Below are 72,089 nucleotides of genomic sequence, written 5' to 3' on the forward strand. Positions count from 1 at the left end.
AGCTAATTCGCATAATAAAGTTACGATCTTTGCAAAGAAATAAAAAGTCAACTCAAAAGGTCAAATTGGGCTTGCGTCTCAGAACCCGACCAAAATTATAAAATCCGAGCACTCATTCGATAACGAGTCCAATCATACAAGAATTACTCAAATTTGACCTCAAATCGCCTTTCAAAATTCAAAAATTTAGTCTAGAAAGTTTTTACGATTTCCCCCAAAATTTTCAGCTCAAATCCCTAATTAGATGATAAAAATAGTAATAGATTCATGAAATATAGTCCAATCCGGGTTAGAATCACTTACCCCAACAATCTCCTTGAAGAACCCTCGAACAATCGCCTTACATCGAGTTCTCTAGGTCCAAAATATGAAAAACGAGATGAACCCTCGTTTTTGAAATTATATTTTGCTACACAGTGATTCCTTCTTCACGAACGTGGAAAGTGCCTCGCGTTCACAAATTAAGCTACTGCCAAAATTCCTCTTCTGCAAACAAGAGAACCCACTCGCGAACGCGATGGCCAAATGATCCCAAGCTTCGCGAACGCGAAGACCAAACGCGTGAGGTCCCCAACCTGCCTCTCTTCTTTGCGAACGTGGCTCCCTACCCGCGATCGCAGTGCACAAACCCACTGAACCTTCGCGAATGCATGGCCTTCTTCGCGAACACGAAGGGTAAATTCCCAGCAACCCCTGAAGATTCTACGCGAACGCGGGAAAAGCTTCACGGACACGTAGAAGGAAACCAGACCTGTAGAAAACCAGTAGCTTCAACAATCCTTAAGGTTCCGAAATGCGCCGAACATGGTCCGAATTACACCCGAGCCCCCCGGAACCTCAACCAAACATACCAACAAGTCCTAAAATATCCTATGAACATGATTGAAGCGTCAAATCACATCAAACAATACTAGAACTATGAATTACGCATCGATTCAAGCCTAATGAACTTATTAACTTTCGAATTTCAAAACTAATGTTGATTCATAACAAAATAACTCCGATTGACTTCAAATTTTGCAGACAAGTCATAAATGATATGACGGACCTATTCCAACTTACAAAATCAAAAGCCTACCCCGATATCAATAAAGTCAACTCCCGATCAAACTTTCCAACCTTCCAAACCTTCAACTTTTCAACTTTCGCCAATTCACGCCGAAACGGTCTACGGACCTCCAAATCAATATCCGGACACGCTCCTAAGCCTAAAATCACTGTACGGATCTATTGGATCTGTCAAAACTCCATTCTGGAGTCGTCTACACAGAAATCAAACTACGATCAACTCTATCAACTTAAGACTCCAACTTAGGGACTATGTGTCCCGTTTCACTCCGAAACTCACCCGGAATTAAAATCAAATACCCCGACAAGTCAAATAATCACAATATAACATAGAGGAAGCATTAATTAGGGCATCGGGGTTAAAAATACTCAAAACGACCGATCGGGTCGTTACAGATTCACAAAAATCGAGTAAGACACAATTTATTTCCCCATCCCCCTTCTTGTATTATGGTGCAACCTTAGAAGGAGTTTATATCTCAATTTTGAGAGTACTTGGTAAAAAATTGAGTTGGTTTTGGTTGAAATTTCAGATTGAAACTCGAAAAGAAGAATACATAAATAAACTGTATATATTTTGTATGCCATGTATACAACGACATATAAAATAGACAACTAACAAAATTGTATACAAATTATATATAAGTTGTATGTTAACTGTAACTTTTGATCGGTTTTTGTACAACATAAAATTATATTCTAATTGTATATAAATTGTAGATTTGTATATATTTTGTAAATAAAAAATTACTCTGTTACTTTTTAATAAATAGAAAAACCTAGCTAAACTGGACAAAAATGTTTAAAATTTCGTTTATATACGGAAAGATCCCTTAAAATATCTTCCACGTTCCGATCTAAAACTCTCAGCCCATTTCATTCCTTTTATGGCCCAAATTTATTATCATTCTCGTCTTGTTTGCATAGTTTAGACCAATTCGCTCATTCATTAGTACCAGCCAACATTCTCCTTAAAGAAAGATTATACAGTGATCAAATATTGTATGTGAGGAAATGTGTAGAGTGTGTGTAATGTCAAAAGTGCAGGTGAATTTGCCGAGTGAATCGTGAATGTTGAAGATGAAAGAAAATTGTGTATGTGCTGCCTCCGAAATCTGAAGAGCGAGTATATGGGTGCTATTGAGCAAGTGCGAAAACATGAGTGTGTGCAACGGTGGGTAAGTGACGTGAGGTTGAATGAATATTTGTGTAGGTTATGGTTAGTGCATGTGGGTTTGTTACGGAGAGATAAGGAGGAATCTTTCTTTGTGTAAATACTAAATAGCGTATATAAGCCACTTGTAATACTATTTGCTTGTTTTCTTTGGTAAAATCAAAGTCTATGATGTCCACTTGGTAACTACATGTTTGACCAAGCAGGAGAAATCAACTTATTTTGAAGGTTTTAATAGGTTCGTATGATAATTTTGGACTTGGACGTATGTTCGGATCAAGTTTCGGGTGGATCGGAAGCATTTCGACGCTTATTATGAAAATTTGACATTTTGAAGCTTTTAGAATTTCCTATGTTTGATTTGAAGTGGAATTTGGTAGTATTGTGGTATGTTTGTGATTTTGATCCTTTGAATAGGTTCATATTGTGATTTGTGACTTGTACATAAAATTTAACGTCATTCTGGAATGTTTAAGTGTGATTCGGACGCGTTCGGCGAATTTTGAAGGTTTGAAAGTTAAAAAAGGATTTTGAACGTCGATTCGTGGAATTCATGTTATTCGTGGCGTTTCAAGCCTTTGGATAAGTATGGATGAGGTATTAGGACTTGTTGATATGATTGGACGGGGTCCCGAAGGCCTCGGGTATATTTCGTGATGGTTTTCGATCATTTCTCCTTGTTTTGCTAATGTTAGTTTCTTGTGTTCTTGGTGTGCATCACGATTGCGGATGGGGTTTCACGATCGCAATCGCGAAGCGTAACCTAGAGCTGGAGAGCTTCTGTGCTTCACGTTCGTTGGAGAGGCTCCGCAATCACGTAGGTTCCTCGACTAGGTCATCGCATTTGTATTTTGTTGTATGCGTTGGGGAAGGGTTGGGGCCAGGCTGAAGGATTTAGTTTTCGCAAACGCAATGGAGTCTCGCGTTCACATTGGAGGGATTGGTTGTGTTTTAGGATCGTGGGAGGTCGATCGGTATCGCGAAGGTCTATTTGGTCAGCTGGAGAATTTCTTCTACGGGATCACAAGGCTTTATTGTCTCTGAGCCGAGGGTCTCCCGGATATAGCCTCTCTACCCCTCCGGGGTAGGGGTAAGATCTGCGTACACACTACGCTGTCCATACCCCACTAGTGAGATTCTATTGGGTTATTGTTGATCGCGAGGTTTTTTATCGCAATTGCGAAGGGCAATGCCTAGGCAGATTATAAGGTTGCAAGTCGGGAGTTTTCTCATTTCAACTTATTTCTCTCTCGCTTGGGCGATTTGGAGGAGTCAGTTCTATTATCTATCATGAGGTAAGTTATTTCCACTTTTTATAAGTTAAATACATGGATTATATATGGATTTCAACATGAAATTTGGTAGAAATTATGGAATTTTGGAAGAAAACCTAAAAATGGTATGAGTTTTGACCATAAAATTGGACGTGGAATTAGGAATAAAATATATATTTGAGTTCTTGGTGTTATGTGTAGTATTTATCTTCGAGAATTTACGGAATCCATGCGCGTGGGCGCAGGGGTTGACTTTGTTGACTTTTAGAGTGGAGGTGGGAATTGTTATAAATTGTTAAATTAAATGTCTTTGGGTGTATTTTGATTTGTTTGAATGTTCTTTGACTAGTTTAGGATTTTTTTGGTATTGGTTTGAGGTGTTAGAGAGGCATTGGGGCCGGTTATCAGAATTCGGAGTAAGGTAAGTCTCTTGTCTAACCTTATAAGGAGGAATTTACCCTATATGTGCTATATTTTCTATGTACTCCATGTTGTGGGAGCTACGCACGTATGAGGAGACGAGTGTCTGTGCGTGTGGTTGAATTCTTGCTTAGGTTCGGCTAGACTTAGACTCACGTCATGCTTTAATTGTAATATTTGAGTTATTCTTGCAAGTTTAATGCTTTAATTTATATTTTTCCTGAGACTAGACTTGCGTAAATTATCGGACTTGTGATCGTAGATTCTTGGTGAACTACTTGATTAGTGGTAGAGATTGTACTTCATTTTACGGATTGCTCATATATTGTACAAATTTGCTCGAAAGTTTCTTGAAATTTCATAACTCACACATATATTCGTGAGTGGGGCTAGCGACCCGTCAAGTTTCACTATTCCTATAGGATCGAGCTGAACGCCTCAGCAGTACCATTATGGATCGGGTCGTACGACCTCAGCATCATTATGAAATGCATCTATGGTTCGTATCGGTCGACCCTCGGATGGGATCAGGCTGAATGACATCAACAGTACTATTATGGGATCTGGTCGTGCGCTACGATAAGAAATCGTGCCTTTACTCTTATGGAATCGGGTCGTTCGCCTCAGCAGAATCGTGCGTGATATTTGATAAGAAGTCAGTGTAACTGTGAGTTTTTTTGACTTGAATATGATATTTTAGCTGGTGTTGACCATTATGTATTCCATTCGAGGTATTATTTGGCTATTGAGGACCTCGTGTTTGTTCTTCTTTAGATGATCGTATTATGCACTTATATTTGCTTTGTTATTTTTACCTACAATGCGTCATATCTATTTACTGTCATTATACCTGATTTATTGGACCATTAGTGTAATGACCCGACTGGTAGTTTTGAGTGTTGTAGTCCCGTTCCCTTATTTACTGCTTATTTTATGCTCAATTGTTGTTATAAGACTTGCCGGGGTAGTTAGTTCGGTTCCGGGGATGTTCCGAAATGAGTTGAGACACTTAGTCTCAAGGTTGGAAGCTTAAGTTAAAAAGGCTGACCAAATGTTGACTTATGTTTAAATGCCTCCGGAATAAAGTTTTGATGGTTCCGATAGTTCCGCTGGGTGATTTTGGACTTAGGAGTGTGTTCGGATAGTGATTTGGAGGCATGTAGTTGATTTAGGCTTGAAATGGCGAACGTTAGAAAATTAAAAGTTTTGGAAATTGAGAAGTTTGACCGAGAGTTCACTTTATGGTTACCAGGATTGGATTTTGATTCCGGGAGTTGGAGTAAGTCCGTTGTATCATTTATAACTTGTGTTCAAAATTTGAGGTCAATTAGACTTGATTTTTTAGGTTTCGGCATCGATTGTAGAAGTTGGAATTTCTTAGTTTTTATTAGGCTTGAATTGGGGTGTGATTCATGTTTTTGATGTTGTTTGATGTGATTTAAGGCCTCAACTAAGTTCGTATTGTGTTTTAATACCTTTATGTATGTTTGGTGGAGGTCCCGAAGGCCTCGAGTGCATTCTGGATGGCTAACAGAACAAAAGATGGATTTGAAGCATTGCTGGAATTTTCCTTCTGGTATAATCGCACATGAGAGGGAATTAGCCGCAGGTGCGACACCGCAAGTGCGGCGGATGTGGCGCATAAGCGGGGCTGGGCTAGGGTGTGACACACGTGTGAGGAGTCATCCGCATCTGCGAGCCTGCAGATGCGAGCAAGGCTCCATAGATGCGGAGAATGGAGGGATGCATTTTCTTCTCAGAAGCGGATGAAGGGTCGCAGAAGCGCTTGCGTAGGTGCGGACCTTTCAGCGCAGGTGCGGACCCTGTGGACTTAAGCGACTTCTGCAGAAGCGGAACTTTTATCGCAAAATCTATTCCACAGGTACAGAGATTTGTCCCGCAAGTGCGAAAGCACTAGGCAGAATGTTAAATTCGAGGGTTTCGTGATTTTTATCATTTTGAACTTTGCAAACTCGGACTAAGAAGTTTTTTGAGAGGCATTTTAAGGGGTTTATTGAGGTAAATCACTAGTGATCATTTTTATTCAATAATATTGTTTCACCATTGAATTTCCCACCTAGTTTGTGTATTTGTTAGGTGGAATTTTGGGAGTTTGAGGTTAGGAACTTGGAGAGTTTAATTTGGGGATTTGAGTAACGATTTTGTGTCGGAATTTGGTAAATTTGGTATAGTTGGACTCGTGGTTGAATGGGCTTCTGGTTTTTGTAACTTTTATTGGATTTCACGACGTGGGCCTGAGGGTCGACTTTTGAGTTGACTTTTTGACTTTTGATTAAGAACTTAGTATTTTCATATCGAATAGATTCATATAGCTTGAGTTGATCATATCGAATTGTTTGTGGCTAGATTCGAGGCATTCGGAGACTGATTCGCGACGCAAGGGCTTGTTGGAGTAGAGATTTGCACGATTTGAGGTAAGTAACACTTCTAAACTTGGGTCTGAGGGTATGAATCCCTGAAATTTCGTGTTATGTGATTGGTGTTGAGGTAACACTTCGTCACTTATGGTTTGAGGTAAGTGACGTGCATGCTAGGTGACAGGCATGTGAGTGTGCACCGTAGTAATTGTGATTTAGTTGACTCCATAGAACTGTGTAGCTTTCTTATCTGAACATTATTACTGTACTCTATGAGTTAGAGCACTTGAGTTATGATTTATGCTAGAAATCATATTTAGGATATGTGCTGGTACTATTGGGACCCACAATGGTCGTTCTTTGTTGTTGAGTTATTTGCTTAATTGCGGTTATGTACTCAGTCGCATTCATCATTGCATATCATATTTCAGTCTCTGTTATCGTATATTGTCACATCTTGTATCATTAATTTAGGTTGCTTAGCATGATTGTTGTGAGCCCAAGAGACTGGAGAGATTGATGATTGAGTGAGGTCGACGACCTATTTGTGAGTGATATTTATGAGATCGGGATGTACACCACAACAGGTTTTATTGATTCAAGCCAGCATTTGGCTTATTATAGCGCTTGGGCTGGATCTGCCTCTCCGAGTCTGCACACCCACATTGAGCTCAATTGCTATTGATTCACGATATTTGATTCAGGCTGGATCTGCCTTGTATAGAGCTGAGTGATTGAGTGTAATGAGTGAGAGCTGAGATAGTCAGGTTGAGTACTCCGAGAGTGTGAGTACGCGAGGCTTTCATTGTGTTGCTTCACCTACGACATACATATTGGCATGTAGATATATTTATGTCTTATTCCTTGTATCATTCAGACTTGAAACATTTTATTTGTTCTGAGTTTAACTGTTAAACCTGAAAGCACGTCTACATTTTTTGTACTGTATTTCTGTAAATGGTATGTACCTGTGAGGCTCGTCACTACTTTCAATCCAAAGGTTAGATTTGTTACTTATTGAGTTGGTTGTACTCACGCTATGCCCTGCACTTCGTGTGCAGATCCGAGTATTTCCGAGTATGCCCTGCACTTATTGATATCAGAGTTTCTAGCCGTTCGGAGATTATTGAGGTAGCTGCCCTGGCGTTCGCATACCTTGACTCTCCTCCCCTATCCCTCAGTTTTACTTATTCAGTTTTTGTTTTCTTCGACAGTGTATCCGATTTTGTTTTTGTATAGATGCTCATGTACTCGGTGACACCTGGGTTTTGGAAAACTTTTGTGTTGAGTTGTGACATTTTCATCCGATTTATAAAATTCTCACTTATTTAAATCTGCTTTAGTATATTTTGAATTTGAAAGAGTTGGTATGTATGAGTTGTCGGCTTGCCTAGTATCATGATAGGCGTCATCACGGCAGGTTGAGTTTTGGGTCGTGACAACTAGTAAGTGTTGATGTCGACCCCTCGGCAATACTTCTACGGGCTTAGGCTAGATACTTACTAGGTACGCATTGATTTACGTACTCATGCTACACTTCTGCACTAATTGTGGAAGTAGTGAGGCAGGTCATTTGGTGGTCATCTTGGCGCATAGGCATAACTGCTAAGGGGACTTTATGGTGAGCTGCATTCCATGTTACGAACCACAACACACGAAGTCTCCATCATATTCATTTATTTTATCTTGTCTATTGTATATTCAAGACAAATGTTGTATTAGTATTGTACTTCCTAGTAGATGCTCATGCACTTGAGACACCAGATTTTAAATATTTAGATTTTGTTCTTGGTTTATATTTTGACCACGGTCGAACAATTAAATTAATAACACCAACATCTTCTTATGAAAATGAACGACTTCAATTAGTTATTTAATTATTTATTTTGAGATACAAGTAAAATATCCATTAGTGTGTTGATTTCATGGTTGGCTTGCCTAACGATGGCATTGGGCGCTATCACGGGCTATAGTGGGATTTGGACCATGACAGGACTTGTTTTTATGTAACGATCTGATCGCTCGTTTTGATCCCTAGCATGTTGTTTGGTAGTTTGAGACTTTGAGTATCTTCACTATATGTATTATGACTTGCACGTGTATTTCTTTTTGATTTTCGGAAAGTTCGAAGTTGATTTGGAAGAATAATTCTCAATTCCGAAGCTTTAAGTTGGAAGAGTTGACCAATGATTGACTTTTGAGTAAATGACCTCAGTATCAGAATTTGAAGGTTATTATAGGTTCGTAAGGTAATTTCAGATTTGGGCATATGTTCGGATGATCCGGAAGTGATTCGTCGCTTATTATGAGAAGTTTTCATTTTGGAGGGTTTTGAATTAGCTAAGTTTGACTTAGAGTATACTTTAGTGTTAACGGTTTACGGGACCTTATATAGGTTAATATATAGTTGATTGGAACTTGTATGTGAAGTTTGGTCGTGATCTAGAATGTCTAAGTGTGATTTTGGCGCGTTCGGCAAAATTTGAAGGTTTGAAAATTAAGAGAAGGATTTTGATTATCGATTTGTAGTTTTAAAGTTATTTGTGGCGGTTCGAACCTTTTGAGAAGTTTGGATAAGGTATTGTGACTTGTTGGCATGGTTGGACGGGGTCCCGAGCAAGCCTCGGGTGTGTTTCAAACAAATTCTCTTTGATTTGAAGTTGTTGGTTTCTGGTGTCAGGGGTGTGCATGGCGATCGCAGAGAAGGGCTCACGATCGCGGTGTATTGTATGAGCTGGGAAAAGAATTTTTTTTTTTGCGATTGCGGATGGGGGTTCACGATCACAGGGCATGATCTGGTTATACGTAACTTTCACGTGGTGAGGATCGCGAATGTGATGGGTTAATGAGGCTTGCTTGGTTTTGTGAGGATGCTCATCGAGATTGCATCGTTGTCTTCGCGATCGTGGAAGTTAATTTTCTGAAGCTGGAGGTTTGGCCTATGTGTTCGTGAATCTTGGCCCACGTTCGTGTAGACTAGTCAGGCTATGGGTCATGATTACGGATGGTACCTCACGTTCGCATAGAAGAATTTCCTGGGCGAGGTTGGTAGGTCTTCGCGATCGCGAGGGTGCTTCCGCGATCACAAAGAGGAAGTACCTGGGATGAATATAAGTTAGAAAACGTAAATTTGCTCATATCTGTTGGAAATACATCTGAAAAGTCCCTCACTACCAGAACAGACTCAACTGTAGAAGAATCAGCACTGATATCCCTCACGAAGGCTAGATATGCATCGCACCCCTTCTCAACCATCTGCTGAGCCTTTAGAAATGATATAATCCTGCTAGGAACATAATCTAATTCAACCCTCCACTCTAACTGTGGTAAACCTTGCATAGCAAGCGTCATAGTCTTGACGTGACAATCTAGAATAGCATGATAGGGTGACAATCAGTCCATGACACAGGTGTGAACACATAAATAGGAGAACTCAAGGAATCACGTGATATATCCAAATACGGAGTAAAGTAAAATGACACATATGAATAAGTGGATCCGGGATCAAATAAGACTGATGCATCTCTATGGAAAACCGGAACTATACATGTAATGATTGAGTCTGAAGTAACTGCCTCATTCCAACTCCGGAAAAGCATAGAATCTGGCCTGGCCTCCCCTTCTAGGGCAACCTCTACCCACCCATCCCCCACCCTAGCTGGATGTGCGGGTAGAACGGCAACTGGGGAAACAATCATGGCCTGAGAAGTCTACGGACCTGACTGAATCTGTGGATCCTGAGTAGTCTCTGAAGGTGCACCCCTCCTGAGTTTGGGCCAATCTTTGACCATGTTGCGGGTATCACCACAGTCAAAGCAAGCTCTCGGTGGATGTGGAGGCTGGGACTAGCTCGGTCCTGGTTGGTTGGACTTCCTACTGAAGGCCCCCATTGCAGGAGGTGCACTAGAAAGTAGTTGAGCAAAGTGTGCCACCTGGGACCTCGGAACAACCGGAGCACCACTAGAAGCTTGAAATGCTTAATGAATGAGACGTCTCACATAGCCCCTGCCATGGAAGGCTGTAGCTGCAGTGTGACCACCACTAAATCCTCCCATACCATGAGGCCTCTTGGCCTCCCTATCATCTCTCTCACGGCCCCGCATACCCTCCAACCTCCGAGTAATCTCAACTACGTGCTGATACGGAGTGTCTGACTCTAACTCCCTATCCATGCTCAATCTAATACCATAGTTTAGCCCCTCGATAAAACAACGACTCGCTCTCTGACAGTAGAAACCAAAGCAAGTGCATGTATGGACAGATCACTGAATCGGCAGCATACTCCGACACTGTCATAGTACCCTAGCGCATCTGCTCAAACTTCATGCGCCATGCATCCTAAAGGGTCTGAGGAACAAAATCTCTCAAGAAACACTCTAAAAACTAACATGTAAATGAAGCTTCCTCGGCTGGGCTACCCACCTCGTACACTCGCCACCACTGATATGCCGCTCCCTTTAGCTGGAACATAGTAGAAACAACCCCACTAATATCCACAATATCCATAGTGTGGAGGTTACAGTGGCACTCCTCAAGAAAGCCATGTACATCCTCTGAATCCAAACCACTGAAAGTAAGAGGTTGGTACTTCTTGAACCTCTCGAGCCTAAGCTCCTCCTCCTCAAATATTGCTGCCTTAACCACGGGCTGATCTGGATCAATAGGCTGTATCGGTATAACCTTTGGGACTTGATCAACCTAGACATGTTGCTTGAGGTATGGGCCGCGGGAGTCTGTGCTCCTCCCCCAGCATGAGATGTGGCTGGTGTAAATGCAATCAACCCCGCCTGAGTTATGGCACCGAACATGCTCAGGAACTGTGCGAGGGTCTCCTGAAGTGCTGGGGTGGCAATAGGCGCATCGGGTGTCTGTCCTCACACTGGAAATACTAGTGGCTCCTCTGTCGCATCTCGGGCAGGTGCTCTGTCTGCACCACGTCCAGGCCCTGGCCCCGGCCTCTCATGGATCTAGCAGGGGGTGCGAGTCTCTGATCGGCGGATCCAGCGGTGCGTGTCCTCACCATCTGTGAGAGAATAGAAAGTCAAAGATTTAGTTTTCGAAATCAACCAATTCATATGATAAGGAATCAAAGAAATTAAGTTTTCCTAACAGTTCTGTAGCCTCTCGAAGATAAGTACAGGCGTCTTCGTACCGATCCGTAAAAATCTACTAAACCTTCTTATGAATCATAACACCTATGAACCTAGAGCTTTGATACAAACTTTTCACGAGCCCAATTTCCCCTCTGTAGGATGTCATGATGGTACTTAGTCTCTACGACTAGGTAATCCTAACAATTAATAATAACTGAATAGATATATTTAACTAGTTACTGAAAATAACTAAATAATTGATAAAACCTTCTGAAAACAGAATCTCACAATACACACCCCAAAACTGGTGAAACTGAGTCATAAGCTCTATAGAGTAAAAACTAGGATAGCCACTACATCACTGTCTGAAAGAACTACAACAGTAAATAGAATAAAATGGCAAGGTGACTTCGAGGCCTGCGGATCTGGAGCAGGTATACCTTGAAGTCTCTCAAGCAATAATTCTATCAACTCAAGTGTCCGGCATGGGCAGACGTACCTGGATCTGCACAAAAAAAATACAGAAACATAGTATGAGTACGCCACAATGGTACCCAATAAGTATCGAGCCTAACCTCAGTAGAGTAATGACGAGGCCAGGTCAAGAAACCTACTAGGATATAAAATAGACAGCATGGAAATTTAATATGGATATGTAATGGAAAGTGAAGAAACAACTTATACGAAACAAGATAATAACGTGAATTAGTACGGGAAATAAATAGTAGAAATAGCATAAAATAAGAAACTAAAGGGTTACAATGATCATGTACGGACAACAACTAATAGAACAATAAAGAATGAAACAATAAGATATATTTTCCACCAAAACACTTTGCAACATGAAATAGACAGCAAGAATCACATCGAGGTACCACCTCGTGTATAATGAAATCAAAACCGAGGTACCGCCTCGTATAATCAAGAATCACATCACAATCTTTCCTTATACCGTCGCGTGAGCCTTACATTTGAAATAGGTTTTGAAAACAGTTTTCCCGAAATAGCTACACACACTTTAGCCCACCTTATGACGTCGCGTGGCTTCACGAAATTCCCCCTACAAGCAACACGCTCATGAGTCCTAGCTTATACTATCACATGCACATCAACCCCAAGCCTTATACCGCCGCATGCGCGTCAATATCATATCACAATAACAATTCACACCACAAGTGCTCATATATCACAACTTACCAACAACAACAATATCAATATTTCCAGAACAAAAGCCTGTGGCTCCACCACAATGTATACAAGAATATCAACAACAACAATGGATGAAAAATGCTCAATAAGATAGATGTTTACACAATAAATAATATTGCCTCAACGTATTAATGACTTTCACAATTTCAACACCAAATAACTCAACAATGAGAGAAATAATGTATAACCACAATATAAGATATGACTAACTCACAATAAAAGAGATAATATTTAACAATGAGTCTCAAATAATGAAAATCAATAAGTAAAGGGATAACATGAACAATTACTTCAAGTAATGAAAATCAATAAGGAAAGAGATAACACTAACAATAACTTCAAATAATGATAATTAACAATGAAGATATAGCATGTAACAATAAAAGAGGCAACAAGTTCGACTAAAGTATGGGAGCAATTTAGCAAGTAGGATTTAGAACAAATACTAAACAAGTCAATTAAGGCATGTAAGGATAGTCTAACACAATTAAGGATAAATTGACTATGAGAATTTAGAACATGATATGACATTTTAATTAAAGCATGGAAATAGTCTAAGTAGTCTAAACCGGTCAAATACCACGTACATCCTGTGTACCCACTCGTCATCTTGCGTACACGAATTTCACTAAGCACAATTGAATCAAACAATACCAATCCTAAGGGACAGTTCCCCCACATGAAGTTAGGCAAGAAATTTACCTCAACTGGGCCAATTCAATACTCGAAAATATCTTTTCCCTTAAAATCCGCATCCACACAACTCAAATCTAACCAAAATCGACTCAATATCATCAAACAATGCTAGAGAATTCAACTGCAATAGATAAAGTTAAGATCTTTATATTTTTTCCAAAAAGTCAACAAAAGTTAACCCATGGACCACCCGGTCAAAACACGGGTCCAATGGTAGATTTCGTCTACCCATGATCCCATGAGTTCATATATGTGATTAGTTTCAAAATTCGAGTCCAAATCAGCTTTCAAAACTCAATTTCTTATTTTTCAAACACTTGACAAAGTTTCACAAACTTCACTTTGATTCACATGATTTTGATGTTACAATATAAGATATGTTGATCGAATATGATTAAAAATAGATTAGAATCACTTACTCAAGGCTTGTAGGTGAAAATTCCCTCTCCAAATCGCCCCCTACCGAGTCAAAGGTTAAAAAATGAGAGAATGAGAGATAAATCCCGGCTTTCAGCCCTTATGTTCAGTTGCAGTTATCGCAATTGCGAAGAAAGCCTCGCAAATGTGACACTGAAGGTTTGGGAAGCTCTTCGCAAATGCGTAGATGGACCCCTGCTGCCCTCGCAAAAGCGACATTAATCATCGCAAATGCGAACCTAGCCAGCCTAGACTTGCTTCGCAAATGCGACCAAGTCATCACATTTGTGATACCTGTGATTCTTGCTATTGTCGCAAATGCGACCCTGGTGTTCGCAATTGAAACACCATAGGGCACTAGACACCAGACTTGGATTTTCAATCAAAAACACTTCCGGAACGTGTCTGAAACTCATCCGATCCCTCGGGGCTTCAACCCAAACCTTCACACAAGTCTAAAAATATCATACGAACTCACTTGCCCGATCAAAATACAAAAATAACATCTAAAACTACGAATTGAACTCTAAAATGCATGAAATTTAAGGAAACTTTCAAGAACTTCTAGAATTATAACTATGCACCTGAATCATATCAAATTAACTCCAAACGACACCAAATTTTGCAGACATGTTCTAAATACCACAACAGACCTATTCCAAGTCCCAAAATCAAATTCCGAGCTCGATAGCTAAAAGTCAACCTACAGTCAACCTTTTCAACTTTAAATTGTAAAATTTTGGCTAATCAACACAAATCAACCTACGGACTTTCAAAATCAATTCCGGGCAGGCACCCAAGTCCGAAATCACGATACAAAACTATTGAAGCCATAAAAATACAATTCCGGGGTCGTTTTCATAAAAGTCAAAGTTTGATCAATATTTTCAAATTTAAACTTCTAAGTCAAGAATCAAGGGTTCAAATCAACCCGAAAGCTTTCCGGAATAAAACTAATCAATCCTGCAAGTCATAAAATTATAAACAAACATGTGTAAAGCAATAAAAGGGGTAACAGAGTACAATTACATAAAAGGACTAATCGACTCGTTACAAGGATATTTACAAAGTGCCTTTAATCATTCACTAATCATAAAGAATAATGGTGCAAATGTGGTTATTATATTGGTATATGATGATGACTTACTGATCACAAGGAGTTGTGAAAACCATGTTACAAGCAGCAAAGGAAACATTGCATTTGAAATTCAAAGTTAAAGATCTAGGGGAGTTGAAATACTTCTTAGGTATAGAGATAAAAATTGATCGTGTCCAAATGCACACATCTAAACAAGGTATGAAACGGTCGATTGCAATTATAGTAATCCAACGAAGATTCGGGGTCGAATCCACATGGAGCTAGATGGGAGTTAGGCATATATATTTTAATGCATGAAATTGAATTATCTTAATTTGCCCTTATACAAAAAACGTTTTGTTTCTAGTTCTAATTTTATACTAAAGCTTGCAGAAAAAAGAAATAAGACTAGGATAGTTATTTTTGATGGTTTTCAAATTAGTAAAAATCCTAGGGTTGTCACCATTATCTATGTGTGTACCTAATGGGATAAAGACCTTAATACTTATTTTGTTGATCATGGTGTGTTATAGCTATCAAATCTCAATACCTCTCTGTCAGAGAGTGGTTTTGTCCAATTTGGCTTTCTCAAAACTAAATGGGTATCACACAAAATAGTTGATAAAATCTCAAGTCGAGTTATTACTATCTCTAGGTTGAACCCTTTAATTGGGTTAATCGATCTCTCGATTGACCTAATTCTTTGTTAGCCAAGTTTTCCTAGACTAAGTCTCTCTTTCTCAAGTAGAGACTAAGTTAAATAGGCATGAACCAATATTTGCAATCATTAATTCCACAAATTAAAGTATGAACTAGGCTAAATAACAAATACCCAATTATAAACAAGCACTAATTTAATTACCCATAAGATTAACACACTAGGGTTGGGTCACAACCCTAGTAAAAATCTAGCTACTCATGCTTGGGTATGAAGAAGAAGAAGAAGAAGAAGAAGAAGAAGAAGAAGAAGAAGAAGAAGAAGAAGAAGAAGAAGAAACACTAATTAAACTCATAATGTAGGATTAAAATAATAAAATATATTGTAAAATACACCAAAATATAGTAAACTTCCAAAAGAGGTAAGGAAAAATGGGTACAGTACTTGTTGATGTCAAAACTTAATCTAATTTTGTGAAACTCGTCTATTTATACAACGCTGGAAATTTCGGACAAAAATACCCTTTGGAAGGTTCTGTGGCCGCACAATTCCATGTGCGGTCCGCAGAATTCTTCATCTAGCAGAAGTTGGGATTCTGCGACCGCACAATTCAGAATTGCGGTCGGGGGGACAATATTTCTGCGGTCCGTAGATTTAGCACTGTGGCCACAAGGCACTCTTCTGTGGTCCGCAATAGTATGATTGCTGCCGCAAGACAGTCTTCTGCAGCCACACAAATCTTGTGCGGACCGCAATTCCATGAAGCTCTAGACTTGGTATTTTTGTCACCTCTTTGATCTTGGTCTCAAGCCCTTCTTTTGTGGCCGCACAATTCATGTGCGGTCCGTAGTTTGCTAAAACATCTACTCAGTTTTCCTTCGTTGTTTGCAGCTGCAGATAGAATTCTGCGGACCGCACTTTGTAAGCTTTTGTGCCTTTTATTGCCTTATGTATAGACTACTACGTTTTTAGTCAAATTTTATCTTGGGAGTCCAACTTCCAACATTCCTGCAAATTTGCACATTTTATTAGTTTCGAGAACACAAATCAATATTTTACACTAAAACAAAAGCTAAAAGACGCTAATAAGTAGTCAAAATCCTCACTTATCAGTCACACAACGGGATTCTTCTCTATCAAAGAAAGTATGCACTCAGTCTTATTTTTGAAGTTGGATTGAGTGGGGTAAAACCTGCAAGTTCTCCTTTTGAACAAAATCAGAAGCTGACAACAGTAGACTATGATAAGCATGTTAAGGTGCCAAGAGATAAAGCATTGCACGATATAGCAGGGTACCAAAAGCTTATAGAAAAACTAATATATCTAACCATAACTAAACCAGACATATGCTTTATTGTTAAGATGCTAAGAGGCATCATTGAGAGTAGTAAGGTACATAAAGGGATGTCCGGGATAGAGTGTGATGCTGAAAAAGGAACCCTTGGAACAAATCACAGCCTTCTGTGATTCAGACTGGACAGCATGCCCAAACACAAGAAGATATGTTACACGGTACTTAGTAAAGATGGGAGACTCTTTGATCTCATGGAAATCTAAAAATCAACATACTGTGAGCAGAAGTTCTACAGAAGCTGAGTATAGGAGCATGGCAGCTGTGGTGTCTGAAATAGTTTGGCTCACAAGGTTGATGAAAGAGCTTGGGATTGAAGTTCAAACACATGTAAAGTTATTTTGTGATAGTAAAGCAGCTCTACAAATTGCTACTTGTCCAATCTATCATGAAAGAACTAAACACATTGAAATAGATTGCCACATTATGAGGGAAAGGATCAAAAGCGGCCTGATTTCACCAAAACACATCTCCACAAAGGAACAAGTTGAAGACATGATGACCAAAGCCTTAGGTACTGCACAACACCAGATTCTTGTGTCCAAGCTGGGAGCGTTAGATGTTTTCCGCTCTCCAGCTTGTGGGGGAGTTTTGTGATTAAAGGCTTTACTAAGAAGATAGGGACCTATGTATAATTAGTAAGACTTAGTAGATAAAATTGTACTACATCAAAAGAGAGGAAGTTAGGTATTTAAAAGGTTGTTAGTGCTCTAACAACGTTAACTAACAAAATGAAATAAACATGAGTTCTTCTCTCCCTTCTCTCTGCCTTTCTCTCTCTACATATCATCTCCAAATTATTGTCAATTGATAATTCATGTGTTTAGATCGTGTAATTTGACACGTTGTTTAGGTTGTTTAGTATGCTAATTGTTGTAGTGAATACTTATTTGATACAGAATACCGATTATTGTTGTGTGAGAGCAAAAAGTGAGATTTTGAATGTCGGGGTTGTTATGGCATATGGACTCTTTCAGTGTTGACAGATATACTTGTTGTTTAATGTGATCTTGTTTATCTCTTTGTGTATATCGTGGGATCAAGTCTAAAAAGAATTTAAAATTAGCTCAAGTAACTAATTTCTATGTACATGGTGATCTGCTTAAAATCCATTGCTGTAATGATTTTTGATGAGGTACAACCAACTTCTTACTTTTGTTGCTTTAATTATTAATTCTAAGGTGATTTTATAACATTTCCTACATATTCTTTCATCTAGTCCATAATACATTACGATCTTTCATCATTACAAACATCTTATCATGAGGATTAGCACTATGGGATGCTGTAACTATGGGATTGCTATGAAAATTTATCATATTCTTGCCTTCTAAGCATACATTTTTCGTATTTTTGCTTTATTTCATAGATTCAATATTTAAAATCCTAATTTGATATTGTAACTATGGACTTACTTATCGAAAATTGTCATATTGTTGTATTCTAGTCATACGCTTTTCGTATTTCCGCTTAGTTTCATATATTCAATGTTCAAAATCCCCTTTTGATAGTACCCATCAAGTTTGTTTATTTATTTGTTCTTTTCCTGTTAACTCTGGAATTGATATGGGAAAAGTCATCATATTCTTGATATTTTAGGCATGCCCTTTTTGTGATGCTACTTTGTTTCTCAGATTCAAATGTTTAAACTCCCCTTTCGATAGCCCCATCAAATGATTAATCTCTCTTAGCTATGGAATTGATTTTGAAAACTTATCATAACTTACAGGGTTTCAAGCACAGCCTTTCGTATTTCTACTTTGTTCTTAGATTAAATGTTCAAGATCTCATCTTAAGAGTCACCGTCCAGTTTGTTTTCTTTGTTTACTCTTGTGGTTCATAAAAATTGGTCATATTCTTGTTATAAGTTAGTAACTGATAAGATTTAATTACATTTATTTTCCAAACTGCACATTGTAGCTTCCTGAATGTAGGAAAATTGGCCTTTAAATTGTATAATAATGGTTGTGATTTTTTTTTTATGCATCTTGATTTTAATTTATTTTATTTTTCTTTGTAGAAAATTTTGAAATGGACAAGACTTGGATGCGTTGCAACGATAGATTGAGCGATGTGTACTTAAAAAGAGTCGAGGACTTTCTTCAATTTGCTTTTAAGCACACAAATGACAGAACTAGAGGTGAAATTCCTTACCCTTGTAAAAAATACAATAATACACAAGACCAGAGACAAAATCAAGGAACATTTAATAATTTATAGGATTGTCAAGGGCTACACTCGTCGGCTTTTTCATGGAGAATTTGTACCCAAAGAGCAAATTCTGGTGGGGTTGATCTTCGAAACCTGCTTCCAAATTTTTCAAATTGCTGGAGGATGTTGCACAACAACTTTATCCAGATTACAAAAAATTCTCCAAGTTGTCACTGATTGTGAAGCTATTCCAAATTAAGTGTCTTTTGGGTTGAGTGATAAAGCAACTAATTACATAATGAAGTTAATTAAATGAGCACCGCCTTCTGGTGAAACTTTACTAGAATCATAATATGGAGCAAAAAACGTGATTCGGAGTTTAGGACTTCGTTATAAAAAAATATATGCTTGCGAAATGTTGTTTTGGAAACCTAATACAAAAGTTGAATCTTGCTTGATTTGTGGTGAGTCCACGTGCAAATGAGTTGAAGATCAAAAAGCTAATAGGGCTACTCTAGGAAAGAGTGGAAATAAAATTCCTCGAAAATTTTTACGTTAATTTCCTTTTAAATCAAAATTGCAAAGGTTGTTTACATTATCGGAAATAGCTTCAGACATGGCATGGCATCAAGATCAACATTTGAAAGATGGGGTTCTTAGATATCCAGTCGTTGCATGGAAGCATTTCGGTACATCTAATCCAGGCTTTGCTAGAGATCCTCATAATGTTAGGCTTAGATTAACATATGACAAGATAATCCTTTTGGAAATTTAAGTGTTTCATAGCACTTGACCCGTGATTATTACTGTGTATAACTTATCCCCTTGCATGTGCATGAAACAACTATATTGCTTCTTATCTTTGTTGATACCTCGCCCTAAAGCTCCTGGAAATGACATCGATGTATACTTAGAACCTCTTGTGGATGAGTTGCAAGAATTATGGTATAATGGAGTCAATACATATGATGCTTCGATAAAGGAGAACTTATGTATGCGGGCAACACTCTTATTGTGATGACCCAAAAGGTCATCTTATATTTTAGAACTCGAATTTGTGCTCTTTAGACTTAAAGATCTAATTTTTACCCTTCTCGATTTACGTGCGTATTCCGGGCAGGTTTTCGAAAAGCCTTTATGTTGAAAACTAATAAAAATAAGAATTTGTTGCCTTAAAAGTTTATTTTTGTTGACTTTGGTAAACAGGTCTGAATCCATGCTTTGACGGTCCCGGTAGGTCCGTATCGAATTATGGGATCTGGACGTATGCTCGGAATAGAATTCGGAGGTTCCTAGCTCAAGATAGGAATTTTTGATGAAAATTAAAAGTCTGAAAATTAATTATTTTTAAGAATTGATTGATGTTTGGCATTGTTAATATCGGATCCGTATTTTGGTTCCGGAGCCTGGTACAGGTTCATTATGATATTTAAGACTAGTCTGTGAAATTTGATAAAAAACGGAGTTGATTTGACCTGATTCGGACGTCTAGTTGAGAAGTTATGGATTTTAAAGTGTTCTTGAGAATCTCATTTGAATTGGTGCTAAATTTAGAGTTTTGGGTGTTATTTTGACGATTTGATCGCGTGAGCAAGTTCGTATGATATTTTTAGATTTGTGTGCATGTTTGGTTTGGAGCCCCGAGGGCTCGGGTGAGTTTCGGATAGGCCACGGGATGGTTTGGACTTTGGAAATCTGATTTTTTTTTTCTGCAGAATCTGTGTTCCGGCATGTCCTTCTTCGCGTTCGCGAAGGTACTCTCGCAAACGCGAAGAGTAAACTGGGCAGCTGAGGATTTCTTCATCGCGAACGCGAAGGCTTGGTCGCGAACGCGAAGCGATATGAGCGTTACCCTTCGCCAACGCGACAAGCCCATCGCGAACGCATAGCGTTAGGCACCGGGGAGGGGGAGTCAGCCTTTTCTTCATCGCGAACGCGAGCAATGTCTCATGAACGCGAAGACCAGGGAAGGGTAGCCTACGCGAACGTGAGTACTGCCTCGCGAACGCGAAGGCTTGGCATGCCATACACTTCGCGAACGCGACAATGCTCTCGTGAATGCGATGAACACTGTCGCCCAGCACTTAACAGAACCCAAAAACGAGATTTTAGCCAAAAACTCTTCTTTTTTTTTTTCTCAAAAACCAAACGGTGAGAGGCGATTTTTCAAGAATTATTTCTTCCCCAAATTGTTGGTAAGTGATTCTAAACCATTTTCTTTCAATTACCCATTACATTTCTTGAATTTTCAACCAAAACTCTAGAGTTTTCATGGTAGAATTAGGGGTTATGGTAGAAAATAGGGATTTCGGGAATTTAGGGATTTAGACCTCAATTTGAGGTCGGATTCCAAAACTAATTACATATTCGGGCTCGGGGGTGAATGGGTAAAAAGATTTTGGTCCGAACCTCGGGTTTTGACCAAGAGGGCCGGGGGTCGATTTTTTGACTTTTGGAGGAAAAATTGAAAATTTTAATTTATGCAATATAATTGATTCCTTTAGCAATGTTTGATATTATTGAGTCATCGTTTTAATAGATACGAGTGGTTTTGAGGTGAATTCCAAAGGAAAAGCTGTGATTGAGAATTAAGTGTCCTTCGGAGCGAGGTAAGTGTTGTGTCTAACCCTGACTTGAGGGAATTAGGAACCTTAGATTAATTGCTAAGTGAAATTCATGTGAGGGGCGTATATGTGAGGTGATGAGTACCTATGCGCCGCCAATTTACCTGTTTTTCCATGTTTCTCTGTTTTATGATATTGTTTCATTCCTATGCCAAATTACTACGTGTTATACTAGTGTTGTTCAAATTATCGTTCTTATCATGTTTACGGGATTTTCTGGTGATAATTGAGTTTTTATTTCAAGTTGAGATTGATATTATGGAACCAAATGTTGAAGTAAGGTTTGTACTTGTTATTCTATCTCCCTGTTGTTATTTATGCATTGCATTATGGTAAGGAGAGTGTTAATGCACGAAGGGTGATGTTGTGCCATATTGTGAGTATTAATGCACGAAGGGTGATGCCGTGCCATATTGTGAGTGTTAATGCACGAAGGGTGATGTCGTACCATATTGTGAGTATTAATGCACGAGGGGTGATGTCGTGCCATGATATGAGAGTAAAAGCACGAAGGGTGATGTTGTGTCGTTTCTATTAATTCTATGGTGAGATTGAGAGTAAAAGCACGAAGGGTGATGCCGTGCATTTTTCTTTACTGTATTCACTATTTCTGTTGATTCATGGTATATGGACTGCTCCGTTGATCATTTTGTTGTAGTTCTTTACCTTGTATTCCCCTCAGTATGTTTTCCCTCCAGACATTTCTTGTTTAGTTCCTTATTCCTGTTATTTGTGTATATACTGTTAAATTGTATAGGTTGAATGTAGGTGCCTTGCCTTAGCCTCGTCACTACTTCGTCGAGGTTAGGCTTGACATTTACCAGTACATGGGGTCGGTTGTACTGATGCTATACTCTGCACTTTCTGTGCAGATTTTGATACCGGCTCAGGTTGATCGAGATTTGTTACTGGTCCGCTGTCCGGAGACTCAAGGTACATCTGTTGGCGTTCACAGACCTTGAAGTCCCTGTCTATCTTTCTATGTCCTACTGTTTTCTTTCATTCAGATATTTGTATTTCTTTTAGACTATTACTTGTAGTAAATTCTAGAATGCTCGTGAATTGTGACTCCAGATCCGGGTAGTAGTTAACACAGATTTATGAAATTCCGCACTTGTTATATTTCATTGTAGTTAATTAATATTAATTATTTAATGGAAATGAGAAATTGGTAAATGATTCTCTAACGTTGGCTTGCCTAGCAAGTGAAATGCTAGGCGCCATCACGGTCCCGTCGGTGAAAAATTTCGGGTCATGACACTTATGGACTATAAATTATTTTCCAGCTTAAGCCTACTTGTCTGGATGGAGCACAAAGGGAACTTTGGATTTCCCTTTATGCAACAAAGAGACTTCGTCTACTCGACTAAAGTATAGTCATAAGTTCTCTTACATGGGCTCTCGTAGGTTTTTATCGTCTAATCATAAGTGGCGGGGTAATAAACGTGATTTTAATAGAGAAGTAAAAAGAAAACCTGCTTCGAAAATTCTCTAGAGATGATATTTTAAACCAGTTAGATAGCTTGGAAGACACTAAATTTGGTAAGACCCAAAAGATAAAAAAAGACACGAAAAAAGTTAAGGCACTCATAACTGGAGGAATAAGTTTGACCGAAGTTTAACTTTGTTGCTACCGGGTTCAGATTTTGGTTATGAAACTTAGTATAGGTTTATTACTGTATGTATGACTTGTTTGCAAAATTTGGTGCAAAACGGAGTTGATTTGACGTAATTCGGACATCCAGTTGTAGCATTGAAAGTTCTTAATTTTCATTAAAAATTTCATTCGTTTTGGTGTTCAATTTGTGGTTCTAGGTGTTATTTTGAAAATTTGATCGTGCGAGCGAGTTCATATAATGTTATTCGACTTGTGTGCATGTTTGGTTTGGAGCCTCGAGGGCTCGGGTGAGTTTCGGATAGGCTTCAGAGTGGTTTTAGACTTAGAATAATAACTGGTGCAACTTTCATCCGGTGCTGAACTGCAGGCTTCCCAAATGCGAGGTCTGGATCGCAAGACCTCGCAAATGCGAGACTCGCTTTTATGAAGGACACTTCGCATTTGCGGTCATAGGTTGGGACTAGGGTTTTTGCAATTCTGTCGCTTTTGCGAGGGCATCATGTTTGCAATTACGAACAAATTGTTCGCATTTGCGATGGCAACAGAGGTTTGAAACCTTCGCATTTGCGAAGACTTTTTTGCATTTGTGGTGTGCCTGGTCAAAAGCTGAGAAAGACGGGATTTTAGCTCATTCTTTCAAATTTTCAACCCTAAACACGCTAGAGGCGGTTTTACCAAAGCCTTTCTTCCTCAATTCATTGGTAAGTGACTCTAATCTACCTTTTTTCAATTATCCATTATATTCCATAAGATTTCAACCCTAAATCTAAGATTTCCATTGTAGAATTAGGAATTGTAGTAAAATTTGAATTTAGACCTCGAATTGAGGTCGGATTTCGAATTGAACTACATAACTGGGCTCGGGGGTGAATGGGTGATCGGGTTTTGGTTCGAACCTCAAGTATTGACCAAGAGAGCCCGAAGGTTGACTTTTGTTGACTTTTTCAATAATGATCTAAATTGATCCTCTTTCATTTGTGGGGTAATTTCTAAGGCTTATTTTGAATCGTTTGGTTGATAATTTGCTAGATTTGGTTGGTTCAGAGGCTTGTTCGAAAGGCAAGGCCGTAGTTGAACTTTGAATTGGTTGCAAAGCGAGGTAAGTGTCATGGTTAACATTGACTTGAGGGATTAGGACTTATTTGCCTATTTACTACGTGTTTAATGGGTGGGTACAATGTATATGTGAGGTGACGAGTACTTATGCGTTGTTGTTAGGTTAAAGCATTCGGGTAGAACTTGTTTCCTTGTGATTTATTATCTCTTTAATTATGACATCCATGCTTAGATTAGATTATTACTATATGATCGTTCCTTCCGTAATTATGGATTAATTGGTAATGGTTGAGTATTTTTGGAAGTTGAGGTTTGGTATTTTGGAATCATAATTGACGTAAAGTACATCCCTTGCATTATTTATCTCCCGAATTTGTCTATTCATTATGACATAGTAAGGGAGAGTGTTAAAGCATAAAGAGTGATGTCGTGCCATTTTATTTCTTTAATTACTAATTAATACATGGTGAGGAATAGAATGAAAGCACAAAGGGTGATGTCGTGCCAATCTATATCAGTTATTCAGTGTTACATAGTGAGAATGAGAGTAAAAGCACGAAGGGTGATGTCGTGCCATTTTATTTCTCTTATGACATCATTTCAAGGTAAGGATGAGAGTAAAAGCAAGAAGGATGATGTTGTGCCATTTTCATATCGTATGTTATTTGTCCTCTTTGGTTGATGATTTATTTGACTGTCTGTGTTGTCTTTTCTGTTGTAGTTACCGTATCTTTCACCCATTTCGCATGTCCCCTCCCAAATTGTGCATATTTAATCTCTATTATGTTGCTGTTTGGTACATATATCTCTATTTGTACATGTTTAATTACGTGAGTGTCCTATCATAGCCTCGTCACTATCTCGTCGAGGTTAGGCTCTACACTTACGGAGTACATTGGGTCGATTGTACTCAAACTACACTCTGCACTCCTTGTGCAGATTTTGGTACTGGTCTCAACTGTACGTGAGGTGCACTAGCTCGGATTATCATTCAGAGACTTGAGGTAGATATGCTGACGTCCGCATACCTTGAAGTTTCCTTTCTCTTTCCTATTTTACTGTTCATTTCGTTCGAAACAGTTGTATTTATTTCAAACTCTATTTGTAGAACTTCTAGTAGCTCGTGCACTTGTGACACCGGATTCAGGGTTGTATTAGATATTTCAGTTGTTATGATTTTTCGCACTTTACTTCAGAATTTATTTTAGTTATTTCGGTTTCTTTATTATTATTTAATTTGAACTATTAAAAATGGATAAACTATTCTAACATTCGCTTGCCTAACAAGTGAAATGTTAGGCGCCACCACGGTCACGGGGATGAGATTTTTGGGTCGTGACATGATTATTCTTCCAATTTATCACGCTGTGTAAAGTTAAAGGATCATAACATTTATAGACTGAAGAATCATGATTCTCAAATTCTTTTGGAACAACTGCTTCCTTTTGCAATTCGCGGGGTCCTATCGAACCATGTCTCTAATGCTATCACCGAGCTAAGTATTTTCTTCAGAGAGTTATGTTTAAAAAAATATAAGAATTGATGATGTGTTGGATAAATTTGCAACTCAAATTCCACTAACATTGAGAAAAATAGAAAAAATCTTTCTACCAACATTTTTTGATATTATGGTGCACGTGGTCATTTGTCTTTCAATAAAGGCTAAGCTTGTTGGACCTGTACAATACAGATGGATGTACCCAATAGAGCAATATATTTTAGTTTTTTGTAATTTCGATTTAATTTTATGTGGCTTTTTAATTTATCATGCTAAGCATTTAACCGAATATTATATCATGTAGATTCTTGAGCAAATTGAAATGTTATGTTGGCAATAGAAGTCGACCTGAAAGATCTATTACATAAGGGTATATTGTTGAAGAAAGTCTAATATTTTATTCAAGGTAATTATATGAAAGTGGAAATGGATATAGTCGAATGGACAAAAATGATGAAGGTGATCATGTTGAGTCATACTGTGGATTATCAATGTTTCAACAAAAAGGTTGCCCTTTATTAAGAGATACATCCAGAAATCTTGAAGAGTTTGAGCGAAAACAAGTTCATCTTTATGTTTTGAGAAATTGTGAAGTAGTTCAACCATTTTTACGGTATGTTTCCTTATGGTATTGTACATCGCTAATTTGATTTTGTTAGCTTTTTCTCGATTATTATTTTTATTTTTAAGCAGTGAATGTGGGCAGAATAGTAGGAACATGGACTTCGATGATTGATTTTTTCATCGAGTAAGTTTTCATTGTATTTTCAATTCCAATTTTCATACTTATTTAGTATCACTAGATTAATTATTTATTTTTGTACAGATTGTACAAATGCACAAGGAAGAAAATTTACATGGAAATTGCGGGTTATATTTTTTAGCTAGAGGTCCTTTTGATGGAATTCAAAGATTCAAGGGTGGTGAAATAAATGGTTTTAAGTTTCATACTAAATAACTCGAAGGAATCAAGGTCAAGCAAAATAGTGGTGTTTTAGAAAGAGGAGTAACGAATGGTCAAAACATAAATTATAATGGTGTTCTAACCGAAATACTAGAACTTCAATACTTCAAAGGTAAATGGATTGTTTTATTTAAATGTGATTGGTGGGATGTTGATCACATTGAAAAAGGAGTAAAAATAGATAAACATGACTTTGTTAGTGTCAATACTAACCAAAAGCTAGCAACAAATGAATCATTTGTGCTTGCATCTCAAGCTGAACAAGTTTTATGTCATAATATTCATCCCAATTGGTCAATTGTCTTGAATGGCTTCATCATCCCAATTGATAGTACTGTCAGTGTAGAAATATTTCAACAAGATGCTCAAGATTTCTCGTGTACATTCGAGGAATATGAAGACTTTATATACTGGTGAAGAAATGATCTTGTTGTTATCAGCACTTATACAACCTCAACTGATAATATTATTGAAGACATGGAATCAATTTCTGAAACTAATGATGAAGATTTGTTACTCTAAATATATAAAAGCCTTATATGCATATTTATTTTATACTCAGTAAATTTTAAAACTTTTACTTATTTACTTGAGAGATGATGTTTGATTCTTTATTAGTTTACTAAATTTATGTATTACTTTATTAAATTGAATTATTTTGATTGAATATGAATTAATATTTAATAGTGTTGAGTTGATAATTGTAGTTGGATTGAGTTCAAATATTCTTTTCTACAGGATGTATGTTGATGTATTATCTAGTTACAAGGGAAACTTATCGATTTTTTTTGTTAGATCAATAGATTAAATTTTAAATATAACCCAGTTGTTTATCGAAACAAATTTTGTATTGATTTCATGAATGTAGAAATCTTCTGAAAAGCAGGTATATATGAATATTGCTATAATAATTCATCTAACTATGAAACTTTAGTTATGTTTATAGTATTTTACGGTTACTTTAAGTGCATGATCAAAAAATATTATACTTTGCTACGACAATTTATTTTGTTTCTACATTTGTAGCTATATTATTTTGTCATGACAAATAAATTTAGTTATTATGTCCCAACAGTTGCTATGATTTTTGAAAATTGAGGCAAAACCATTTTTTTAGCTATAAAATTATGTTCAAACACATGTATCGTGGGTAAAAGATTACAATTGCTGCACTGATTTCAAATGCAGAGCAAAACTTCAAATTGGCTACACTACTTATTGTCGCTATATAAATTCGTAGCTATATCGTTTTGTCATGATAATTAGTTGTTTCTATAGAGCTAACTATAGGCACAAATTTTATAAATTGAAGCAAAGATGTTCATTTAGCTATAAAATTGACATAATTTATTGTGGAAAAAATAGTTTTTTACTATAACAACTTCAAAGACATGGCAAAAGCTAATAATTAGCTACAGATGTTTTAGTGTAGCAATAAATTTGTAATTATTTTGGCAGTTATTGCCACGATACCGAGAAACTGTAACAAAAATGAGAAATTAACTGTCAGTTTAATTTGTGTAGCTAAACAATTTTATGAAATTATGAATAGCCACCAAAATTTGATTTATGTGGCTAATGTTAGGTAATAGCCATATTTTATAAACTCGTAGCTGAGAATCCCTAGTTATAGATACATAATGTTGTATTGCTACTTAAAGACAGGTTGTAAATTAGATAGGCAAAATATGGGGGAGAAGAGGCCTATAAATTCATGGCTCTTCATGAGGCAAAAATTGCACTGTAATAATACATAATTCTCTTATCTTTCAGCTCCGTCTTAGTAATATTGTTATCATGGCTCGCAGTTATGCTTTCTATTTCACTTATGGTGATGTCTGGTAAATGACCTTTTTCTACCCCCTCACTGCCTTTTTATTTGATATGTCTCTGTGTTGATTTACATATGTCAATATAATGTGTAATCTTTTTCACGTTCGACCACAATGGTATAACAAACTGATTTTGACACTTGATTATGTTTAATTCATTATAATTTATTTGGCTCAATCTCCAAAAGTAAAAATACTTGTTGTACACTACTAGAAATTAAGCCTATGGCAACCCTTTCAAAACTGTAGCTATAGCTACTATAACCATCCTTATGGGGTTAATGGAACGGTTTGGGACGCGTTTCAAGATCCAGCATTACAATAGGTCAATTTGAACGGTTAATTGCAACGGATTCAAAACCGTCTCCGTATATAGCTACTGTAACGGTTATGAAACTGTTATCATTGATCAATCTAACGGGACAATTTTCTGTTTGCTGGAACCGTTATAAACCATTGTGTTATAATTATACTAATGATTTATTAAGTCTATTGCGACGATTTTCATGATATATTTTAAGGTTTTGTTATATATTGGAACAATTATCTGTACCCTATTGCAACATATTCCAACGGTTATTAGAGGATTGCTATTGTTGTTTGCTAGGTCTATTGGAACGGTTATATTGTCTATTACAACAATTCGCTATTGTAATTTCTAATATTTATGGAAGCAAAATGACGAATATTTTTCTATGCAATAAAATTTTATACACTATAACTTATATAAACCACGAAATAAGATTAAAATTACCAACTCACATTATACATATACAAAAACCAAATATGAATATATTGTTTGATCAACAATTCAAAAGTCAAAATAGATAGATGAGTTTTAATTTGCATACAAAAAGTTCTGAACTAAAATATCCTTGAACATGATGATAGAAAGTCTATCAACGTTCAATAACACTCAAGTAAGGTCTTCATCACTGCTGTCATCCCCAATCGATGCACCTACAAAATTCAATCAGAAATAATTAAACAAAGAAAATTTTAAGATAATTGAATCACAAAGTAATTGAATGACCAATTTGATAACTCAAAAATTTTCTAACTCTGCAAATTTTTAAAATTTTCGGCAAAATTTTCTCAATAAATACGACTATCCCATATATTTTAACCTGCTCAAAACAACATTATCTTATACACAAGAATAATTTTCAACTCTCCAGTTTGTTACAATGATATTTAACTTCTTTAACAACATACAACAAACCAGAATCAGCAACAGACAAACCATATCAAAGAACTCTCTAGTCTGTTGTTTTTTAATCAACAATCTGCCTTAACATCTTCGAACACTATTACATCATAAAACAGCATCACAACTAAACTGGACGATAGAAAGAAACATCAAACAACAACTGAACGAGTTTTCTCAGCTAAATTTCGAAAAGGAAAATGAAGATGTGGTAATAACTTTCTGGTAACAGAAAGAAACATCAAACAACAACTGGACGAGTTTTCTCAACAAAACTTCGAAAAGAAAAATGAAGATGTGGTAATAAATTTCTATAAATACAAGGCTACATGAAGCACTTAAGAAGCATTAAGCCCTGGTAAAAATACTGTGGATCAACTCACAATGTATTCAATGCATATTTAGAAGATTAGATTAATGTTAAAAATAACTGATATTCTTTACAGTAGATGATAATCTACTTTCCTTTTAAGACAAGTAGGAAATTCACATACAATAGGAAGAAATTAGAAAAGGAAAACAGTAAAGCACCCTTAAGCCTATTAAATAAGATAATATAGCTACACTGGATCAATAGTTCACAAATTAGAAGCAACAATAAAGTTAAACCCTATGCGCTCTGGTATTTGGTCAAAACTAGTGGTTTTCTTGCTTCAATCATGAGTATGGAGCAACTGCAATAATATCTTTTGGTGTTGTACATCTTGTCCAAGTATGATTGTATTTTGTTTAGTAGTTTTAGGAAATTTCAGATTGCAAGGCCTTTGGCTAGTCTTTAAAAAATAGCAGTAGCAAGCAGAGTGTATATGCAATAGCAACAAAGTGAAACACGAAAAGGAAAAAAAAAACAGCAGCAGTGAAGCAGAGAAAGAAGGGAAAGACAATAACAATGGCCAAGAAGAAGAAGAAGAAGAAGAAGAAGAAGAAGAAGAAGAAGAAGAAGAAGAAGAAGAAGAAGAAGAACTTAAAGAAGTTCAAGAGGAAGAAGAACTTTAATAAGAAGTTCAAGAAGAAGAAGAACAAGTAAAAAGTCACATACTGAGAAGCTGGAACATCTTCAGGGATATGTTGCATTCGAGTTTCATCATTTTCATAGGCGCCAAAGTGATCTTTTTTCAATTTACTCTTGTACTTTCTCCGGGCATCTTGAACTGATTCCAAAGTCTATTTTTTTCAGCTTCGAAAATATCATTTTTATCCTACAATTGGTCTCAAATCTGTTAGTGCAGAAAATATGAAAGATTTTCAAACAAAAATTAAAAATTAAGAAGTTTAGACCTTGGTATATTCCCATATATCCTCTTTTGTGTCCATCTTCCTCCAATCCAAAATATCAAGAGGACATAGAGTCGCACTCCTTCCCAATGCACCGAGAAAGTTTCCAAACTCAATCACAACCGCTTCACTAGGACCGACGGGTTGATTTAAGTTGTTAAGTAAAATCAATTTACGCTCATGTCGTCCATGTATATTTTTTATCTATGTTTTACCTCTTGTTCTTGTTTGATTAGAAGGGTCTTCAACTATACGAACCAAAGAAAACCACCAAATCACTATTGCCAATACATTTTTTATGTGTTACATCTCGCTTTTCGTATGATTAAAGTTTCGTCTTCAGTTAATTGACGTAGACTCGGAGATGAGATTTTCTTGAGATTATAAGCATTTATGCTATTTATAACAAGCAATAAGTACGTGACGTGAAAGATAAAGGGTAAACGAATCAAAGAAAATGAGTTTCATTGAAGGTTGTTGATTTGGGATACAATACGGTCCGAGCGATAATACCCGGTATCTATGGACTAGTGTCATACAAGGTATAACATGACCATGATAGTAAGGTGTACAAGGTATGTTAAAGGTGAGCAGTATTTTAATCAAATTTAGATAATTTTTAATTATGTGGGTAATTGGTTAATTATTGAGTAATGAGATATTGCCTAATTAATTAGGGATATATGAGATAAGGATTAAATGACATGATAGCAGCCCCATAATCAACTTTAAGTGACTCACAAAACTGTAAGACATTAAGTACGTTTGGCTTCATTTGGACTTAAAGTAATCAAGTAAGAAATCACATAACCTTCTTCCTAATTCAAACATTTCAAAACAGACGCTAAACTCGATCCAACAAGTTTTCAACAAAATTTCTTGCAACAAAACAATTCCAACGAGAATTATTAGCACCTTAGCAACGAAAGATTTTGCGGTTCTAAAGGAGTACGGTGTAACCTTTTCCAAGAATATCATACGGATTTTTCCCTACTCCAGGTATGTTAAGGTTAAGCCCTTCCGTCATTTAGGCATGATCTCGTAATTACATGTATTTGGCAACAAAGCCAAGCTTAGCCCATGATATATTGGGCCTTATAGGATCATTCAGAGAGTGGGCCAAGTAGCTTATGAGTTGGAATTGCCGTCGGAATTGGATTCTATCCATCCGATTTTTCACGTATCTATGTTACGGAAGTGCATTGGCGATCCTACCCGGGTGGTGCCCACGGATGATGTACAGATTACAGAGGACTTATCATACGAGGAAATTCTGGTTGCCATCCTAGACAGACAAATCCACAATCTACGGAATAAGGAGGTAGCCTCCGTGAAGGTTTTATGGAGAAGCAAGAATGTGGAAGAGATGACGTGGGAAGCGGGGGAAGAAATAAAGTCTAAATACCCCCACCTATTTCAAACAAAAGATATGGCTTGAGGTGGGAAACCTCAGCACAGCTCTATTCAGGCCAGTAGGTCATCAAGTAAGCTCTCATTTTTTATTCTCAGAATTTATAATGGACAATTGTGTGAAGCCAAGTGTTGCTATTTATAGACAGTGGCCATGTGTGGCATATATAGTATATTTTCTGGCTGCGTACATGTTAGTTTTAGTCTAGTGTACAGAGGAGACACTGGCAAAGTTTTCCCAAAGTATCTAAGAGTAAACATTCGAGGACGAATATTTCTAAGGGGGGAAGGATGTTACATCTCAAATTTCGTACGATTAAAGTTTTGTCTTCCGTTAATTGATGTAGACTCGGGAATGAGATTTTCTTGAGATTATAAGCATTTATGCTATTTATAACAAGCAACAAGTACGTGCCGTGAAAGATAAAGGGTAAACGAATCAAAAACAAATGAGTTTCATTGAAGGTTGTTGATTTGGGATACAATACGGTCCGAGCGGTAATACCTAGTATTTATGAACTAGTGTCATACAAGGTACTACATGACCATGATAGTAAGCTGTACAAGGTATGTTAAAAGTGAGTAGTGTTTTAAGTAAGTTGAGATAAGTCTTAATTAAGTGGGTAATTGGTTAATTATTGGGTAATAAAATATTACCTAATTAATTAGGGATATATGGGATAAGGATTAAATGACATGATGTGGCGGGCCCCATTCAACTTCAAGTGACTCAGAGTCTTGATTGAACGGTGGCCATCTAAAGTAATATACATATGACACGTATAAGACATTTAGTAAGTTTGGCTTCATTTGGACTTAAACTAATCAAGTAAGAAATCACATAACCTTTTTCCTAATTCAAATATTTCAAAATAGACGCTAAACTCAATCCAATAAGTTTTCAACAAAATTTCTTGCAACAAAACAATTCAAACGAGAATTATTAGCACCTTAGCAACGAAAGCTTTTGCGGTTCTAAAGGAGTACGGTGCAACCTTTTTCAAGAATATCATACGGATATTTCCCTACTCCAGGTATGTTAAGGTTAAGCCCTTCCTTCATTTTGGCATGATCTCGTAATTACATGTAATTGATAACGAGGCATAAAGAGAAGTTCATACTCCCGAATTTATATACATTATCCTAGTCTCATAAATGATAATATTCTCCTTATCGGGACTTCATATTTAATTGAGCATTGTCTTCTTCCAGTCAAGAGATCAAAGAGCCTATATATACAGTATTACAGTATTTTCATTACCATCGAGCTATAATCGATGGGCAGGCCCCTATTAGGCAACCTCTAATCAGATGGTATATACCAGGCCTACTATGGTCGAGCTCCTATGAGCGAGCTCAGTTGGCCGAGATACAGAGCCTAGTATGGCCGAGCTCCTATGAGCGAACCTACTACGGCAGAGCAGTTGTATATATATATATATCGAGCCTTATGCGGCTGGACAACTATTTCACTTACTATATTGAGAGAATTGAGTCAGTATCAGCAGGTGAGCATATCATCAGATTATCTTTGACTCCAAGTTACTTTCAGCTATTATTATTATCAGTTCAGTTTCAGCTTTCAGTTATATTATTTCCTTGCATACTCGGTACATTATTTCGTATTGACATCCCTTTCTCTGGGGATGCTGCATTTCATGCGTGCAGGTTCAGATAGACAGACAGGTAGACCTCCTTAGTAGGTGTTGCCCGAGTTCAGCTTTATCGGTAAGCTTCACGTCCTTCGGAGTTGCCGGGTCTAGAGTTTTGTATACATTCTATATACATATATATATATATATATATATATATATATATATATATATATATATATATATAGGTTATGGGTAGGTCGGGGCCCTGTTCCTATCTCGGTATATCCATCCGTAGAGGCTTGTAGACATTTCCTATCAGTTAGTGTAGTATATTGGGCTTGTAGGCCTTGTATGTATAATATGTTGGTTTGTCAGGTGTAGTAGCTTTGAAGGCCTTGTCGGACCCGCCTTATATTGATGTTTAGCCAATATTAGTTTTCGTTTAGAGTCCCTTAGTCGCAAGGTGATATGCAAGGATAGATAAGGCATCGGGTGCCGGTCTCGCCCCCCGGGTTCGGGGAGTGACAAAAGTGGTATCAGAGCGGTTCTATCCTAGGGAGTCTACAAGTCGTGTCTAGTAGGGTCTTGTTTATAGATGTGTTGTGCATCACATTATATAATCAGGGGACTACGAGTCATTTAGGAGTTGGTTACCCTTCTTTTAAACCTAAATCATGCTATAGAACTGAGTTATAGGAAATTTGAGTTAAACTTACGCGTTGGCATTTGCATGCACAGATGATGGTGACTAGGAAGACTACGGCTAGCAAGAGAAGAGATACAGCAGTAGGTGAGGCGACTAGCAGGGTACCCCCCAGTAGATGAGGCCCATTACCGGCTCCTCCACTACCTGAGAAGATTCCTAGGGAGACCGCACATCCAGTCCCCCCTCCGCTTCCATCCGATCAGGACTTGAGGAGTGCGGTGCATTTGTTGACACAGTTGGTAGCTACCCATCAACAGGCTCGGGCATCCGCTAGTGCAGGATCTTTTGAGGGCTCTGGGAGTTTAAGGGTCCGAGAGTTTATTACTTTGAGTCCCCTAGAGTTCACGGGGACATATCAGAGGGAGGACCTGTAGGATTTCATAGATCAGCTTCACAGGATCTTTCGGGTTATGCATACCACGGAAAAAGAGGCAGTTGAGCTAATAGCTTTTTGACTCCGAGATATATCCATCCTTTGGCATGAGGGATAGACAAGGTTCAGGGGACGTGATGCACCTCCAGCTATTTGGGAGAATTTTTCGGATGCCTTCCTTGACCAGTACATACCGCGGGAGATCCGACAGGCTTGAGTTGATCAGTTTCTAGCCCTCAAGCAGGTCTATATAAGTGTTCAAGAGTATAGTCACCGTTTTGACTCATTGGCCAGATATGCACCATCCATAGTTGCTACTATGCGGGACAAGATTCACAAGTTTATAGCAGGATTGGCCCCAGAGTTGACCGAGGCATGTGCCATCGTTGCATTGCAGGATAGTATGGATATCTCTCGGATTCAGGCATTCGCCCAGAATATAGAAAGGGGTAGTCGTCGACAGCATGGTACAGAGAGGACTGAGTCAGGACAGCATAAGAGGATGAGGTTTTCCAGGTCTCAGGAGCAGTCTCAGGGCAGTTATAAGCCCTAATACTTCGAATGACCACATAGGCCTCCGCCACCTCAGCTACAGGGTTACTGGTATGACCGCTATACTCATTCAGGAAAAGGTGAAACCTCCCGGGCGTCAGGTTTGCAGCGACAGCGAGGTTCAGGGCAGACATGGCCATTTCTGCCGCGGTGTGACATATGTGGTAGAGGACACTTGAGCCAATGTCAAGCCGGTTCTGATGCTTGTTATACATGTGGACGTCCGGGGCATATGATGTAAGATTGTCCAAATAGAGATTCTGTGGGTATGACACAACCAGCGAATTCAACAATAGGATCATCTATGTTTGTGCATCCTTCAGGGCGCGAGTCTCAGTCTTCGGTAGGTAGAGGTCGAGGTCGAGGTCGAGGTCGAGGTAGAGGGTCCAGTTCAGGTGGTAACCAGAATCGTAGTTATGCTTTAGCGAGTCGACAAGACCAGGAGTGCTCACCAGACGTTGTGATAGGTATGTTGACCATTTTATCTCACAATACTTATGCCTTGATAGATCCAGGATCTACTTTATCATGTATTACCCCATTTGTCGCGGGGAAGTTTGGTATAGTGACTAAAATACTAAGTGTATCTACACCGGTCGGAGGCGAGGAAGATGATCGCCAAAGGGTGCATTTATCATATTATGCGAGTTAGAGATGCAGATGCTGAGATACCTACACTTTAGTCGATTCCAGTAGTCAAAGAGTACGCAGATGTATTCCCAAATGAACTTCCATGTATTCCTCTAGAGGGTGAGATTGATTTTGGCATCGATTTGCTTCCAGGAACTTAACCAATATCCATCCCTCCGCATATAATGGCACCTGCCGAATTGAAGGAGTTGAAGGAGCAGTTAAAAGATTTGCTGGTGAAAGGTTTCATCAGGTCGAGTACTTCACCTTAGGGTGCACCAGTACTGTTTGTACGGAAGAAAGACGGCTCGCTGAGGATGTGTATCGATTATAAGCAGCTGATAAAAGGTAACTATTAAGAATAAGTATCCAATTCCAAGGATAGATGACTTGTTTGATCAGTTGCAGGGAGCTAGATGCTTTTCAAAGATAGATTTGAGGTCGGGGTACCACCAGGTCAGAGTTCGGGAGAAAGATATTCCTAAAACAGCCTTCAGGACCTGATATGGCCACTTCGAGTTCCTTGTCATGTCCTTCGGGTTGGCGAACGCACCTGCCGTATTTATGGACTTGATGAATAGCATATTCCGGCCATTTTTAGATCTGTTCGTGATAGTAATTATTGATGATATTTTAGTTTATTCACGTTCAGAGGATGAGAATGCGGACCACCTGCGAGCGGTACTCCAAACCCTTTGTGATAGTAAATTCTATGCTAAGTTTTCTAAATGTGAGTTCTAGTTGAAGCCAGTAGCATTCTTGGGGTACATTGTATCCGATGGAGGTATAAAGGTAGACACCCAAAAGATTGAGGTTGTGAAATCCTGGTCTAGACCTACCACTCCGACAGAGGTTCGTAGCTTTCTAGGCTTAGTAGGATACTACCGGAGGTTCGTAGAGGGTTTTCTTCTCTTTCGGCACCATTAACAAAGTTCACGCAGAAAGAAACTAAGTTTCAGTGGACGGAGGTTTGCGAGCACAGTTTCCAAGAGCTTAAGAACAGGTTGACCTCAGCGCCAGTCTAGCACTACTAGAGGGTCCAGATGGTTATGCTATGTATTGTGATGCCTCAGGTGTCGGGTTAGGGTGTGTCCTGATACAATATGGGAAGGTAATTGCGTATGATTCAAGGCATTTAAGGAAGCACGAGAGGAATTATCCGACCCATGACCTCGAATTAGCTATAGTTGTCCATGCACTTAAGATATGGAGACATTATTTATATGGCGTTCATGTTGATGTATTTACAGATCATAAAAGCCTGCAATATATCTTCAAGCAGAAAGAATTGAATTTATGACAGAGGCGATGGCTTGAGTTATTGAAAGATTACGATGTTAACATTCTCTACCATCCAGGCAAAGCTAATATGGTAGAAGACGCCTTAAGTCGCCGATCTATAGGTAGCTTAGCACATGTAGAGGCCGAAAAAAGAAAGTTAACCAGAGAGATTCATCAATTGGCTTGTTTGGGGGTTCGGTTAGTAGACTCTGGCGATGGTGGAGTTGTACTCCAAAATACTGCAAAATCATCTCTCATAGCTGAAGTAAAGGAGAGGCAGTACGAGGATCCATAGTTGGTCGAGTTGAGAGAGCGAGTTCTACAGCAGAAGAAGCCATTGTTAAAGATAAAGGGAGATAGAGTTCTCAGATATAGGGGTTGTTTGTTTGTTCCAGATGTAGCAGGGCTATAAGACAGGATTATGTCAGAGGCACATTATTCGTGGTACTACATTCATCCTGGGTTGACAAAGATGTACCATGACATTAAGGATGTATACTGGTGGAACGATATGAAGAAGAACATTGCTGAGTTTATCGCTCAGTGTCCTAGTTGCCAGTAGCTAAAGGTAGAGCACCAGAAGCCCGGAGGGCTAATGCAGACTATAGAGATCCCGACGGGGAAATGGGAGACGATAAAGATGGACTTTATCACGGGTTTACCTCGTTCTCATCGTAAATTCTATTCCATATGGGTGATAGTTGATAGACTCACGAAATTATCTCATTTGCTACCGGTCAGATCTACATATACGGCAGTAGACTATGCAAGGTTATATATTAAGGAAATAGTGCAGCTACACGGAGTACCAGTATCTATTATATCAGACCGAGGGGCCCAGTTTACAACACATTTTTGGAGATCATTTCAGAGAGGTCTAGTGACTCAGGTGAATCTCAGTACAGCTTTTCATCCACAGACTGATGGACAAGCCGAGCGCACAATTCAGACGCTCGAAGATATGTTACGAGCATGTGTGTTGGACTTTAAAAGAAGTTGGGATGAACATTTACCTCTTATCGAGTTTGCATATAATAATAATTACCACTCCAGTATCCAGATGGCTCCGAACGACGCTTTTTATGGGCGTAAGTGCAGATCTCTTATAAGGTGGTTTGATAATAGAGAATCTGGGTTACATGGGCCAGACCTGGTTCAATAGGCCATAGAGAAAGTAAAGCTTATCCAGGAGTGACAGTCGACAGCCCAGAATCGCAAGAAGTCATATTCTGACGTGCGGCAATGAGACGTAGAGTTCGGGGTTAATGACTGGTATTCTTAAAGGTGTTGCCTATGAAGGGCGTGATGAGGTTTGGCAACAAAGGCAAGCTTAGCCCACAGTATATTGGGCCTTATAGGATCATTCGGAGAGTGGTCCAAGTAGCTTATGAGTTGGAATTTCCGTCGGAATTGGAATCTGTCCATCCGGTTTTTCACGTATCTATATTACGAAAGTTCATTGGCGATCCTACCCGGGTGGTGCCCACGGATGATGTACAGATTACAGAGGACTTTTTATATGAGGAAATTCTGGTTGCCATCCTAGACAGATAAATCCACAAGCTACGGAATAAGGAGGTAGCCTCCGTGAAGGTTTTATGGAGAAGCAAGAATGTGGAAGAGATGACGTGGGAAGCGGAGGAAGAAATGAAGTCTAAATAATCCCACCTATTTCAAACTAAAGATATGGCTTGAGGTGGGATACCTCAGCACAGCTCTATTCAGGCCAGTAGGTCATCAGGTAAGCTCTCATTTTTTACTCTCAGAATTTATAATGGACAGTTGTGTGAAGCCAAGTGTTGCTATTTATAGACAGTGGCCATGTGTGGCATGTATAGTATGTTTTCTGGTTGCGTACAGGTTAGTTTTAGTCTAGTGTACGGAGGAGACACTGGCAAAGTTTTCCCAAAGTATCTAAGAGTAAACATTCGAGGACGAATATTTCTAAGGGGGAAGGATGTTACATCTCGATTTTTGTACGGTTAAAGTTTCATCTTCCGTTAATTGACGTAGACTCAGGGATGATATTTTTTTGAGATTATAAGCATTTATGCTATTTATATCAAGCAATAAGTATGTGCCGTGAAAGATAAAGGGTAAACGAATCAAAGAAAATGAGTTTCATTGAAGGTTGTTGATTTGGGATACAATACGGTCCAAGCAGTAATACCCAGTATTTATGGACTAGTGTCATACAAGGTACTACATAACCATGATAGTAAGGTGTATAAGGTATGTTAAAAGTGAGTAGTATTTTAAGTAATTTGAGATAATTCTTAATTATGTGGGTAATTAGTTAATTATTAGGTAATGGGATACTACCTAATTAATTAGGGATATATGGGATAAGGATTAAATGGCATGATGTGGCAGGCCCCCATTCAACTTCAAGTGACTCACAATCTTGACTGAACGGTGGCCATCTAAAGTAATATACACATGACACGTGTAAGACAGTTAGTAAGTTTGGCTTCATTTGGACTTAAACTAATCAAGTAAGAAATCACATAACCTTTTTCCGAATTCAAACATTTCAAAACAGACGCTAAACTCAATCCAATAAGTTTTCAACAAACTTTCTTGCAACAAAACAATTCCAACGAGAATTATTAGCACCTTAGCAACGAAAGCTTTTGCGGTTCTAAAGGAGTACGGTGCAACCTTTTCCAAGAATATCATACGGATATTTTCCTACTCCATATATGTTAAGGTTAAGCCCTTCCTTCATTTTGGCAAGATCTCGTAATTACATGTATTTTATAACGAGGCATAAAGAGAAGTTCATACTCCCGAATTTATATACATTATCCTAGTCTCATAAATGATAATATTCTCCTTATCGGGACTTCATATTTAATTGAGTATTGTCTTCTTCCAGTCAAGAGATCAAAGAGCCTATATATACAGTATTACAATATTTTCATTACCATCGAGCAATAATCGATGGGCAGGCCCCTATTGGGCAACCTCTGATCAGATGGTATATACCAGGCCTACTATGGTCGAGCTCCTATGAGCGAGCTCAGTTGGCCGAGATACAGAGCCTAGTATGGCCGGGCTCCTATGAGCGAACCTACTACGGCAGAGAAGTTGTATATATATACCGAGCCTTATAAGGCCGGACAACTATTTCACTTACTATATTGAGAGAATTGAGTCAGTATCAGCAGGTGAGCATATCATCAGATTATCTTTGACTCCAAGTTACTTTCAGCTATTATTATTATTATCAGTTCAGTTTCAGCTTTCAGTTATATTATTTTCTTGCATACTCGGTACATTATTTCGTATTGACGTCCCTTTCTCTGGGGACACTGCATTTCATGCGTGCAGGTTCAGATAGACAGACAGGTAGACCTCCTTAGTAGGTGTTGCCCGAGTTCAGCTTTATCGGTAAGCTCCACGTCCTTTGGAGTTGCCGGGTCTAAAGTTTTGTATACATTTTATATACATATGTATATAGGTTATGGGTAGATCGGGGTCCTGTTCCTATCTCGGTACATCCATCCGTTGAGGCTTGTAGACATTTCATGTTAGTTAGTGTAGTATGTTGGGCTTGTAGGCCTTGTATGTATAATATGTTGGTTTGTCAGGTGTAGTAGGTATGAAGGCCTTGTCGGACCCGCTTTATATTATTGTTTAGCCAGTATTAGTTTTCGTTCAGTTTTATATTTTGCTTCGCAAATCATCTTGCAATATGTGGCCCTATGGCCAAAGAATGACATTATGTATTCAGAGTCTCTTAGTCGCAAGTTAATATGCAAGTATAGATAAGGCACCGGGTGCCGGTCTCGCCCCCTGGGTTCGGGGCGTGACATTATGACTGAAATATGATGTAAATATTTTTAGATAAAATCTATATGTTCTTACCTTGTTCTTCACATTGTTCATCTTCGATAGGAGTTGTAGAATCCAATTGAACTTGTTCCTCAATTACTTGTGTTGTAGGAGTGATTGATCTTGTTTGTACATGGGCTGCTACTCCTGAATATTGTGGCAATAGGAGATTCTCTTCAATGATATTCGGACGCTCCTTGTTTGATTGTCTAATAGGAACAACATATTTTGCAGGAGTGGTTGATCTAGTTTGTACATGGGCTACAGTAGAATGACAAATAAAGTACAACTTCATATGATAAGTTAAGGGTATGCATATGATAGTTTAAGAGTAAACTATGGCAATGCAGTGCATATGATAGTTTCAGAATAAACTATGGCCTCATGTCACGACTCGAAATTTCCACCTTTGGACCGTGATGGCACCTAACATTTCACTAACTAGGCAAGCCAACGTTAGAATAATATTATCCATTTTAAAATAATTTTTAAATGTATTAATAACAAGAAAGCAAATGCGAAACAATTTTGAAATAATCCAAAATAATAACGGTGTCTAAATACCATCCCAGAATTGGTGTCACAAGTGCACGAGCTTCTAGAATAAATACAAATAAAGGTTTGAATAATATAAAGCTGTCTGAAAATAAACACACAGCTTAAGTACAATAGACGGGAACTTCAGAACTGAGGACGCCATGCAGTTTATGGTACGCCGCTGGGACCAACTCCTCTGATAGCTGAAATCCGAGCAAGTTTATGGTACGCCGCTGGGACCAACTCCAAAATCTGCACAAGAAGTGCAGAGTGTAGTATCCGTACAATCGACCCCAAGTACTAGTAAGTACTGAGCCTAAACTCGATGAAGTAGTAACGAGGCTAAGGCGGTTCACTTACATTAACATGTACGCAATATTAGTAACAACAACAATAATAGGAATAAATCAGGTAATTCATTTATAATAATTGAAGGCAACTCAGCAGTCATAACCAATTATCATTTCCATTATTTCTGTTGCAGCGTGCAACCCGCTCTCACAGTATATCCACATTCAGTTATGTTGCGGCATGCAACCCGCTCCTCCAACGAATTCATTTTAATCAAGTCTGTTGCGGCGTGTAACCCGATACTCCAATATTGACTTTTTAACAAGTTTGTTGTGGCGTGCAACCCGATCCTCCAATATTGACTTTTAATAAGTCTGTTGCGGCGTGCAATCCGATCCTCTAATATTGACTTTTAATAAGTATGTTGCGGCGTGCAACCCGATCCTCCAATATTAACTTTTTAACAAGTTTATTGCGGCGTGCAACCTGATCCTCCAATATTGACTTTTAATAAGTCTGTTGCGGCGTGCAACCCGATCCTCCAATATATTCATTATAATCAATCATGTTGCGATGTGCAACCCGCTCCTCCAACATTTTCATTTACCAATTCTTATAGAAGAAATTTTCCCAACAAATATAACAATTAATATAAAATTACAAGACAACAAGCATACAATAATTATGGTTTAATTATGAAGCAAACAATGACAAATCAAATTATTATAGAAATCAGGGAGCAAATAGGCAGTTTAATATTTATTATGCTAAATGTCAAATAACAATTAAGGCACATAATTCAAATAACATGTAACAATTAATGCAGGAATTCAAGAATTTATATTTGTAAAGAATAAGAGAGAAATAATTATTATAATAATTAATTTATGATTAAAAATAATTTATGATTTTTCAAGTAAGCAGGCAAACAATTAATTTGACGACGTATAGACACTCGTCACCTCGCCTATACGTCGTTTACATGCAATTCACATAACAAACAATTTAAGGGTTCTATTCCCTCAAGTCAAGGTTAACCCCGATACTTACCTCGCTTTGTAAATTCCAATCAATTATTCAACCACAGCTTTTCCTTTTAAATTTGCCTCCGAAAGCTTCAAATCTATTCACAAACAATTCGATATATTCAATACGAATCATAGGAATTAATTCCATATGAATTTACAAATTTTCCGGATAAAAATCCGAAATTCATTAAAATATTCGGCAGTGGGATCCACGTCTCAAATCACGGAAAAACTCACAAAATCCGAACACCCGTTCCGATACGAGTTCAACCATACCAAATTTGTCCAATTCCGCTATTAAATGGACCTTCAAAACTTAAATTTTCGTTTTTGAAAAGTTTTACAAAAATTCAAATTTCTTCCGTCTAAATCCGAAATAAATGATGAATATAGACATGAATTTGTGAAATATAATCACTTTATGATAAAGAACATTTACCCAATTCAAAGTCGTGAAAATCTCCCTTGAAATCGCCCAAATCCGAGACTCAAAACTCAAAAATGAGTAAAAATGGCTAAGACCTGATTTTATGTATTCTGCCCAGCATTTTCGCATCTGCGGTGCCTGGGCTCGCACATGCGAGCTCGCATCTGCGAGAAAAATCTCGCATCTACGAAAAGGGGCTGTCAGGCGAGGTTCCGCATCTGCGGACAAAATGTCGCACATGCGACGTCCGCATCTGTGCACAAGGGCCGCACCTGCGAAAACCGCATCTGCGAGCTCGCACCTGCGGTCAAAATTCCGTAGGTGCGATTACACCAGAACTCAAAATTTGAGATTTTTCTTAAGTCCAATTCTTGTTCCGATTTCGATCTGTTTCACTCTCGGGGTACTCGAGACCCCACTCGAATATACCAACAAGTCCCGTAACATAATATGAACTGACTCGGGGTCTAAAATTATGTCAAACAACACTGAAATTACAATTCACATCCCGATTCGAACTTAGAGTTTTAAACTTTCAATTTGCAAATTTCGTGCCAAAACATATTAAATGAATCCGGCATGACTTCAAATTTGGCACACAAGTCATAAATGACATAACAGAGCTGTTCAAATTTCCAGAATCGGATTCCGGCTCCGATATCAAATAATAACCCCGTGGTCAAACTTGTAATATTTAGCCTTTAAATTTCTAGTTCCGTTAAATGGTCATAACTTGAGCTAGGGACCTCCAAATTAAATTTCGGGCATACGCCCAAGTTTCAAATCACGATATGGAGCTATCGGAACTGTCAAAACACTGATTCGGGTCCGTTTGCTAAAAATGTTGGCCAAAGTCAACTCACTTGAATTTTAAAGCTCTATTTTCTATTTTAATCCATTTTCACATAAAAACTTTCCGAAAAATTGTACGGACTGTGCACGCAAGTCGAGGAATGATAAATAGTGCTTTTTGAGGTCTTAGAACACAAAATTACTTATTAAATTTAAAGATGACGTTTTGGGTCATCACATTCTCCACCTCTAAAACAAACGTTCGTCCTTGAACGGAGTTAGAAAAAGTACCTGAGCTGGAGAAAAGGTGTGGATATTTACTCCGCATGTCCGACTCGGACTCCCAGGTAGATGCCTCTACCGGCTGACCTCTCCATTGCACCTGAACTGAAGGATAACTCTTTGACCTCAACTGTCGGACCTGCCAGGCTAGAATAGCCACCGGCTCCTCCTCGTAAGTCAAATCTTTGTCCAATTAGACTGAGCTGAAATCTAACACATGGGACGGATCACCATGATATTTCCAGAGCATAGACACATTGAACACCGGATGAATCGCTGATAAACTAGGTGGTAATACAAGCCTGTAGGCTACTTCGCCCACCCTTTCAAGAATTTCAAAGGGTCCGATATACCTAGGGCTCAACTTGCCCTTCTTTCCGAACCTTATTACACCTTTCATAGGTAAAACACAGAGCAATATTCTTTCTCCTACCATTAATGCAATATCATGAACTTTACGGTCGGCATAACTCTTTTGCCTAGACTGAGCTGTGCGAAGTCGATCCTGAATAATATTTACCTTATCCAAGGCATCCTGTACCAAATCGGTACCCAACAACCGAGCCTCTCCCGGTTCAAACCAACCAACTGGCAATAGGCATCGCCTTCCGTATAATGCCTCATATGGAGCCATCTGAATGCTCGACTGGTAGCTATTATTATAAGCAAACTCCGCAAGTGGCAAGAATTGATCCCAAGAACCTCCAAAGTCTATAACACAAGCGCGGAGCATATCTTCCAATATCTTAATAGTGCACTCTGACTGTCCGTCTGTCTGTGGATGATATGTTGTACCCAACTCCACCTGTGTGCCTAACTCACGTTGTACAGCCCTCCAAAAATGTGAGGTAAACTGCGTACCTTGATCTGAAATTATAGACACGGGCACACCGTGAAGGCAGACAATCTCACAAATATAAAGTTCAGCTAACCTTTCTGAAGAATAGGCAACTGCCACTGGAATGAAATGTGCTGACTTGGTGAGCCTGTCCACAATGACCCAAACTGCGTCAAATTTTCTCTGAGTCCGTGGGAGCCCAACAAAAAAAATCCATAGTGATACGCTCCCACTTCCACTCAAGAATTTCTAACTTCAGAAGCAAACCACCAGGTCTCTCATGCTCGTACTTAACTTGCTGACAATTCAGACACCGAGCTACATATGCAACTATATCCTTTTTCATTCTCCTCCACCAATAATGTTGCCGCAAATCTTGATACATTTTGGCGGTACCTGGATGAATAGAATACCTGGAACTGTGTGCCTCTTCAAGAATTAATTCACGAAGCCCATCCACATTAGGCACACAAATACGGACCTGCATTCGTAGAACCCCATCTTCCCCCACAGCAACCTGTTTGGCATCACCGTTCCACACCGTGTCCTTAAGGACAAGTAAGTGAGGATCATCATATTGCCTCTCTCTGATGCGCTCATATAAAGAAGACCGAGCGAGTGTGCAAGCTAGAACCTGACTGGGTTCTGAAACATCTATTCTCACGAACTGATTAGCCAAAGTCTGAACATATGCAGCTAATGGTCTCTCACCAACCGGAATATACACAAGACTGCCCATACTCACAGCCTTCCTACTCAAGGCATCGGCCACCACATTGGCTTTTCCGGGGTGATACAAAATGGTGATATCATAGTCTTTCAACAACTCCATCCATCTTTTTGCCTCAAATTAAGGTCTTTTTGTTTGAACAGATACTGAAGGCTGCGATGATCAGTAAATACCTCCCACGAGACACCATAGAGGTAATGCCTCTAAATCTTCAGCGCATGATCAATGGCTGCCAATTCTAGGTCATGAACAGGATAATTCTTCTCGTGAACTTATAACTGACGCGACGCATATGCAATTACCTTGCCATCTTGCATTAATACTGCACCAAGCCCAATATGAGATGATGCGTCACAATATACCGTATACGATCCTGAACCTGTGGGTAATACCAATAATGGCGTCGTAGTCAAAGCGGTCTTGAGCTTCTGAAAGCTCAACTCACACTCGTCTGACCATCTGAATAGAACACCCTTCTTGGTTAGTCTGGTCAAGGTGCTTGCTATAGATGAAAATCCTTCCACGAACCGACGATAATAACCTGCCAAACCCAGGAAACTCCGGATCTCTGTAACCGAAGTAGGTCTAGGCCAATTCTGAACAACCCCAATCTTCTTAAGATCCACCTTTATGCCTTCTGCCGATACAACATGTCCCAAAAAGGCAACTGAGTCTAACCAAAACTCACATTTTGAAAATTTGACATATAACTGATTATTCTTCAAGGTGTGAAGCACACTTCGAAGATGATGCTCATGCTCCTCTCGACTACTGGAGTAAATCAAGATATCATCAATGAATACAACCACAAAAGAATCCAAATAAGGCTTGAACACCCGATTCATCAAATCCATAAATGTTGATGGAGCATTTGTCAACCCAAATGACATCACTAGGAACTCGTAATGCCCATACCGAGTAGGAAAAGCTGTCTTAGGAACATCAGATGCCCTAATCTTCAACTGATGGTAACCAGATCTTAAATCAATTTTTGAAAATACCTTGACACCCTGAAGCTGATCAAATACGTCATCAATTCTTGGCAGCGGATATTTGTTTTTGATAGTGGCCTTGTTCAACTGCCGATAGTCTATACACATCCGCATCGAGCCATCTTTCTTCTTTACAAATAATATTGGTGTACCCCAGGGTGAGATACTGGGTCTAATGAATCCCTGATCAAGCAAGTCTTGCAACTGCTCTTTCAATTCTTTCAACTCTGGCAGGGCCATACGGTATGGTAGAATAGAAATGGGCTGAGTGCCCGGAGCTAAATCAATACAGAAGTCAATATCTCTGTCGGGTGGCATCCCCGACAGATATGCACGAAACACTTCCGAAAATTCACGAACAACTGGTACTGAGTCCATAGAAGGGACATCCGCATTGGGATCGCGAATATAAGCCAAATAGGCTAGACATCCTTTCTCTACCATACGCCGAGCTTTCATATAAGAAATAACCCTGCTGGCAGAATGGCCAGGAGTTCCTTTCCACCCTAAACGAGGTAACCCCGGCATAGATAGGGTCACTGTCTTGGCATGACAATCTAATATAGCATGATAAGGAGACAACCAATCCATACCCAAGATGACATCAAAATCTACCATATCAAGAAGTAGAAGATCCGCACTAGTTTCAAGATTACCAATTATAACCACACACGAACGGTAGACATGATCTACTACCACAGAGTCTCCCACCAGTGTAGATACACACACAGAAGCACTTAGAGAATCACAAGGCACAACCAAATATGAAGCAAAATAGGAGGACACATAGGAATAAGTAGATCCTGGATCAAATAGAACTGAAGCATCTCTATGGCAAACTGGAATAATACCTGTGATCACAGCATCAGATGACTCGGCCTCAGGCCTAGCTAGAAAAGCATAAAATTGGGGCTGAGCCCCACCACTCTAAACTGCATCTCTGGGACGGCCTCTAACTGGCTGGCCTCCACCTCTAACGGTCTGATCTCTACCACTAATGGCCTGACCTCCACCTCTAATGGCCTGACCTCCACCTCTAACTGCCTGACCCCTACCTCTAGCTGGCTGAGCAGGCGGTGAAGCAACCGGTGCTCGTATGATGGCAGGAGAATCTTGCCGAGATCTGTTACTCACCAATCTAGGGCAATACCTCCTTATGTGACCAATGTTCCCACACTCATAACACCCATCCTGATGCCATGGCTGTTGAAGCTGAAATTGACCCAGATGGTCCGGATAACCACTGTAGTAACTCTAGAGTGGTGGTGAACTGATAGGAGGTGAATGTTCACTGAATATTGGCTGCCCAGAGTAAGGCATATTAGGACCGTGACTCCCTAAAGCACTGAGAGATACATGAAGTGCTGAATGAAACGGTCTGGGAGGATGACCCCTACCAAAATTACCCCGGCCTCCAGACGAGGCATCACTATAACCACCGAACTGACGAGGCCTCTTATCGGAACTCTGCCCTATTTCCTGTGCAAGAACCATCTCGATCCTCCTTGCGACATTAGCAGTCGCCTGAAAATAAATCTCACTTCCGGTCTCCTTGGCCATCTGAAGTCTGATAGGGTGAGTGAGTCCCTCAATGAACCTCCTCACTCTCTCTCCCTCCGTAGGTAGTAAAAGGAGAGCATGGCGGGCCAAATCCACAAAACGGGACTCATACTAAGTAAAAGTCATACTGCCCTGTTGTAGACGCTCGAATTGCTTGCGAAATTCCTCTCTCAACGTGATAGGTAGGAACTTCTCCAGAAATAGCTGAGAGAACTGCTCCCAGGTAAGTGCAGGTGATCCGACTGGTCGGGTCAATGTATAATCTCTCCACCACCTCTTGGCGGAACCCGTCATCTGAAATACAGCAAAATCAACCCCATTGGTCTCAACTATACCCATGTTCCGCAGCACCTCATGGCAGCGTTGAAGATAATCTTGTGGGTCCTCAGAAGGTGTACCACTGAAATGAACTGGAAAGAGATTAGTGAACTTATCCAGTCTCAATAAGGCCTCCAAAGACATGGCGGGCCTATCACCGGTCTGTGCTGCAACAACTAGCTGAACTACCCCAACTTGCGGGGCTGGTGGAGCCTGATTCTGGGGAGCCATCTGCTCCGGGGCGGAAGTAGTGGGAGTTTGTGCTCCTCCCCCAGCCTATGAGACGGCTGGTGCCACTGAAAATGTACCATTCTGGGCCATACCCTCCATAAGACTACCCAATCGGACTAGAGCGTCCTGAAGCACTGGAGTGGCTATGAATCATTCCGGGACCTGAACTGGTCCAACTGGTACATTCTGAACTGGGACCTCCTCCTGAAGGTCTACCTGAGATTCTACAACAGGTGCAGTTGCTCGAGCTCTAGACTGAGCTCTACCTCGGCCTCTACCTCGGCCTCTAGCATGACCTCGGCCTCGACCTCTACCCCTGGCCATAGTTGCCACCGGGGGTTCTGGTCCCTGTCCATCGGTAGAAGTATTACGCGTTCTCACCATCTGCGAGAGAATAAGAGTAGAATAGTTCAATCATCGATGATAGAATAAAATCACACGACAGGATAAGAAAGAAGTAATATTGTTCCTAAACTTCATAGCCTCTGAGAGATAAGTACACACGTCTCCGTACCGATCCTTCAGACTCTACTAAGCTTGCTCGTGACTCGTGAGACCTATATAACCTAGTGCTCTGATACCAACTGTCACGACCCGAAATTCTCACCTTCGGACCGTGATGGCGCCTAATATTTCACTTGCTAGGCAAGCAGACGTTAGAATAATATTATCCATTTTAAAACAGTTTTTAAATGTATTAATAACAAGAAAGCAAATGCAGAAGCAATTTTGAAAAAAATCCATAATAATAACGGTATCTAAATACCATCCCAGAATTGGTGTTATAAGTGCACGAGCTTCTAGAATAAATACAAATAAAGGTTTGAATAATATAAAGTTGTCTGAAAATAAACACACAGCTTAAGTACAATAGACGGGGACTTCAGAACTGCCGACGCCATACAGTTATACCTCAAGTCTCCTCTGATAGCTGAAATCCGAGCAAGTCTATGGTACGCCGCTGGGACCAACTCCAAAATCTGCACAAGAAGTGCAGAGTATAGTATCAGTACAATCGACCCCAAGTACTGGTAAGTGCTGAGCCTAAACTCGACGAAGTAGTGACGAGGCTAAGGCGGTTCACTTACATTAACATGTACGCAATATTAGTAACAACAACAATAATAGGAATAAATTAGGTAATTCATTTATAATAATTGAAGGCAACTCAGCAGTCATAACCAATTATCATTTCCATTATTTCTGTTGCAGCGTGCAACCCGCTCTCACAGTATATCCACATTCAGTTATGTTGCGGCATGCAACCCGCTCCTCCAACGAATTCATTTTAATCAAGTCTGTTGCGGCGTGTAACCCGATACTCCAATATTGACTTTTTAACAAGTTTGTTGCGGCGTGCAACCCGATCCTCCAATATTGACTTTTAATAAGTCTGTTGCGGCGTGCAATCCGATCCTCTAATATTGACTTTTAATAAGTATGTTGCGGCGTGCAACCCGATCCTCCAATATTAACTTTTTAACAAGTTTATTGCGGCGTGCAACCTGATCCTCCAATATTGACTTTTAATAAGTCTGTTGCGGCGTGCAACCCGATCCTCCAATATATTCATTATAATCAATCATGTTGCGATGTGCAACCCGCTCCTCCAACATTTTCATTTACCAATTCTTATAGAAGAAATTTTCCCAACAAATATAACAATTAATATAAAATTACAAGACAACAAGCATACAATAATTATGGTTTAATTATGAAGCAAACAATGACAAATCAAATTATTATAGAAATCAGGGAGCAAATAGGCAGTTTAATATTTATTATGTTAAATGTCAAATAACAATTAAGGCACATAATTCAAATAACATGTAACAATTAATGCAGGAATTCAAGAATTTATATTTGTAAAGAATAAGAGAGAAATAATTATTATAATAATTAATTTATGATTAAAAATAATTTATAATTTTTCAAGTAAGCAGGCAAACAATTAATTTGACGACGTATAGACACTCGTCACCTCGCCTATACGTCGTTTACATGCAATTCACATAACAAACAATTTAAGGGTTCTATTCCCTCAAGTCAAGGTTAACCCCGATACTTACCTCGCTTTGTAAATTCCAATCAATTATTCAACCATAGCTTTTTCTTTTAAATTTGCCTCCGAAAGCTTCAAATCTATTCACAAACAATTCGATATATTCAATACGAATCATAGGAATTAATTCCATATGAATTTACAAATTTTCCGGATAAAAATCCGAAATTCATTAAAATATTCGGCAGTGGGATCCACGTCTCAAATCCCGGAAAAACTCACAAAATCCGAACACCCGTTCCGATACGAGTTCAACCATACCAAATTTGTCCAATTCCGCTATTAAATGGACCTTCAAAACTTAAATTTTCGTTTTTGAAAAGTTTTACAAAAATTTAAATTTCTTCCGTCTAAATCCGAAATAAATGATGAATATAGACATGAATTTGTGAAATATAATCACTTTATGATAAAGAACATTTACCCAATTCAAAGTCGTGAAAATCTCCCTTGAAATCGCCCAAATTCGAGACTCAAAACTCAAAAATGAGTAAAAATGGATAAGACCTGATTTTATGTATTCTGCCCAGCATTTTCGCATCTGCGGTGCCTGGGCTCGCACATGCGAGCTCGCATCTGCGAGAAAAATCTCGCATATGCGAAAAGGGGCTGCCAGGCGAGGTTCCGCATCTGCGGACAAAATGTCGCACATGCGACGTCCGCATCTGCGCACAAGGGCCGCACCTGCGAAGGCCGCATCTGCGATGGAAGTCTCGCTTCTGCGAGCTCGCACCTGCGGTCAAAATTCCGCAGGTGTGATTACACCAGAACTCAAAATTTGAGATTTTGCTTAAGTCCAATTCGTGTTCCGATTTCGATCCGTTTCACTCTCGGGGTACTCGGGACCCCTCTCGAATATACCAACAAGTGCCGTAACATAATACGAACTGACTCGGGGTCTAAAATCATGTCAAACAACACTGAAATTACAATTCACACCCCGATTCGAACTTTGAGTTTTAAACTTTCAATTTGCAAATTTCGTGCCAAAGCATATTAAATGAATCCGGAATGACTTCAAATTTGGCACACAAGTCATAAATGACATAACGGAGCTGTTCAAATTTCCAGAATCGGATTCCGGCTCCGATATCAAAAAGTCAACCCCGTGGTCAAACTTGAAATATTTGGCCTTTAAATTGCTAGTTCCGTTAAATGGTCATAACTTGAGATAGGGACCTCCAAATTAAATTTCGGGCATACGCCCATGTTCCAAATTACGATACGGAGCTACCGGAACTGTCAAAACATTGATCCGGGTCCGTTTGCTAAAAACGTTGGCCAAAGTCAACTCACTTGAATTTTAAAGCTCTATTTCTCATTTTAATCTATTTTTCACATAAAAACTTTTCGAAAAATTGTACGGACTGCGCACGCAAGTCGAAGAATGATAAATAGTGCTTTTCGAGATCTTAAAATACAGAATTACTTGTTAAATTTAAAAATAACGTTTTGGGTCATCACACCTCACATGTTAAGTTCGAAAGGATGCATATATGATGGTTTCCAAGTAATGGTTTCAGATTGCAAGACAAGGAAAAGCCAAAGGAAAAAGTGGAAACAAAGGACCAGACTATTACCTCCAGAGTTTCCTCTATTCCTATTAACCTACCAAAGTCATATGCAAGAACCGAAAATTTAAAACAAAAAGCAGCAGTGACGACAAAGAAAAAGCAGTGAAAGAAGATAAAATAACAACAGCTAACATAATATATGTCGCCAGGACGAACCCTAGCAGCTTAGGATTAAGAACACCGTCGCCTTCTTCCTCATATACCAATTACCCCGGATTTCCTCCATTAACGCCGCAGCAGCTCCACCACTAGCGTTAGGCCATCATCCTTTAGTTAGCAAAAAAGTCACCGAACTCCATAACCCAAAACTAAGCTCCTCTGGTTCAGCAGCCACAAATTAAAATACCATAGCCAAAATTATCCCCGTTTGCCATTCAGATCATTTGAGTTTTTGAGTCAGTTGTTATTAAAAGCTCCGTCAATTCTTCTTCCGGAACACCAGATTTCTTTTCTGCCAAGTTGTATCGGAGTTGGGGGTGTAGAAGACATTTAATTCGCTGCACGCGGTTCCGTCTGTGGTCTCCGATCCTGGTTGCTTCTCATAAGTCATACCACCACTCTTATAATTGGAAAAGCTGTCACCCTTTGAGTCGGCGAGTCGATACCTTTTGAGCTCTCCGTTCAAGGTCCCTATTTTAGCCAAGGTTCAAGAGAACGTTGATTTATTCAGGTCCAACTCTTGCTCTGTTTCTCTAATCTCTTTTGGCTTGCTATCTGATCTTATAAATGGCTTGAATTTGAATTTGAATGTGTTATCTGTCGTGGGTTGCCCAAAATACTTTGATGCCATTAAAAAAAAAAAAAAAAAATATATATATATATATATATATATATATATATATATATATATGTCGCCGCAACAAAGTGAAAGAAGAACAAAAGAAGCACCAGGACTATCATCTTGTCTTAAGTCTTGTCTGTACAAAGATCAATTTTGCTTGCTTAAGCACCTGAAGAACAAAAGAAGTACCAGAACAAAAGAAGCACCAGGACTATCATCTTGTCTAAAGTCTTGTCTGTTCAAAGATCAATTCTGCGCTTAAGCACCAGAAGAACAAAAGAAGCACCAGAACAAAAATGGCAATGGATACATAATTTTCTTGTTAACACGGGACCAGACTATTACCTCCACAATAAGCCTCTTGTTATGAGTTTTCTCTTTTCCTATTCACCTGCCAAAGACAAATAAGATAGCATACATATGAGACTACACAGTAGATATAGATTCAAATGGAGATCAAACGCCAAAGGTCATACGCAAGAACTGAAAATTTAAAACAAAGGTTGCTTAGATATTATAAAAGCTTGGAATGGAACAAACTAAGCTTGAACTATAACATATTAAAATAGCTTCATGTATCAGACTATAGTTCCAAGTACTTAGCATATTACAAAAGCTTGGAACTGAAACAAACTAAAAACTCCAAGAGCATACACAAGAACAAAAAATTGACTTCCTTCTGCCTTTCAAGCATAGAATAACTTCTTTCCAACTGATTAGAACAAGTTAGTTACTGGATCTTTGAGTTACCATAAATTAAAGACTTAGGCCCCGTTTGGCCATAGATTTTGTAAGTTTTTTTCAAAAAACTTTTGGCAAAACATGTTTGTTTATATATTTTATCTATGTTTTGGCAAATTTTGAAAATAAAATTTTCAAATCCCAAAACTAGCTCTAGACATGTTTTTGGCCCAAAATATTAATGTTAGATTTTTGAAAAATTTCAAAAATTATCCCAAACTTTTATATTTTATAAAAAAAAAAATCACCATCTATTATGACCCAACTAATCCACCAGCTAATTACTATCATTTTCATTTGGACGGATGGATCTTGTAATGTTATTGCAATTTGACGAATTATAGTGGCTAGTAATTGTGTTATTAGCAGTTGATATTAAAATATTAGGTTATGATTTTAAGATAGTGTATTATGTAATTCATTATAATAATGATAATTTTGTACCAAACTTATCTATATTCAGAACTATGATTTGTGATAATGATAATGAATGGCATTGATGAAGGTTCTGCATATACAGGATCATTAGCAAGTTTGTTTGTTTGGTATTGTTAGGTAATTTTGATAGTTTTTATAACCCATGGGTATAAGTCACATTTCATATTTTTTCAAAAAAAAAAAGTGAAATATGTTTTGAAAAATTATGTCCAAACAGATATTCATCTTCAAACCAAATATTCACCAAAATTAGATTTTTTAAAACAAATTTGAGAATCTACGGCCAAACGCTAGCTTAGTATTAAAATTTGGTGGGATCATCTATTATTTTTTCTTTTTTTAATAAATATGTAGGAGGCAAAGTAGGGAGGGAAAAATAAATCGTCACAATATATATTTTATTTTACCAAACTGTTCCCATAAATAACCCTATTGTATCGCCTTTATAAACTGCCTTCATAACTTTATTTATGGTGACGGTTATTATCCTATTGGAACGGCTTTGCTTCAGAAGTGTCCCAAAAGTCTTTTAACTCTATTGGAACGATTAAAACCGTTCCAATACATAATCTATTGTAACAGTTCTCTAACAGTTCCAATAGAACCATTTTTTAGTAGTGTGTGAGAGAGAGATATGTCGACAACTATAACAGGACTCATACAAGAACTAACTGGTCATAGCTTGATCGGTGGATACTGTCGCCGAACCGCTAACTGCTATGATAGAATGTGTCCCCATTGTTACTGCCATGTTATTAAACGTACCTACGGTTGCAGCTCCTAAATGATCATGGTATAGTTGTTATGTAAAAAAATGAGTGTGATCAAACATTCGGTGAACCTTAAAGTAACCGAAAGATATCCGTATTCTGTCACTCCGCAATGGGTTGCTTATTATGCTGAGTTTAATATCAAGGACGATGAAACTCTAAGAGATTTTTTGAGGACTCCTGATGAATACCAGGAATTTCTTGTGATAAAAATGTTGGAAATGTACGTCAAGGTTGAAAACGTTCGCAATAATGAAGTCGCGCAAAGCGGGGATATCCCTCAGTCATCGGGTGGTTATTTTAGAGCAGTTTTAGCCGAACAGGTTCCGACTGAAAGAATTTGTCCTGATCTAAACTTATCTCCACGGGCGAATGAGGAGCGAGGAAATAATTTCTCTCATAGTTTACATAATCCACAAGACGAGTGGTAAACTTTAATTTTCCTTTGTGTTACGGTGTTTATTTTTGTTGTATTGAATTTGTATTAACACTCATATATTTCACAGGGGATACCAGCCATATATGAATTTTACAGGTTATGAACCAACGCCCAGTTAGAATATGCCTAGGTCTGGTGTGTTGGATCATGGTGGTCCATCTGAGAGTCATCACTAACAGGATAATATCCATCATGAGATGCCAACACATTACGATTTGTAAGTGAAGTGATATAACTATATGTAAAGTATTTATCAATTTGAGTAACTCATTATTTTGTTGGTTGTGCAGTGAAAACGAGCATCCTGAAGGTCATGTCCTTATTCAATTGCCAGAAGATGACATATTTAATCGAGATCTGGTAGATGCACAGAGTCAGGAAGAGAATAATGATTATGACAACAATGCCGATGAGTCTGGAGTTAACACACCCTTCCCTGATGAGGGTGATAATGAGGAGAAAGAGAATGTTGGACTTGATTTGACTAGGGAGCATGCTCCACCCCCCGTTAGACCAAGAGTGTACGAGTCCCGCGTGGCATTTCATTCAGGGGAGATTCCCTACCTTGACCATTTGCCAAGTATGCCGGATGTGGATGCCCTCACAAGGGATATTGACGAAATTCGGACAGCAATGTGGGATGAATCTAGAGCAAGGGTGCTATCAAAGGGCATGCTTTTTCCCGATAAAGCGCGCCTAACCAGGGCGGTGCTAATGTACAGCGTAAAAGAGTATCGTGAGATCACAACACACGATTCATCTCCAGATGTATACAAGGTAGTCTATCGTAGATGGTTTACGGGTTGTAATTGGATGATGTATGCGAGGAAGAAGAAAATAAATATGTGGGTTGTGGGTAAATACATTGGCACCCACAATTGTGAAATGGACACATCCAATGGGAATCATTTTAACTTGAATGTTGACTTGATTTCTCTTGTTTTGATTCCACACATTGAAGTGTCCATAAGGAACAAAATCAAAGAGTGTATAACATCAGTCCACCACGAATATGGGTGCACCATTACCAAAAGAAAGGCATTTCTCGGGTGCAAACGTGCATTTGAAATTATTTATGGTAACTGGGATAAGTCTTTTGCATCTCTACCCAGGTACATGGCTGCATTGCAATACTTTAACCCCGGGACTGTTGTTGATTGGAAGCTCGAGCGGAGTCCGAGAATACCAAAACATATATTCTTAAACCAACAATTAATGGTTTTCTACATTGTCGGCCGGTAATATCCATAGACGGCACTCATGTCTATGAAAAGTATGATATTAAGTTGTTGATCGCCGTTGCAGTAGATGCTAATGAAAGTATATTTCCCTTAGCTTTTCCTATTGTGCCAATGAAAGCCAGGAGACATGGACACTATTTTTGAACCACTTGAAAGAGCACGTTATCAAACAACATTCAAGTATTTGTATAATATCTTATCGGCATGGTGGTATTTTAGGTTCTGTACAGAATTTGCGTGCATTGCAGGAATCGTATACCTATCATCGTTATTGTGTGAGGCACCTTAAGGCCAATTTTCAGAAAGCATATCCCAACAAGGATTTGCATGATTTAATGTGGATGGCTGTAACAGATCACTAAGAGTGTAAATTCAAGAGGCGCATGGAATCTATGAGGCAGGAAGACGAGGGAGCCTATCATTGGTTGATGCGACATGAGCTTGACAAGTGCACTTTGCATGTGGATGGTGGAAGAAAATGGGGAATTCTGACTACAAATGTGTCAGAGCCTTTCAACAGGTTATTGAAGTCTGCACGTGGATTGACTGTCACTGCCATGGTGCGGATGTCATTCAAGCAGATGGCGGAGAGGTTTATTGAAAGGGCTAGAGGTGTATCGTCATTGATGGAAAGGGGTGTTGAATTTATGCCAATACCAATAAAAAGATTTGAGAAATATAGGTGACGAGCACACTAGTATTCATATTTACAGTATTGCAATGAGCGAAATATTTTTGAAATTCGCACCGCTATCCATCAAAACCGGGGGAATAATACACACACCGTAAATGAAGCCAGAAGGTTATACTCTTGTGGGAAATAGTCCATCTACCACATGTCGTGCTCACATGCCATCAAGTGCTTTCAATATATAGGTTTAGGGGCAACCAACTATGTTGATAAAGAATATAGTGTTGTTGCATACTTAAACACCTATAATGGGCAGTTGAAGCTAGTGGGTGCTGAGCATTATTGGCCGCTGTAACCATTTAAAATATTGTGTAACAAGGACTATGTACGTCAACGACAAGTAAAAAAAAATAACGCGTATACGGAACCAAATAGATGTTGGTGATACCGTTTATGCGCGCAAATATGGCATATGCTCGCAAACAGGACACGACCGTCGTAAATGTCCTTCAGCTAGTTTGGGTGGCGGTGGTAATCCAGCTCCTGGTGGAAGTTCATCTAATGTGCCAAACTATCAAGGATACGCGTAGTGTTTTGTAATAAGTGTATGTACTTGTTTATATTATAGAATGTATAAATAAAATTAGGTTTCCATTTATGTATTGTACCCGAACGAATCTTTAACACGTGAAGCATAACACGGTGAAATACTACATTTTGTGTGTTGTCTTGTCGACCTAAAAAGCTGCTCACCTGCAAAAGCTATCTTCTGGAAAAGCTATTTTGTACCCGAAAGAATCTTTAACATGCGAAGCATAGCGCGGTAAAATACTACGTTACGTGTATTGTCTTGCCTATAAATAACTAGCGTATTTTAGTTATTATCTGCGCTTAACCAAAACAAATAGAAAAACTTTTCATAAATTTTTCATTTTTCTTGCATTAACAAATGTTTGGACGCAATGACCAACCAAGGTGCTATTGTGGAAAACGTGCGATTTTGAAGGCATGTTGGTCAGATGGTAATGTTGGGCGCAAATAGTGGATATGTCATCAATTGATTGGACGCAATGACGAAAATCAGTGTATGTTTGAGGAATGGTATGATGAACCCATTAACCAGGAATCATACAAATCATGTTTGCAGTATGTTTGGAATATGAACGGTGAATACTAACGCCAGATCTCAAATGCAACGAGAAATTGTGGCAATGCAGGAGAAACTAAAAGAGGTGGTAGAAGGAAAAAATAGGCTGGAAGAGAAATTTAAGTGGTTGGAGCTGAGAATAATAGGCGGTAGTGACTAAACAAACATATGTATATGTTGAGTGTAGTATTTTATCTTTATGTTTTTCGTGTCATGTATTTTCATTAGTTGTACTGAATTTAAATTATGTTAAGTTGATATGTTTGTGTTTGTGTGGTAGTATTAAATTAGCAAAGAACCGGAGAAATAAAAACATAATGCTCATATAATATAAACAATAAAAATTGTTGCTATTATTTACTGAATGTCGTATGTATATAAAATAAAAAATAATTAATGTGTCCCACATCCTGTATGCTTTAAAGCAGTCGTTGGCCTAAGGTGTATCCCATCCCGCCCAGCTACACTATCAGTATCATCCTCATCACGTCGCCTCTTTATTGGAGGATGCGATGCAGCATGATTGTCAGTAGGGCTGGTAGGCTCGGTAGAAGGGGTCGTCAGTCCAGCAGTAACCTACAGAATAATAAGATATTTTAGTATATGAAATATGTATTAGTAATGTACGTGTTAAGTCACATAAATTTAAATTGTCTTACCATGGTCTCGTCAGGCTCCTGAATATAATCATCTGTCGCAGCCATGTCAATATCTCACAAAGTGGCCTCCGTGACGGGCGAGGATGAAGCCTTAAAAACATTTAGATATTTATGACTAATCAATGAGATAAAAACAAATATAAATAATAGTAATACAAACAAACCTGCGCCTCTGAAAGATCCTCAGCATTCCTCGATGATGAGCCATAACTCAGTCGGTGCCCACTATCCACATCTCGTGTCGGACGATCATCAGCAATGGTCGATGGGTCAGGAAAATACTGATCCTACTCCTGTCGCGTAATGGTCATGCCCGCGATCAATAATGGAGCTGACGGGGTCACCTGCAAAGTCCCTAGAGTAAGCTGAAAGCTGAATGACTGCATATATCTAGGAGCATGGTCTAGCTCATTGTGGTCACCCGGCTGATCAACTCCAACATCCTCAACAGGTGCCTCAACGGCCCCTTGCTGAGGACCACCTCCTCGCCAACCCCCACGACCTCGTGGGACATCCCTACCTCTCTGGGCATGCCTGCCATGTCGACCACGTTCTGGCTCCACTGGTGGCCCACGATAGTACTACTCTGGTGCCACATACTCAGCCTCGTATCCTAAGTGCTCATCAACCCGGGCTCACCTCAATGTTCGGGAAGCCAGATCGGTAACCTATCGGCCATACTCATGCAAAGCGGCTGCTCCCTCGCGGGTATTTTGTTGTATCTGCAGTCCCAACTAGTGGAATAGATATAGGCCAATAGCCTATACAATATGTAAAATATAAATTACGGAACGCCAGGTTAACGTTATAAGTAAGTATACCAAATAACATACCAGTGCCTCAGGCCTCCCGGAGTATGGAACGTACCGAGCGCCAGCGCAATAAACGGGATTCCCGACTAAAAGTCGGGTAATGCTGCGGTATCAGCCAATATACACACCATCTGTACGGTCAGGTGGGGGTTGGAGAGGGTGGAGGAATCAAGTTATGTCGTTGGTCCCAAATATCGATATGTGCCTCTAGCCATGCCCCATATGTCTGGTCAACCGTCGAACGATCATCCCGCTGGTAATGTGTGATATGCCAAGCGGGCGGTGGCAGTACAAGCTGCAGGCGACCAAACAGGCGAAGTACTCGGTCGGTGGCTTGATGCTCGACAATATCGAGACACATCAATGGGACGGAAGAGCCCCACATAATTCGGTCGGTCGAGCAATAATCGGGCAAACCATCTATTAGCTCGTCGCTGTATGGCCTCCAAATGAACTATTAAGTAAAAACAGGAAATGTGAGTATACACAACACATATAAAGCCAGGCCAAGTAAACTTAGGTATACATTTACCTGTGCGCCCTCCAATAAATCCAACAAATCCCTACAACATGGTAGATTATGTCGAGCCTCGTACTCCCGTCCATACCCTCGCCTATCAACCCACCTTCTAGCTAAAAAGAGAAACGGAGGTGGTGCATCCGGAGCTAAGGGTGGTAGAGGTGGTTGCAACTGCAGGAACCACTCCCAGGCCCAAATCTAATATACAACATGGACGTAAAATTTAAGGTATATTTTTACTAGGTATGTTATAATGAAGAGAGTACTCAACTACGTTTTCACCTGCAGCAGGGGCAAAAATCCTGCAACGTCTCGCTGGGTGCCCATGCTCGCCCAGCACATCTGCCTGTACAAGTAACCAAGAACAGCAGCACCCCAATCGTAATGATGTAAATCATCTTGTCGGTCAAGATGATGTATAAATCTCAAGCTAACTAGGTTCCTCGAAGTGTTCGGGAACAAAACCCCTCCAAACATAAGCAGAAGCAACAACCTCGTGTATAGGTGAATATGAAGCTCCAGTGTATCATATGTGATGTCAGTGTGCATCGCCTCCAAATGTTTCCAAACGAGCGTCAACTACAGAGGACTAGCCCAATCAATGCAGTCTCATCCGGTGGCTGGAAACCGGTGAGCCGCTGCAACATCTCCAGGTATTGCAAACCCGTATACTCTCTGATGGCATTCGACAAAGCAACATGGTGTCCATCAACGGGCTGCCCATACAGGACCTCCACGTCCTGAAGCGTGATAGTGGCCTCGCCAATGGACAAATGGAATGAGTGCGTCTCCGGTCGCCACCGCTCTATCAGCGTCGTGTTCAACGGCCAATCCAACCACAGCCGGCCGATCTCCACAATCCTATAAAATCCTGTATCCTGGAAGCGTCTAACTATAAGGGGATGGAGAAGGTGAGCCCTAAGAAAGTCCCACATATCGTCTACTCTCCTAGTGCGGAACGTCTGGGCCAGTAACTGTCCCTCTCATATGTAGGACGACCTATGCTCGCCCTGTAGCAACAGTAACTCTAGCGTGGCAGGTCCGGGATGCAAAGGCGGAACCTCCATGTCAGCTACTATAAATTGAACAATATTAATTACATTATTTTACTTTAATATGTTAGTTTTATTATTTTATATGTTAGTTTTATTATTTTATATATTTGTTTGTTACTCACCTATTTTTTACTATAATAAACTTAAATAATTACTTTTTATAATTATACAAGATTTAATTATTAAATATTCACATATGGGTTCCAGGCTCTATATTTGAGGCCCAGTAGCACCAAGGTATCCTGAATTTTTGTGTTCATGATGAGACAATTTTCTCAATCTATCACTCAATAGGTCTATTATTTTAAATGTTAGTTTATTATTTAAAAGTTCATGATGAGAAAATTTTCCCGATTTGAACTATCAGATTTTTTGACGTATTTTTTAGTATAAGAGATACTTAAATGATTAATTTTAATAACTACAATGATACTACGCTAAGGGCACTACATTTTACTACGCTAAAGAGCACTATATTAGAAATAAGAGCACTACATTAGGCCACAAGATACCACTACACGGAACTAAACTAACAATTTATCTATTTTACTAGTCTTTTAGCAAATAAAAAATCTAAAGCGGATAACAACAACAAATTAATTTAATAAAAAAATAATAATGAAAATACATATACCACAGTAAAAAGTAACTAATTAATATTTTTTTAATAAATAATAACAATTTCTCTATTTTACTAATTTTTTTGGCACACTAATACTATAGTCCGGATAAAAAATAACAAATTAGTTAAATCACAAAACAATCACAAAATAACATAGAGCACATTAAAAATAACTAATATGCATTTTTTATACGAGTTTTAACAAAAGCTAAGCCGGAATATCTCGATTTAAGCTATTTGGAAAGTTGAAGATTTGGTGATTTGGAGCTGAAACGAGCAACCCACTACTAGAATACGCCTTTGCTAGGATGTGGGACCGAGAATCTATACTTTTTGTGGGACCGATGGGCTCCACTCGAGCTTTTTTCGTTGACAATGGGGGTACCGCTGTTTTTTTTTATTTAGGGGGGGGGAGTTTTTGCTTTGGTGGGGAAGGGAAGGGGACGGGTTTTTATGTGGGTATAGCGCCTTTTATTAAGACTCTATAGTATAGCGTCTTAATAAAAGGCACTATACCTTCCCGCTCTTTTCAGGTTCAACTATAGCGCCTTTTAAAATGGCGCTATACCTTAACGGGAAAACGATTGTTAAGGTATAGCGCCCTTTAAAGGGGCGTTATATATATTTTGGTCTCTATGTTTTGTTTTCACATATTTTGGTTCTGAACTCCGTCTGTTGTGTTAGCCTACAATTGTCCCTACAGTATTTGGACTTTCAGTTTTGAATAAAGCTCTGATATTTTGCTTATCAAGAGATATCTCGGTTCCTTTTTGGTTTCCTACCCGGTGTTCGGTATCCGTATTGCGACCCGACTAAATTCGGATTCGCATCGGGATCTACCATATTGAATGGTAAAGCGCTCCCTAATAAAGACGACTACATATTCAAGGCTCGAACTGTTAAGGATGAAGAAGAATTTACTACTCCACCACAACCTTTTGTTGGCCTCAGTTCCTCTTTACTATATATAGATTTTTTCATGTACATGCTCCTATGTAAATATACCAGAGTAATTAAAAGCCAGCTTATAATAGTCTTTGTCAATTTAGATCCCAAAAGATTGGTGAAATTCACAAAATTAAATGATGGGTCGAAAATGTGAACATGCGCAGCGGTAGCGAGCATGCAATTCAGGCATCACATACATATAAACTAGATAATGATATAATTACGATATTAGGAACTACTAACCTCTTGAAAACGTTGCACATGTCCTCCTCAGAGCAATAATCCAGGGTTGCAGTCTTCTGCTATGGTCCTAGTAAGACCTTGGACGAATTTGCTTTGAGTGGGCAAGAACAATACAACTCTAAAAGTGAGTCATTGGGTGAAAAATGTCTTCCTTATGTAGACTCATTTTTCATCCAAAGAGGGCTCCAAAAACGCGTAGGATTCTGCTTGTGCAAGCACAATCCTACTCTAACTCTATAGGATGACTTTTCTCCCAAGTCTCTTTTTTTACCCTAGTTAGTCCACATTTTTAATAGGTATAGAAGGGACCACAGAAATAGTAAGAGGCTACCAATTATAGCATAATTCAAAAATTTGGATAAATTAATTTCTACTATAATTAATTGCAGTTTATTTCATTAAAAACTACAATTGAACTCCTCAATATGAACTTCAAAAATTCACTAACACTTATTTTAACTCCTCATGTTAAGATCACAAATATCATTTAATTAAATTAAATCACTGACAACTTAATTTAATCAACTAATTAAATTATCTATAATTTCACTTAAACTATTTCATGAGACGGATACAAAATCTACCGGTCGGGTTTTCAAATAAAAACTTATAAGCTTACATAAAGGGGGTATCATAAGACTCAAAACTGAGTCATGTATTGTATCAACTAATTATTATTTCACAAATGCTATTCATTATTATCCAATCTATTAGGCATACACTAACCCATAATAGAGTTGTACCTTTTGATAAATCAAAACAACGAACAAATCACATTGATCATAATAATTATATCAAGATTAGAAGTATAAGCTCATTTAATGAATTAGAGAAAATGTTTTTATATATATTCAGTACAAAAATATTTTTTCTCTACTTGGTCCGTTCAATATACACTAAGTATACTAGTACAAGAAGTCGGAGTAAAACCACTCCCATAATCAAGACAAATTATACTTGTCCAGTAATATCTTCGATTGTGAACATAGTTTATTAATTATGAGAACCGACAATTTAATCTTATGTGCATGAGCTAAGACTCCATACACTAAATTATTTATTACATAACTAAAGGGCACACGTGTAACAAATGATCTACTTAAAATAGTATTTTATTGAATTGAATAAATTAAATAAATTAAACAATTGTTCCACAAAGAATAAAATACAATACTATATCTAAACTGCATGGTTAATAGTATATCCCAACAATATTCCATCATAACCATGCGTCTACAACTCTAACACACATTCCTTCTACATGCTTGTCAAAACTCTTCTGTGGCAAGCTCTTTGTAAACGGGTCTGCTAAATTGTCCTCTGACGCAATCTTCAACACTCTTGCATCACCTCTCTAAGTTATGTCCCTAATTAAATGATAATTACGCTAAATATTGTCACGACCCAAAATTCAACTAGTCGTGATGGCACCTAACCTCACCCGCTAGGTAAGCCCAATAATAATAATCTGATTCAATTAATATTTAACTGACTCTAATTCACTCCCCAAGGACTAGTAGTATAAATCATGAGCTTCTAAAATTAGAAATTACAAAGCTGGTATGAAATAAATACATCATCTGTTCGAAATATACACAAACAGATTTTTATAAATCTAAGGCTACCATGAACAGGAGTCACCTACAACCAGAACGCAGGTACGTCTTCAAATCCAGCTATCGTCGATCACAGCAACATCAGCATCCAATATCTACATGCAAGGTGCAAAAGTGTAGTATGAGTACAACCGACCTCATGTACTCAATAAGTAACAAACCTAATCTTAGGTTGAAAGTAGTGACAAGCTGGAACAAAGGTCAGGTCCAACACCAATAGCCGACAATAGTCCATAATAACATAAAGCAAGTAATAAAAGAAGTAACTCAGAGATAAAATGCTCAGCTTAATCATGATTTCTGAAAAGAGTTCTGCCTCCCAAGTGTATTAGTGCAAACTCAAGTCTTTTACCGAAATTTCCAAAAAAACATATGAGTAAGTTTGAATACAGTAATTTTCACAAAATTCCTTTCAACAATAAATAAGATATTTCATTTTCTTTCCAGATAACCAATAAAAAATGCATCACTATGACCATATGCCAATATGTGTGAGAAGTCATGAATGACGTGATACCGTACAACATGAGGAAAATGCATCTCTATGCATGTATATCAAATGTGCATATCAATGCGATGCAACTTAGTGATAAAATCATATGCATACTCTGAGAGTATCATTTCACTCAATCCTCCCAGTCACTCAGTCCTCATAGTCACTCAGTCCTCCCAATCGCTCAGCACTCGCACTCAGTAGGTACATGCGCTCACTGGGGCGTGTATAGACTTTGGAGGGGCTCCTTCAGCCCAAGCGCTATAAACTGCACGGACAACTCACATGCTGCGCGGACAACTCACGTGTTATAGTATCAATATCTCAAAATCAGGCCCTCGGCCTCACTCAGTCATCAATCTCTCCAGCCTCTCGGGCTCACAATGTCATGAAACAAGCCCGAAATAATGATATGATATATCAATAAATAACAATAGAGACATAGATATGATATTCAATGAAATGAATATGATTGAGTATGACAATACAATGTAAACAAATAACTCAACAACAGTAATGACCTCAATGGGTCCCAACAGACTAAGCTTGTAGCCTAGACATGGCCTCTAACATAAATCACAGCTCGATAACTCTAGTACGTAGAGATTTCATGATTACAGATAAGTTCAGGTAACTACACAGTACCACAAAAATAACGGAGTTACAGTTCACACGGTGCACGCCCACACATCCGTCACCTAGCATGTGCGTCACCTCAACACCAAACACATAACACGTACAGTCAGGGTTCATACCCTCAACTCCAAAATTAGAAAAGTTACTTACCTCGAACAAGACGAATCCAATGTCGAGCAAGCTCAACAATGCTCCAGAAATTCCATTCTGCGCGTATCAACTTCTGAACAGCTCGAATCTAGTCACAATTAATTTGATTCAGTCCACACAAATGATAGGAACTAATTCCATATCAAAATACTATTTTTTCCACAAAATCTGAAATTACACTCAAAAATTGCCTGTGGGGTCCACGTCTTGAAATCCGACAAAACTCATAAAATCCGACAACACATCCAATTAGAAGTTCAACCATACTAATTTCACTCAAATCCGACTCCGAATCAATGTTCAAATCTTGAAAATTCATTTTATGAAATTATAGAAAATTCCTCCGATATCTCTTGAAAAATCAATAATCTAACGCTGAAAACGAAGATTAATTTATGGAATATAATCACAAAGGAGTCAAGAACACCTACCCCAAGTTGTGTGAAATAATTCCCCTCCAAAATCGCCCAAACCGAGCTCAAAAATTCAAAAATGAAGAAAGAGACCAAAACCCACGATTTAAATCTTCTGCCCAGCGTCTTCCGCATCTGCTAACAAGAGGTCGCATCTGCGACCCTCGCTTCTGCGGACGAAGCTCGCATCTCCGAGTGTGGGCGCTTCTGCGGCGCATAAACCGCATTTGCGGTCGCGCTTCTGCGCGCGTTGGGCCGCTTCTGCACACTTCGCTCATGCGACTTCTCTGTGGCGCGCAAACCAGCCGCAGGTGCGGTCATATCAGGACCAGCAATAACAACATGAAGAAAAATGATCTGAAATCAATTCTGAAACACGCCTGAGCCCCTCAGACCCCGTCCAAACATACCAACAAGTCTCATAACATAATAAGAGGATATACTCGAGGCCTCAAATTACATCAAACAACGTCAAAATCACAAATCATACCCCAATTCAAGCTTAATGAAACTAAAAAATTTCAATTTCTACTTTCAACGCTTAAACATAACAAATCAAGTCCGATTGATCTCATATTTTGCACACAAGTCATAAATGACATAACAGACCTATTTCAATTTCCAGAATCGAATTCTGATCCTGATATCAAAAGTCAAACCCCCTTCCCGGTCAAACTTTCCAAAAATGTAACTTTCGTTATTTCAAGCCTAATTCCACTACGGACCTCAAATAATTTTTCGGACACGCTCCTAAGTCCAAATTCACCATATGGAGCTATTGAAATCATAAGAATTCAAATGTGAGGCCGTTTACACATAAGTCAATATCCTGTCAACTTTTTCCAACTTAAGTTTTCTATTATGAGACTAAGTGTCTCATTTCACTCCGAAATCCTTCCAGCCTCGAACCAACTAACCCGGTAAGTCATAAAATAACTGTAAAGCACAACTTGAGCATTAAATGAGGGAACGGGATTGTAATACTCAAAACAGTCGGCTGGGTCGTTACAAATATGCTTACTCCTTTTATGGCTTCTTGGTTCCTTCGAGTTTGCAACTACACCACTATTGTCACAATAAAGTACAATCGGTGCTTGAACCGAAGGAACTACATTAAGCTCTTTTAGAAAGTTCCAGAGCCAAACCTCTTTAGCTGCCTCAGATGCAGCCACATATTCGGCTTTCATAGTGGAATTAGCAACACCTGATTGCTTGATACTCCTCCAACTTATGGCTCCACCTCCTAAAGTAAAACATATCCTAGGTTTATTTTCTAGAATCTCTATCTGACTGGAAATCTGAATTAGTATAGCCAATGGGTACAAGATCACCTGAGTGATAAACCAACATATAATCCCTAGTCCTTTTCAGGTACTTGATTATATGTTTAACGACAGTCCAGTGTTCTCGTCCAGGAGTAGACTGAAATCTACTGACCATGCCAACAACATAGAAGATATCAGGTCTAGTACACGACATAGCATACATGAGACTCCCTACAGCAAAAGCATAAGGGACCGCCTTCATCTTTTCTATCTCATCAGTCGTTTTTAGGGACTGATCTTTTGACAGAGAGATTCCATACCTAAAAGGGAGAAATCCTTTCTTGGAATCTTGCATGCTAAACCTGGTGAGAATAGTATCAATATAAAGTGCATGGGATAAGCCTAATATCCTTTGCTTGCGATCTCGCATAAACTTGATCCCAAGTATATGTGCCGCTTGTCGCAAGTCTTTCATATCAAAACGCCAAGACGACCATCCCTTTTACTGAATTCAACATGCTCACATTATTTCCTATGAGCAAAATATCATCTATGTACAAAACCAAAAATGTAACTTTATCTCCATCCGACTTCTTATAGACACAAGACTCATTTTCACATTGATCAAAATCGAAGGTTTTAATCGATGTGTCAAGATAACTATTCCATGCTCTAGAAGCTTGTTTCAATCCATAAATGGATTTCTTTAATTTACATAACAGGTGCTCATTGCCACTTTTAATTAAACCAACCGGTTGTACCATATAGATGCACTCATCAAGACTTCTATTAAGAAAAGTCATCTTGACATCCATTTGCCAAATCTCATAATCGTAATGAGCAGGAATGGATAAGAGAATCCTAATAGATTTAAGCATGGCTACTGGCAAAAACGTTTTCTCATAATCGATCACTTTGCAACAAGCCTAGATTTAAAAGTTTGCACTTTTCCATCCACACCTCTCTTTTTCTTATAGATCCATCTACAACCAATGGGTTTGACTCCAGTAAGCGGTTCTACAAGATCCCATACTTGATTGGAGTACATGGACTTCATTTCAGATTTCATAGCAACAACCCATTTATCAGAGTCTGTATCCTGTAGTGCTTCGTTGTAATTAAGAGGTTCTGTAATAGGCTCTTCGGGGATTCTATCATAAGATTCTCCTAAGAGCGCAAACCGGACATGTTTCTTAATAATTCTCCCACTACGACTAGTCACTACAGGTGCAGTCCGATTTTGTTGTTGAATCACAACATCATTTATCGGAATTGAAGCCTCAACGTTATCCTCCACATCTTGCAGTGCTGGGATATCATTAAATTCTTCCCGGAGTGCAGGTCGCAGATCAATTTCAGGTTTCTCAACAATATGAGGTTGCTCAACATTACTCCCACTACTTTGGGGTAGTGAGATGTCAGGCAATTACTCTTGTGTTATGCTACCTATTGACATTTCTCCCACTATGATAATACAGTGGTATGTCAATATTGTCTTCTGGGATATGTTCCAGAGATGAGTCATTAGTTACTCCATTATTTAATTCCTGTAAAACTAGTCTACTTCTAGGAATATGATTCACTAAATAGTCCTCTTCTAAAATCTGGCATTTGTCGTAACAATTACCTTTTTTTCTTTGGGACATAAAATAAACCGCCTTTAGTTCCTTTTGGATATCCAATTAAAATGCATACTTCTTTCCTCGATTCCAATTTATCCGCTTCCCTTTCAGCAAATGTGATGGACAACCCCAAACCAGAATGTGCCGTAAACTTGGCTTGCGCCCAGTCCACAATTCTACTGGAGTTTAAGGTACTGACTTTGAAGGAACCAATTTTAGAATGTAATTTGTTGTTTCTAAAGCATATCCCCAAAAGTAAAAAGGTAAATCGGAATAACTTAACATTGATCTAACCATTTTCATAAGGGTTCAATTTCTTCTTTCTGCCACACCATTTTATTGTGGTGTTCCTGGGGCAGATAATTGAGATATAAATTCCACAATCTGATAAGTATTTAATGAATTCCACATAAAGGTATTCACCACTACGATCAGATCGTAATGTTTTGATATATTTATCATGTCATTTCTCCGTTTTCGTCTTAAATTCTTCGAATTTCTCAAAGTATTCAGACTTACGGCGCAACAGATGAATGTATCCATATTTTGAGTAATCATTTGTGAAAGTCACAAAATACTCAAAATCACCTCTTGCTTGTATATTCATTGGTCCACACAAATTAGATTGAATTAATTCAAACTTATCACTGGCTCTAATTCTTTTTGAGGAAAAATGTCTCTTGGTCATTTTACCTTTTAAACATGATTCGTATTTTGGCAGTGACTTCACTTTCAATGAACTCAAAGGTCCATTAGAGACCAATCTCGAAATCCTATTTAGATTTATATGACCTAGACGTAAGTGCCACAAATAAGTTTGGCTCAATTCAAAAATACGTTTTCTTTTATGTGGCATATTAATGTTATTTAATTTTTTTGGTTGTTATAGCACATGAGGAGATATATCAAGAATAAAAAGATCATGTACTCTAGCAGCAATGTAGATAAAATATTTATTAAACTTAATAACAGCAGAGTTATTAGCAAAATAAACATTATAACCAGCATCCATTATTTTCGAAACCGAAATCAAATGCCTTCTAATAGAAGGTACATAGAGAACATCTTTCAAAACTAAAACTCTATCACTACTAAATAAAACTCTAATATCTCCTAATGCTAAAGCTGGTGTTGGCCCGCCATTGGCTTGAAAACCCAAAACTTCATTCTCACTTAGCCGTCGCGTTTCCTGAAACCCCTGCAAAGTGGTGCAAATATGATTAGTGGCTCTTAAATCTACACACCAAAACATGGTAGAGACAGTCGCTAAACAAGTTTCAGCGACATTTAAATTCGAATTACCTTGCTTATTCAACTTTGCCAGATAGGCAGGGCATTGCTTTTTATGATGCCCAGGTTGCTTGCAATGATAAATCTTTCCTTTAGGATTTTTCACACCAGTCGCACCTCTAGGTGCCAAAACCTTTTGAGCCTTCTTCTTTTTCTTACCGCCTTTCGACTTAAAAGCTGAAGCTTTCTCAACATTCAGTGCCACAACTGGAGCTTATTGTTTGATAATAGATTTTGCCACTTGCAGCTCATTCAACAATTTTGCCAGTGACAAATCCATTTTGTTCATAGTATAGTTCAAGCAAAATTGTTGAATATTGTCAGGCAGCGTCTGCAGCACCATCTCAACTTGAGATTCCTTAACAATCACAGCTCCAAGGACCTCCAGTTCATTCAGAAGACCCATCATCTTCAGAACATGGTCCCTTACTGATGATCCTTCAACCATCTTGGTATTTAAAAGGGCTTTC

At 38.6% G+C, this 72,089-nt stretch overlaps 1 protein-coding gene and 2 long non-coding RNA genes across 4 annotated transcripts; 2 read left to right on the plus strand and 1 right to left on the minus strand.

The window, feature by feature from the left end:
* Positions 1–28,479: 28,479 nt before the first annotated feature.
* Positions 28,480–30,942, plus strand: LOC108945247 (uncharacterized). Its single transcript, XR_001969377.3, has 2 exons — positions 28,480–28,568; positions 30,503–30,942. It is a non-coding gene; the product is annotated as an uncharacterized lncRNA (long non-coding RNA).
* A 103-nt stretch (positions 30,943–31,045) lies between these two features.
* Positions 31,046–41,684, minus strand: LOC108945246 (uncharacterized). The gene is made up of 2 exons (XR_004507123.2): positions 41,459–41,684; positions 31,046–31,289 (listed from the first exon to the last, which is right to left on the minus strand). It is a non-coding gene; the product is annotated as an uncharacterized lncRNA (long non-coding RNA).
* An 11,318-nt stretch (positions 41,685–53,002) lies between these two features.
* LOC138893397 (uncharacterized) lies at positions 53,003–58,786 on the plus strand. Of its 2 annotated transcripts, none has more exons than XM_070177706.1 (3): positions 53,003–56,244; positions 56,324–56,473; positions 56,547–58,786. In XM_070177706.1, the coding sequence occupies exons 2-3, from the start codon at positions 56,454–56,456 to the stop codon at positions 57,496–57,498; spliced, it is 972 nt and encodes a 323-aa protein (XP_070033807.1). In that variant the 5' UTR covers positions 53,003–56,244; positions 56,324–56,453; the 3' UTR covers positions 57,499–58,786. The 2 variants fall into 2 exon arrangements, with proteins under 2 accessions (XP_070033807.1, XP_070033808.1); XM_070177707.1 differs by having other exon boundaries at positions 53,008–53,757.
* Positions 58,787–72,089: the final 13,303 nt, after the last annotated feature.

This window comes from Nicotiana tomentosiformis, chromosome 6, assembly GCF_000390325.3.
Source record: "Nicotiana tomentosiformis chromosome 6, ASM39032v3, whole genome shotgun sequence".
Classification (NCBI taxonomy): Eukaryota; Viridiplantae; Streptophyta; class Magnoliopsida; order Solanales; family Solanaceae; genus Nicotiana; species Nicotiana tomentosiformis.

Coding starts and splice junctions, on each gene's coding strand:
- LOC138893397 (XM_070177706.1), top strand. CDS start 56,454: ATGCCAACACATTACGATTT. Junction 56,474..56,546: donor ATGCCAACACATTACGATTT/GTAAGTGAAGTG, acceptor TTGGTTGTGCAG/TGAAAACGAGCATCCTGAAG.